We start from the raw sequence: 54,367 nt of genomic DNA, 5'->3' as shown, positions 1-54,367 counted from the left end.
TAAATCTCTCATTTTTAATCTTAAACATATAACTAATTTTCTTAGGTAAATCAGACGTAATATCATGTAGTTCAGTTTATGTTTTAATATTTTAACACAGTAAATGAAAATATATATATATTTCTTTCAAAATTAATTGAAACCTTCATCTGACGGTGTTAAATACTGAGGGAGTTGACAAAGGTCAACTGAAGCAACAACTGATTGACAAGACAACAAATTAAGACAACAAACTAATTTTTGAACTAATATTTAATTTAATACAACAATCCTTCCAGTGCTTTGTTTTTCTCCTTACAATACAATATAGGCCTACATCTCATTCTGGGTCTTCAGTAGCTCACATATACAAGAAGCGTATGTTAGATTCAGTGTAATGGTAAGCATTATTATGTGCTGCTCTAGCAGCAACATACATGTTCCCACTGTGAATCCAAAGGATCTGTAGCTTGTCTTTAAACTGCATAAATTACGTACATATTATTTGTGCTGACCTGCATGACTTAAGCTGTGGGAAACTGGCATGTTTGTTCGCTCTCTATGAAGTCCATTATATCAGGGTTTGCTATTGCTGTGATCTTGTGAGTGACAGGTTGTAAAAAAGATGTGTACAAATTATTTATTTATAATAAGAACTGCAATATTCCATAAAAATAAGAATCATCAATTTTGAATTCATGGTGACAGTAGATGTAAAGATGCCATGTATATAAGGCATGTAAATCAGGCAAAATATATATGTAAATAAAATCATGAAACAACAATAGATTATTTTCCCATATGCAAAAATAAAATAAAAATAATATCCCTATATAAAGAGTTTTGTGAGCACTTGTCAACTCCATCAGCTTACAGGTCAGCTGCCTTAATAGACATCAAAAATGCCAAGATTTATCCCAGAAATTTGCAGAAACTATTACACCGGGATGACACATTTTTCTATTATATTTAATTATTATCAGGCTATTATTAAAAAGGGTGTTTACTGTGTTACAGCACTGATTCATTTCTTAAAATCCAATTAGACTCTAAATGTAATTTGCATTTACTATAAACAATATTAAAATTAATTTACATGTCTTTGCTGAAAATATATATTTTCTAAAAGGTATTTATTTGGTTACACTTTATTTTAAGGTGTCATTGTTACAGTGTAATTATATATTTAAGTACTGAGTAATATTAAGCAACTACTATTGGGTTAGGGTAGGATTAGGGTTTGGTTGAAGGTTAGTTGCATGTAATTATGCATAACTTACTGTTATGGTTAGTACATGTAACATATGTATCAAGGACACTGTAAAATAAAGTGTTACCCTCTGTTTCTTATGAATGTCAATAAAACTGTGATGCAATCAAGTTCATTAGATCATTCATTGGTTTTCTGCTCTGATTCAGTCTGATTCATTGTTCATACTGGTTGATTGAAAAGATTTGACTCACAAGAGCTGCACCCAGCTTCAGAAAAGCAACTGTCAGGTTATAAACAAAAAACTAAGGAAATGTACTTAACATAAACCATCTTAAGATGGCTTGCTGGTCCTAGCTGGTCTTTATTTGGATAGTTTTCGAGGGGTTTTGGGATTAGACCAACAGGCCTGAAAAATAATAGTTCTGCCAGGCTCATGGACCAGCTTTAAGGGATAGTTCATCCAAAAATGAAAATTCTGTCAACCAACGAGTTAATGGACCCCATTGGCATCCATAGTATTTCCGTACTGGAAGTCAATGGCTACCATCAACTGTTTGAAAACCAACATTCTTTAAAATATCTTATTTTGTGTTCAGCAGAACAAAGAAATTCATACAGGTTTGGAACGACATAAGGGTGAGAAAACGATGACAACATTTTCATTTTTGGTTAAACTATCGCTTTAACCATATAGCCATCTTTCCACCATTATGAATTTTCAGGAAAAACTCCAAGACCGTTGATCTGATTTTCTCGAAAATTGGCTCAGATCATCTTCAGACCATCCTGACAAAATGTTACGGAATTTAAGTTGATTAGTCAAAGCGTTCTTGAATAACACACAAAATAATTTGATGAAAGAGCAAAAAAATGTCTCATTTTTGCAGTTGGCCAAGATTTTTAGATATCAATACAGTTATTCTTCTACATGCAGTTTTTATAATGAGATTTTGAATGCCAGCTTTTTTTGTAGCACTCATTATAAAAATAACAAAAATCATATCAGCCTTCAGACTCGACAGTAAACATCATCATTATCTTGACCCAAAGGTTCAAAATCATCTCTTTGGAAGAAAATTAATAAGGTTACTTAACAACGAGCTAATTATACTTAGCAGGACCATTTTCAGCTAATTTCATTTCGGACGCGAGCCCACGGTGTAGAATTTCTGCCGACGAAGGGAATGAAGTGTTAATTTTCGCTTACAAGAACAAAATTCCCTGGCCTTGATCAAATTAACGTTGACTGTGTGTTGACCAGATGTGTTCCTTCAAGGAAAGCCAAGCCGGCGTGCCTGTAGAGTATCTCTCAGTCTTGACCATAATTCCCCGATGATAGAGGTGTCGGGAAACCCTAGATTGTCTAATAGCGGGCTACTTTATTCCTTTTCCTTCTGAGAACCTGAATCAATAGGAGTTGTTTTTCACAGCATAAGCAAAACAAATAGAAGTTCAATGATATCGCGTACCGCGCCACAGCAATTACACATCATACAGGCTCGAATTGAGTTTCTAATTCATTTAAGGCCTAAGCTTTGGTTATCTTCTGTTACTTGAGTGGAATGCACAAAGCCACAAACCTCCTGTTTTTTAAAAGGTGTCTCTGAAAGCTGTCTGCAGTCCCATCAGCATGACGTCGATGCGTCATCTCTTGGAATATTTAACAGAGAAAGAAGCACTTATGATCTGAAGAGACGGGCTCTTCAGTCAAGATGATTTCTCGAGAACATTTCTTAAGTATTCTTCTGATGGCATGGCCTTGAAGCATCTTTATTTGATGCGTCTTATAATAGAAGGAGACAGTATTCAAATTAACTATGACGTCTCAAATAGTCTAGGTCAAGTGAACAAGAATTAATATAAAGGCTGATGCTGAAACAGTAAATCTCAGCTCTTTACACTATGGTTTTATTCTATTGTTAACATTATGCACTAGCTAACATGAACTAACAATGAGCAAGATTTTTAACAGCATTTATTAATTAGGTAATGTTAGTTAATAAAAATACAATCTTTATGTTAGCGCATTACCTGATGTCAACAGATATTGATTTTAAAACTGTATTGTTGGTAAATGTTGAACATGACATTAAGATTCAGAAATGTTAGAAGTATTGTTCGTTGTTATGTTAACAAATGAAACCTTATTGGAAGGTGTTAGGCCCACATGAATTTAAGTACTTCAGTCGTAGTATAAAATGATATGTTGGTTTTTATTAACTTTTTTATGTCAAAAGGTTCCACATAACTGGGTTACGTTAAACAAACATAATTTGTTCAAGTAACTTCAACTTCAAGTAGTCTCAAAATGAATTTTTAAAGGCTTCTTGACATGATTCAGGTATTCATATTCATTCATCCTTTAAGATATAATTTATTTTAGGGACACACAATTGGATTGATTGACTATGGCTAACTATTTACTAGCAGTAGCACATATTAGCATCTTAAATGCTAAGATTTGCATGCTCCTTCAGCCAAAGTAACTGATTCAGTATCAAAGGACTGAATCAGTCCACAGCCTAACAAAATGCTCCACTCTTCTCCACAATGGTAACCACTGTAATTTTTAAATGGTTCTATAATTCCAATGTAATTGAACATTAAACAGTTACACACTATCAAGTCTTCCCCTTTTCTCGTTTTCTCAAAAAACAAAACAAAAACAAAAAACATAAAATAACACTTAATTTTAACATTTATTCTCTCCTATTTCAACCATTATGCAATGTATGCTGGAAACTACCGCCCAGTTTCAGTTAATGCAACACAAATCATTCATGTAATCCAACACAAACGGATTAAGTAAACTTAAATTGTACATATATTTAAGCAGACTGAACACAATCAAATTAAGTTAGGACAAAATGTATAGCAATTGTGTTGCTTAAGCTAATTTTAATTAAGCAATTTGCACAAGCAGTAAAAAAAAATATATATATATATAGATTTTTTTTTAAATTAATTAATTAATTTATTTATTTTTTCAGTGTAAATAGCTCAGGTATGATTAGGCTTATCTGTAAGAATAAACCCCAGTTTCACAGACAAGGCTTAAGCCTAGTCTAAAATGCATGTTTGAGCTGTTTTAATCTTAAAATATTTCAGTGCCATTGTTTTGTCTCAAGATGCACAACAGTAATGTTTTTTTTTCTAAAGCTACTTAAATGTCCAAATTTAACAAAGGCCTAATCCTGGCTTAATCTAAGCCCTGTCTGTGAAACCAGGCCTAAATGATCTAAATTCTAAATTAAGGATCTTGAGGACAAGAGTCCTGCCCTGACATCTCAAAATCTTTGCTGCCACCTACTGGAATAAAATAATGTGGCTTTGTGAAAATCTCAGCTCTTGTCCTTCTTCTTTTTCTTCTTCTTCTACTCTTTCTTTTTAAGTCTTTTAGTGGACGACACGCCTCTGCACAACATGCAAAGATATTCCTGTTTCCAAACAATTTTGTTCATATTATGTTATAATGAACTACTATTTTACCCTTGCGGTTACTATTTTATTTAAAAAATAAACCATTTATTTGTTTATTCAAAATAATACATTTTACATAAACATACAAAATAATAAATATTAAATAAAAATATTTTTACTTAATAAAAATAATTGTATGCTATAATTCAAATGAAACAGCTGTGGTAGCCACCCATGGTCATTTATAAAATCATATATAAAAGGGAATTGTTGCATATAAAGTTATGTATAAAAGTGAATTGATAAAAAAAAAAAAATAATAATCTGAATTGCTTATTGGTGTTTCTTTTGCATGCCATTTCACCTCTCATTTCTTATAATCAAAACTAAAGGGATAGTTCACCCAAAAATTAAAACTTTGTCATTACTTACTCACCCTCATGTTGTTCCAACCCTGTATGAGTTTCTTTCTTCTGTTGAGCACAAAAGAAGAAATCCTGAAAAATGTTGGTAACAGTTGACGGCAAAAAAAAAAATAAAAAAAAAAAATGCTATGGAAGTCAATTGGTGCCGTCAAACTGTCACCAACATTCTTTAAAATTTCTTCTTTTGTGTTCAACACAAGAAAGAAACTCAAAACCGGTTTGGGACAACATGAGGGTGAGAAATTGATGACAAAATGTTCATTTTGGGTGAACTATCCTCTTAAATGAGATGTCAAAGAACACAAGACTTCTAATAAAACTTTGTGCTTCTTATTTTGTTTGCAACGGTTTTTTTTTGTTGTTGTTGTTGATCACATGGTTTGGTCAGACAGCAACCTCTGAGAACGCAGGCATGCCACAGACAGGTGATATCTGTTTATCTTATATAATCAGTTGTCACACTGCTTTCATATTTGGTTTAAGAAGCAGATCAAGACAATGGAGCTTCTGTGGCTCTGATCTGAGATCATTTGGCTCTGTCTTGTGATTTTCCCTTGTGCCTGGAGTACCAGGGTATTAAAGGACAAAGCTCTTTCAAATAACTTTATCTTGATGTGTACTTTTATTATGTGCTTCTATGAAGGAGCAAACACTTTCTCACTTTATGTTAACTGTTTATATTGAGGCATGCCATTACAGATTATAAAACACGGTTAATGCAATAAGGTTAATGAAAAGACCATTTTAAATCACCCTTTGACCATCAACATTTCTACTTAACATTGGACCTTGATCTAACGCTATCAACAAGTTAGATGTTCAGTGCGTGAATAGTTATCCAGACACGCAAAACAACATGCAGTTAACAATGAATAACGATTTACCAAGCTGAGAGATTGGCGATTTTACAATGAATCCAACTGACTTTTTCACTTCGCTTTTGTATATCCACTTAGTAAATGCAAAAATGCTATATTCTGCAAATTTTCAGACCTCTGAATAATTTGAGTCACTGGAAAACAGTAATAAAAGTGACTGCCAGCAAAAGAAATGCTTTACAGCAGAATCAATGCAAGGACTGCATGTAGAAAAAAAAAAATCTGATTTTTCTTGGAAAAAAGTTATTATGTACACTGTAAGAAATTATATGATCAATAAGTTATGACAACATGTGTTTTTTACATTGCTTTAACTCATCAAAATAAGTTAAGCAATTTGCAACTTTTTTTTAAGTTATACTAGATTCAACTAATTTTTAAGTCAGTTTAATGTAATTTAAGTTGAAATTACTTAAACATCCAAGTTGATTACACTTAAAAATTTAAGGCAGCAACTTTTTTTTTTTTTTTTTTACCTTGCTATAGGCTACTAAAGTGAGGTCACCACCAAACTTGAATGTGAATGACAGCCCTGGTTAAAAAAAACAAAAACAAAAACATGCATGGTGCATGGTATTATGTCCAAAAACATGATATTTGTTTGTTAGTAGCCTATGCCTAATAGCATCACCTCCAAATGTGAAGTGATAATCCTTGTGTTTTTACATGCTAAAATGTAAAAATAGGCCTATAGCGTATATATTTTTATGCATAAAGAGCCAATTTACCATGAAAAAATATATTATTTAAATATTAAATATTATACAATTTGGAAAATAATATTTTATTTATATAATAATTATATAATAAAACATTATTAAATGTTTTACTCAATATTGTACTGTAATGTCATAACCGTTATTTATTATTTTATTTAATAATTTTATATTATTTAATTTAATGTTATTTATTTGTGTAATTTATTTATTTTTACATTTTTACCCTGCTTTCCACAGATGCTATAGCGCGGCCCCTGATCTTTAGCCTCTGATTGTTGAGAATTTTTTACATGTGGGGGCGGGATGTTCTCAGAAAAGGAGAACAACACCTTGGACTTGGGAGTTTTCCATAAGAGTTTCCCCCCAGTATACAGTGTTGAGGGGAGGAGTTGAGGAGTTTAAGCTAAAGCTTCGGGTTTGAGGGCTGTCAGGACTCATCATGGCTGCGGCTGTCGGGGCATGTCGCGCGCACAGAGGGTTTATTTCAGTGTCACGGCGCGGTAACCACAGCTGCACTGCCCTCAAACCTCAATATGACGCGATTGTTATCGGCGCAGGTAGGCTATGACATTCATGCACGGCCTAAAGAAACACAATAAAAATGTAGCATGGCAATGTGCACGAAATTGAGTGCTTGAGTGGGCGGGGCTTACTGCCCGTGCGTTTTCTCCGATTGGTCATATAACTTGGTTGTAAATAATAATTATTTTATGTGAACTCCTCATAGTGTATATATATATATATATATATATATTTTTTTTTTTTTTAATTTTCCAGTGTCGTTGGCTAAATTATTATAAATGTACTATTTATTGACTATAAATTATTATTCAGTCTGTTATGGAAGTATCGCATAGACAACCTAGTCACGTGGGACCTGTTACTTTTCTCATCGCTCCTCAGAATGGGCCAATCACAGTCGTGTTTGCGTCGTTGTGAGGATTGTTTTTGTTAAAATAATTTCATACAAACTTGAGGGAATTTAAATGTGTATTCCATATGCTAATATTTGGGATCGATATTTTTTAAACGATTAAGGGTTTCTATTTACAAACGTCCCCAGTGAGACCAAAAACGTCCAAAGATTTGAATGTGATTTAATGTGGAATTCGCCTTGCTGAGCCCCCATGCTCCCCCTGCAGGAATACAAGTTTGCGTAATGTAAATTAAAACATGCAGTGTTCTACTTTTTCTACTTTTTTTAAAAATCATTTCTAAAAATGTTGTCTCAAACTCCTGCATACTTTGAACCACACTCACACTCTTTCACAATCATCATGTTTCAGGAGAAAATAATGCTGCCTTCATGAGGAGTTGCACTATAGCTATACGGAATCTCTATTGTCTCAAATGCAAAACTTGCAAGCATTCAGTACATCAAAACCAGTTATTCAACAGATAGTTAAAAGATTGTAGAATTTAGACTCTTTTGAACAGCCTAAAACCCTTTTCTTTCTTTTCAGGTCACAATGGCCTTATCGCTGTAAGTATACACTAGATATGTTCTCCTGACTAATGATTGCACAACAGTTTCATCTCAAGAAACGTTCTATTGTAATTTGCCCAGTCAGCATATCTGCAGAAGGGAGGGTTGAAAACAGCAGTCCTGGAGCGCAGACATGTCCTTGGAGGAGCAGCCGTATCTGAAGAGATTGTTCCAGGTGTGAGTTTTGGTTTATCACCCAGACCAAGGTTGCCTGAATCCCTTACAGACGGGTGGCCAAGTTCTGGTTCTCAAAACACTTCTGTTTTCATCAGTAATTACAAACTCAGAACTCATACAGTATGTAGTCTAAGAATTGTAGGTTTAAGTTGATGATTGACCCTAAAGAAATATTAAAAAGAGTGTCTGCTTTGGATCACTGTAGTTTGCACGACTGTAATGGGCTGTTTATTTTTATGTTCAGGGTTCCACTTTTCCAGGGCCTCGTATCTGCTCAGTTTGCTGCGTCCACACATCTACCAGGACCTGGAGCTCAAGGTGTTACATGCCCCATTCTCTTCTTCCTTTTTTGACTATCTCTAGTGTAGCGCTTTAGACAGACCTGACAAACCTTGTGAAAAAGAAGTACACTTTAGCATACTTTTAAATGGAGTAGCCTACTTATTACGAAAATAATATAGCATACTTTAAAATATCAAACTTAAATGTGAACCGAATGTAATGTTTTAATTGTAAATATTGCAATTAGATGAACTTAAGTGTGCTTTTCTTTGACATACTTAAGTTGGACTTAAAGTCTCCATGAAATCCAAATGGACAATTCTTGTTTCTTTATGGAATATTGCAGTATTTACTATAAATGATTTATCTGTGAACATCATTATTATTTTATTTTTTTTAATTCATGTGCTCTGGTAATCTTTAATCAAAATAACTTCCGCTACCCTTGCAGTGACTTCTCTTCTCTTCTGTGATGATGTGTTTACTGGCGTAAGGGCGTGGCAACCTGTCACTCACATGACATCACAGCAATAGCAAACCACAACCATCCAATCAATTCCCAAAGGACAAAATCAAGTCCCGCCTTACATTTTTTTTCTTGTTCGAGAAGCAGCTTCACTCGGATATACGTCACAACAAGTTCGGTTTTATGCTGACTTTAAGTAAATCTTTATATGTAATTTCATAATTTCTCCTGGTTTCTTTGAAATATGAATTTATTGTACTGTTGAATAAACTGACAAGCATTTATGGTAAACTAAAATATGCTTTAATGTTATTTCTATTGAAACTTGTAATTAAATACATTCGAAGTTGCAATTTAGTACATTTAAAATATATTATCTTTAAATGTAACATCAAATAACACACTACTGTTCAAATTATACTCAAATTTAGTTTAGTATGTTTGCCAACACATCAAAATAAACGTACTTAAAGAATGATAAAATATTATTAAAACAATTATTTAAAATGTACTTTAAAAGTAAAACTTAAGTGAGTTAAGAAACAGTAAAAATATTGGGTAACACTTTATTTTACAGTGTCATTGTTAAACGCTACATGCAAATGTAAGCGCTACACGCTTTATATGAGGTGTCTTTAAATATGCACTAACATTTAAATTAATCATTTGATACATTGCACTTATTGTGTACATATTTTACATTGTACTTACTTTAAAAAAAAACACCTGCATGTCATTACAGCTGTAATCAATTTCTGTAATTACATCTATAATTACACTGTTGAGTCTTCCCTTAAACCTTCCCGTTCCACCAAACCTGTCCCTAACCTTACACGTATCCCACCTTAATAATAACACACTTATTTTTTGATTAATTGCTTTTTTCTTTTAATCTAAGATGACAGCAGTGTGTCTTTCTGTGCAGAAGCACGGCCTGAAGGTGTACATGAGGGACCCCTATTCATTTACCCCGATGCTGGAGGAGGGCGTAGGAGGGCGGCCACCACGGTCTTTACTGCTTGGAGCTGACATGGCAATGACCCAGAAAGAGATTGGCAAATTCTCAGAGAAAGATGCCAAGGTTTTTATGTCAATGTCGTAGAGGACTTAGATTTTAGCAAGAGCACTTTCATGAACTTGCATGTGACAGTAAAAAGCAATATGGATTTTATATGTTTTTTTTCTTTTTCTGTCCTATCACTAAAGGTCTATCCTGAGTTTTTAACCTATTTGGAAACACTGGCCTGTGCCATCCACCCTCTTTTAGATGCTCCACCCGTTGACATTCCAGGACTGACTCAAGGCTCTTTGAGAAAGAGAATATCTGCCCTGAGGAGCTTGAAACCTTTGGTGAAGTCTGGTAATGATGCTTCATGGTTATATAACAGACTATAAACCAGATTTTCCACAATTGTTCTGCTGCTGCTGAAATAAGCCAGCAAGTCTTGTAAAACTAGGGCTTATAAAACTGAAGCAATAAAGTAAAATCCATGTGCTTCTGTGTTTAAAGGGTTGAAGTTGGGAAAGAATATACCAGATTTCTATGAACTTGTTACAGCTCCAGTTATGAAGGTGGGTTATGTCTCCTCCTAACCTTGACAGAAAATTAATACATGACATTTTTGAATATATTTGACTGAATAAGTACCAGACCCTATGTCAGTCCAAAAACAATTATGTGGTTATTTTTCTCTTAGAAATTTGACACAAAGTAAGCCAAACAAGAAGTAAAACTAACAGTGGTCTGAGTGTCTCTGTGAAATTTAAGGACTGTGTCCCCTAGTGGTCAAGCAGTGTACATTTACATTTGCTCATATCAATATCTTGAAATCAGGTCTGCTGTCCTCAGATTGTTGGGATTGTGCTCAGGTTAAAATAAGTCTGTCACTGTATTGGATTAATGGCTTCTGATTACTGATAGATGCAGATTATTTCACAATATTACAATTAATATTATTTTTTACTATATTTATATATATATATATATATATATATAAATAAACACAATAAATAAACACACACACACACACACACACACACACACACACACACACACACACACACACACACACACAAACACACACACACACATATATGTGTGTGTGTGTGTTTATTTATTTATTTATTGGTGAGCATAATAAACTTTTTCAAAAGTACTAAAAATTATTATAATTATTCCAAACTTTTGACCAGTAGTGTCTATTCAAAAGTTTGATCTGAAAATACATAAAAAAATACAGATCAATATATGCATCATTTATTTTGAGCATTGCCTGATAAATAAGTTAAAATTCGAGGATGTTTCCTGAAATGCACACAGTATTGTTGAAATTAGAGTTTTTTTGTCTGTAGGTGCTCAATCGCTGGTTTGAATCAGAGCCGTTGATAGCCACATTAGCCACTGACTCTGTGATTGGCGCAAACACGAGCCCAAATAATCCTGGAAGTGGGTGAGGAGGATAGTTTGACATTTCTGTGTTTGAACTGAATATCCTGTAATTGACGTTGTGGATACTGTATGATAAACTGTGCTTAATCTTGTAGATATGTCCTGCTGCACCATGTGATGGGTGAGCTGGAGAAGGAGAAAGGTGCCTGGGGTTACGTGGAGGGAGGAATGGGTGGGGTGTCTCAATCAATCGCCCGCTCCGCCCGATCTCTCGGAGCAGATATTTTTACAAACAGAGTAAGTATTCAGGAAGAAGGTGTGACCGTTTTCTTGAGCCATTGTTTCCGTGCAAGCCATATTGATTCAAAGCAACCGGTTGTCCCACGGATATTAATCTGTCGCCTTTCTTGGGGCCTGTAGGATGTTGAACGAGTCCTTATCGGTCAGGGTGGTTCTGCCAAGGGTGTTGTGCTGACAGATGGAACTGAAGTCCGCAGTAAAGTGGTTCTGTCCAACGCCACTCCCTACGTCACCTTCAAACAGCTCACTCCACAGGTACAGCCCTGATGCTATGTCCCGAGATCATGCCAGTGCTGCTCATTTTTAAATGTTTAAAAGTAATGAAGAGCATTTGTTTTTACATCAGTGCATTTAGATATGGTCATGACCTCATGATTATAGAAATTTCTAGGTCATTCCTTCCACAGTTACTGTCATCCCATTCTGTCAACTTCTGTTGTTGCCTTGAGCAAGAGTCACTTTATCTGTTTACCCAAGGAGTGACCTTATTCTTTAACTGACAACACTCAGTTCAACCAGCTTACACCTTTGTTGCCATTGGCTTGGCTTGCTTAGTTGGGGACATTAAATTTAACATTTAATTTAATATTCAATAATAATATTGATCTGTATATATATATATATATATATATATATATATATATACTGTATATATATATATATATATATATATATATATATATATATATATATATATATAGGCAAAAATTAAGAATCCCATTTATCCCTACTTTTTATTAATCCAATGTAAAAATAATATTAATAATAATGTGGAAAAATTAACAACCGTTTTACTTAAATCTTAATGACAATTCTGAATAATTGATGTCTGTGGTTGTCCTGGTAAAGGGTGTCCTGCCAGAGGCATTCATCAGAGCCGTAGATCAGATCGACTACACCTCTCCTGTTACCAAGATAAACGGTATGATTACAGATAAATTAACGACTCATTTCATTGAACTAAATGTGCATTTTCTCATTAAAAAACGTGTTTGCAAGGCAGCAAAAGAAGAGTGTTGGTTCTTTGTAAACACTCCAGGAAGCTTTGTCGTTATCTTGATACTCAGCAAGCAAACAAGACAAGACCAAAGATAATTCATTATGCAATAGAAGCATGAAAGAATACCAGCTGGAATTCATTGTCGTTTAATTTAAATGGTGAATATTCAGTCACTAATTTAATTGAAATAATTATTAATTAGATAATTCTTAAATAATTCCAATTATTAATTTAAATAAATATTAATTCATAATTAAAGAATAATTTAATCATTTATACTAATTATAATTATAGTATTATAATAAAAAGTATAGGCCTGGTTTCACAGACAGGGCTTAGATTAAGCTTAGTTGAGTTCAAAAACATGCCTTAGAAAAAAACATTACTTGAGACAAAACAATGGCACTGACATATTTCAAGATATGTCAGTGCAAATTGCTTTCAGTTAAAACAGCTCAATAATGCATTTTAGTCTGGGACTAGGTTTAAAGGCCCCCTGAAATCAAAATTTAAGTTTTTTAGCTTTTAGTATGAATATGTTAGCCTTAAGGTTATGAATAAGCTGGTGTGTTCCAAACAATGACAAAATTTGCATTTAGGAGATATAAGCATTCAACATTTACAAATGGATCACATATTTTTATGACATCACGCAGACTTCAGCTTTCTAGAATCTAGCATCCCGTCCCCTATGCTATAATACTGCTGACACGTCACAGAGCAATATGAGTTGGAGATGTGTCTTCGGTTGCTTAAACGAGTTTTATTCCATTTTCCAACTGTACGTTGGTTAAAAATGAAATGGCTAGAATTTATTCACACCTCTACTATTGAATCCAACGTATCATCAGCGCTCGGATTTGCTTCCATGGTGCTGTCAAGTACGACTTTCAGTCTGTGAGGAAAACTAAACGCTATTGGCTATTTGAAAAGGGGGAGGAGACATTAAATACGTCCCGTCTTAGCTTCCTGTTTCAGTGGAAATTACGTCAATGCATCATACAAAGCTGCGCATTATAAAGCACTTTAGTGGGCTTTTAAGCCTTGTCTGTGAAACCTGGGGACAAAGTTTATAAAAAACTAAACGCCTCAGGCAGAAATGACACACTTGTATGTTAAGCATTTGGGTCTAATTAAGTTGCTGTTTGATATGTAGAACACATTTCTAAGCAGAATATTTTAGTAATATAAACAGTGCTGTCTTGCAAAAGCTGTTGATTCCTTACAAGAAATTGTTGATTGGGATTATCTGATCTCTGTTTTGCAAATGCACAGTGGCTTTGGACAAGCTGCCTAATTTCTTGGCTGCTCCGAACAGTGCGGATGGAAAACCAGGTCCACATCATCAGTGTTCAGTCCACCTGAACTGTGAGAGTGTGGAGGTTCTGGAGGAGGCCTACATGGAGGGCCAGCAGGGACGCCCATCCTCCAGGTCAGCAAAACCTGCAGTGCTGCATATAATGGAAAAACTAATATTTGCACATTACACACACATGAAGGCGTCAGGATATGTGCATTTGCAAGTCATGACCAGGGTTTCACAGACAGCAAATCTGTTGCTCTGGGTTTGGGGTTTATGGTGATGGTTTTCCATTCATTGCACCAAACCACAGCAATTTACTTTATATCCTGATTCATCTTCTGGTGTTTTTGTTTAGGCCCATGATAGAAATGACCATTCCCTCAGTGCTAGATCCGACTCTAGCGCCCCCCGGCTGTCATGTGGCGTCTCTCTTCATCCAGTTTACGCCATATTTGATGGAGGGTCGCCGCTCTTGGACCGACGAGGACAGGGAGAGATTTGCTGACACAAGTACCTAGTACCTTATTTGCATTCTTGTGTACCGTTTGCTGGCACAGGCATAATAAGGATTATGTATGTAAAAGGTCTTGGATGTCTTACAAACAGTGTTGGAGAAAGTTACTTTTAAAGTAATGTGGTACAGTATTGCGCTACTCCTTAAAAAAGTAACTAATTACGTTATTTATTCCACGTTCACACAGTTACAGAATACAGTTGTCAATCCTGTATTTGAGTCCTTAATGTGGTTATGTTCACACTTCAGTTATATACGAGAGTGATAACTGCATAATATAACCGAATTCACACCTGTACATTTTAAACTAGTTGTCTGTCATACAGAGTTGCGTTTTCCATACAGCGACTTAACTTGCTGCTTAATTTCCAAAGTGCGATGCATCGTTATTCGTTAAAGAAATCGACTAACTTGTCATGACTGTTTTCCGAAACCGTATTGTCGCAAACCTGTGATGATGTCACCTAAATCTAATGATGTCACGCAGTCTGCCCAGACAGCAACATAGGGTCGGCCCAGATCCGGCCCACATCTGGTACGTGTGGATTTCACGTGTAGTTTTGTGTTCTAAGTGCGACTCATATGCTTTGCTTTCCACCCAGATATAAAAGCTGCTATTGGTTAATGGTTATTTAATGGATGAACTCGCGGCTTGATTGGACTCTTGTCGTATCAAGAGTGATAAGACTTTTCAGTCTTATCGACGTCGCCATCTTTGATATTTGGTCAATGTCGCTATGGTTCATAGAATACAGGCTTGACTCACGTTGCACATTCATGACAGTATTCAAGACATTATAAGTTGCGGTTTGAACAGGACATTTCAAGACTCACACCTGTAAGTAAAAGCAGTTTTCAATCCCAAAAACGGACAGTGTGAATGTTACATTTTATTTAAATTACTTGTGTGTTACTTTTTCTCTCCTCTGAGACTCGCTCTCTTAAAGGCCTTGCAGATGTTTGTTTTTCTTTACTGAGAAGTTCTTTTTTTGCAAGTGTTTAATGCAGTAATGCCTAAACATAGCCTAAATAACATACACCTTCATTTTCTTTTAAAACACATTTAGAATATTATTATATTCTGACCACTTAGAATATTTCCTGACCCCTAGAACTATGTATGACAAACAAAAGACCTCTTAAAGTCCCCCTGTGGTGAAAATCAAGCTTTTAATGTTGTTTATATGTCTATGTGGTGTTTTTAATTATACTTTAAGACAAACCATGTGCAAATTCAAGACAAACCATGTGCAAATTCATGTGCAAGTCAACACCATTGCTGAGTATTTTCTCTTTAAAACTGCAGTGAACCAAAGACAGTCTCAAAAATGCGGTTTGAAATCGCGGTGTTTCTGACGTCAAACTACCTTGTAACCAATCACGCCAACGTGTGATCGTCAACGAGTGGATCTCTGTGCTGGTGCGAGTGAGTGGAGGCGGGGCTAATATGCATATTCATAGGACCACATATACTAAATTAGGCAAGGGTGTAGAGTTACATTCAAGCTATTTTAAGGCATGAAGAATTTTTTTCAAGGAAAAAACTTTTAAATATGTCCTTTTGGTGATCAAAGATAAGTTTTAAGAGATCAAATTATTGACTACAGGGAGACTTTAACATTACGGGTTATATTACATACTGTACAACTCTTTTTACTGAAAGTTGAAAGTCATGTGTTTTGTTACTTTTGTACTTTTTGTCTGTTGCCAAGTGCGCATGTATAAGTGACTACATTATGGAGAAAAGAGAGAATTTTAAATCAGCAGCATACATTTTTTTTAAGCATTTTAATTAAACTGAAAAGTAAAGTGCATTACTTTACTTGTTACATCAAAAAAAAGTAATCTGATTACATAAAATGAAGTTACTTGTAATGCGTTAACCCCAACACTGTAATATATACACTACCGGTCAAAAGATTATAATAAATTATTATTTTTACTGTTTTTGAAGGAAGTCTCATGCTCACCAAGCATGCATTTATACAATCAAAAGCAGAGTAAAAATACAGTAAAATCACATGATCTTTCAGAAATGTATAATATAAAATGTATAATACAAGAACAGGGTTTCTTGCCTAGATTCTTATGTGATATTTTCTGCATTTTAAAGACCGCCCCAACATTCCCACTCTGATAGGCGGGCAGGAACTACCTACTTTTTAAACCCAGTGACACAGTTTGTGCTACCACAGTGATATCACATGCCTTGAAGTAATACGATCTTTGTTGTAATAGGTTCTTTGTTTCCCATTTCACAGCATTCGACTGGGTTGAACGTTACGCACCTGGATTTAAAAAGTCAATAGTGGGAAAAGACATCCTGACCCCTCCTGATCTTGAGAGGGTCTTTGGTCTCACTGGAGGGGTATGAACATATCATTTAATTCATTTTATAGACATTGACATGGACTTTTTATAAATGTATTGTTTTTTTTATTATTATTACAGAATCTAATATATAATATTGTCTCAAAATCTCAGTTAATTGTTGTAAATGTGCTTGTCATATCATTCAAAACATTAATTACATGTATTTTTTATGCAACAGAATATATTTCATGGCTCAATGTCTTTGGATCAGCTTTACCTGGCGAGACCTTTGCCCTCTGTCGCAGACTACCGCTCACCCGTCAAAGGATTGTACTTATGTGGCAGTGGCAGCCATCCAGGTCTGTGCCTGAATAAATAAAAGCTTAAACAGTACGTACTGGGTTTAGAAATGTTATCAGTGTGATATCACGTATCATAAAACCAGGTCAGGTAAATGTTAAGCTTGAAATGCATGACCTCCCCTGTGTTCTCCAGCATTTATCTGAGCTTGTCTCATTCAGGTGGAGGTGTTATGGGCGCAGCCGGCTGGAATTCAGCTCTCAATGTTCTGGCAGATTTCAAGCGACTGTGATCTCGGCCTTCGACAGGGAATGTACCTTTCCAATGGGATATTTCAATGAAAAGAGAGATGAAGACAAATAGAAAAGGGTTATCCAAAAAATGTAAAGTCTGTCATCATGTACTCACCCTCATGTTGTTCCAAACCTGTATGAATTTCTTTCTTCTGTTGAACACACAATAAGATATTTTAGAGAATGTTGGTAACCAGACAGTTGACGACACCCATTGACTTCCATAGTATTTTTTTTTTTCCTATATGGAAATCAATGGGTGCCTTCAACTGTCTGGTTACCAAAATTCTTCAAAATCTCTTCTTTTTAGTGCAGCAGGAGGAGGAAACTCATACAGGTTTGGAATAACTTAAGGGGAAGTAAATGATGACAGAATTTTCATTTTTGGGTTAACTATCCCTTTAAGTGTTGTTGACATTGTGTAATGTTTATTTCTTGCACAGTTTTTGAAACACTCCCAAAATGTTACCCTGTTCCATCTATTTTTATTTTTTTTGTGTGAAATTTGAGATCATGTAGTCAATTATAATAAATATAAGTGACAAAAAGCTATGACATTACTTTTTATAATAACTTAAAATGATATAATTTTGATAATAGATAATAAACTAATTTGGTGCTATGAAAGTAAAAGGTCTTTGAAGCTTTATTGTTTTCCTCTAAATGCTTAATTTTTGCAATTCTGCATAAATTACATAAAATAATATAAAATGATTTCTTTAATGCATGTCATTTCTCAATGTACATCACAGCACGCAGGCAAGACTCTAGAAAAGCAAATATTAATTTAAGGCTATGTTCGTTATAACTTTCTAACCTGAGTACAACTCTTCCTATTTCTACAGTATAAACAGTATTATGTAAACTACACACGCATGCAAATGTCCTGAATGCTTGAAAATCCAGAAAATCCATCCAGTAAACATGCCAAATGTGCAGTAAACAACAGACCACATAGCACAAAAGTAATTTCAAGTGTGATTTAAAGTTCAGCCATGGTTTTTAACATCTCTTAATCTTGTTTGATTGATTTGCCAAAATCTACAACATAGTGAATTTAAAAAAAAATTATTTGTATGGCAACTGGATTAAAGTCAGCATGAAATGCAAGATGCAATGGTGTCTTCTTTCCTATTGTGATGTAGGCTATATCCGAGTGAAACTGCTTCTTGAAGATGAACCAGGAAAAAAAGAAGGCCTGGACTAGATTTTGTCCTTAACCTATGATGGAAATATCCAAATAGACAGGATTCTGAAATTAAGGAGCAGTTTTATGCCAAAGTGCTTTTTTACTATACACCTTCTGTATTTATTCATTTAACTCTGCAACACTTTAGACACTTTTTACTGCCGCTTCAGATACTGAGACTTCTACCTCAGTATTCGTACTCGGGACTTGTTTACTATTCTTAATACTTTTTTTACTTTATCGTATTTGTTACTGCCACTTATTTATTGTTCTGCCTACGAAATAGCATGTCACTTTAATATCCCAGTGCCCACCACTTTGAGTTTATATTTGTGGTTATGCTTATGGTCCTGTTAATCTTATGAAACGGGTAGTTCCGGTCCTTGATTCTGATTGGTTGAACCGCGTTCGAAGCCGTTGTAAATTACTCAACAAATAACGTTACATGTGACCGCATTATATTACTGCGCATTGCGCAACTGCCATTTGTGATTTATTTATTTTTTTTGTTTGCTACATGTGCTCTTTGGAACTACATTGCTTGGCGGAGGAGTTTTAACGTTATTTTTTTGTTGAATGAATGAATCTTTTTTATGGAGTAACTGTTTTATAAAAGCAATAAGCCCCTTGAAGCCGTGTTTTACAGTGGATTTAGAACAGCTAAGGGGCGTTGTTGCTTAAGTAAGTCTGAGCAGCGTCACAAGCATTTCAGTGCCTAGTTTCCCCAGTGTAATTGTGCAAATGACAAATAAAATGCTCTTGACTTGACTAGGGAGAAATGTGGCTCCAGCACATATGGCCCCTGCGGCCCTTTAAGACGCTTGTTCTGGGACTGGGAGGCGCTTGAGTGCAGTTCAACACCCCCGCCTGACGCTCCGCTCGACGCCCAGGAAGAGAAACAGCTCGCTACAAGTTTAAAGATGTCGACTCATTTGTTGTTTTAACATGTATTCTGTCGTGTATATGTTCCTGTGGTGTTATTGAGGGTAATAATGCTGGATGGTTGGACTAATGAAGTTCGGTTTGGATTTCGGCCGGTTACTGGGGCTCAGCGGTGAGTTTCACGACTGCTTGTAAACTTTGTTTCTGTCTGTCCGAGTTATAAAGTTAGTTTTCCATGAATCAGAGCGTAAAACAAAGGGCACGATATGCTTATCTCGCCGAAACGCATTTTAGTGACAGTGATATCTGTGAGTCAGTTTTATATAGATATAAAAGCGTTGAAGAAATCATGATGCCACTTGCGAATGTTTTTTAGGCTCAATGTAACTGCTGCGGTTGTCACCCGGTTAGCTTTTATTTGTCGATGGGAATTTTATCTAAGCCTTAATATGTGTCAAATCCATATTTAATGTTTAATATTAATATTACAAAGACTAGCCAACGAACTCGAGTTAAACTTTGTTAGCCTAATCTCTCACATATTCTATATTAATTTATTTACAGTTGATTAATTAAAGAAATTAAATGTATACGTTTTCCACAGGCTTTTATTTGAATTTAATTCAAATAAATCCCATGCAACAGGCCTGTGAATCACAGACACTAAATGTGATTTTAACTGCTGATGATTTCCTGTTTGAGTGTGCTTTTATTAAGAATAAACTTTTTCAGACAAACCATTTCAGATGCATCATAATTTGTAATGGTTTTAGCATTCTTGCAAATTTAAGCGCACAGGAGTTAAAGGCTGCCTCAAGTCTAATGGCTAAAATTGCCTTTTCATACAATAATAAACATAAAGGTTCTTCAGTGTTTCTTTAGGATAATCAACAATCCTTATCAAAGATCATTTGGGGTTCTTGAGTTACCCATATGATTAATGGGGATTTTCTTGATTATTTTCTTGACAAGTTCTTGATCTATGTTGGAAAATCCAAGTCGGAACATGATCACTGGTTCCTAGTTTTTGGAATGTGGTAGCTGGTAGACCCATAGTGTCTATATATATATATATATATACATATATATATATATATATATATATATATATATATACACACACACACACACACACTAACATAATATGCATGTGTGTATATATGTATATATGAGGCACATAGATGCAGCTGTTGGCCGCTATACGTAAGCCGTTCTCCATGTTGGAACGGTCAAAGCTGGTTTGTGAACATTTGAGAGCAAGTTGACTGCAACCATAGTTAGACGCATGTATGAATATCTAAATCTGTAATAGACTTCAGCAGATGACTTTGCAAAACTTAGACACAACAAGACAAAGGCTTTGGCTAACATTACATTAAAAAGTTACCATAGTTTAAAACCCAGTAATATTGAGTTAATACTTCTGTTAATAAACAGAATCCAACACATTCCCATCTGTGAAAGGTTATCCAATTTCAAATCTCAGTGGTTTTTACAACCAGAAGTTGAAAAATTTTGTGGCAACTGTGAGTGATGACAGCATCTGAAAAGATGGCGGAGATGACAATGACGTGTCTGGGCTGGTGGCATCTACATGGGAAGGCCAGACAATGATCAGATAGAAACCTCTTTATGTTCCAAAACAGCTATCAGTTTAAATAGTTCACCTAAAAATGAAAAACTAATCCATATGAATTGAGCAGTTTAGTCCATATTTTCTGAAGAGACTCAATCTCTTTATGTGATAAACAGATTTAATTTAGGCTTTTATTCACATATCAACTCACACATCAGTTGTGGTAAACGGAAGCTCAAGCATGTTCGCTTGACGGGCGAGAACCAGTGAGGTTCATTCTCGTGTTATGCATCACGTTTGAGCTTCTGCAAGAGTTTGAGCTTCTGGTCCATCAATCGGGTTCAGTTGAGCTACTGTTAATGTTCGCTGATCAATGTTTATATGTGAATAAAAACCTAAATTCAATCTGTTCATCATATAAAACGATCAAGCCTCTTCAGAAAATTCATATGGATTAGTTTTACGATCTTTTTATGAAGCATCAAGTGTCAGTTGCGTAGCTGTCAGTGGATGGACAGAAAGCTCTCAGTTCTTTAAAAAGATCTTCATTTGTGTTCCGAAGACGAGCGAAATTCTTGCGGGTTTGGGATGACATGAGCGTGAGTCATAATGACAGAATTTTCATTTTTGGGTGAACTAACCCTTTAAACTGGATTCTTCAGACCAGAGTTTTGGTGTCTGGGCTCTTTAAAGAACGAATACATGGATGGTTTTATAAAAAGCTAGAGAATGAAAATTCTTTAGGGAACTTGAAAAGGTTCCCCAATGACATCAGGCTGTAAAGCCCCTTTAGCTTTTAATTGGAACCTTTTTTCAGGTTTTTGTGTGTGTTTGTGTGTGTGTGTGTGTGTGGGTGGGTGGGTGTGCATTGTCATTACATGAAGTACTGTTAGTTTGTGTTGCCTAATATTGGTCTACTCAAAGTTGGTGGTAGAAATGTAAATATGCTTAAGAGCATGATCCGTCATTAAATGCTGAAGTGTACGTAGTTTTTTTCCCACCAGGGCTGTTGCTGTAAGTTGCATTCACAGTAAAATGATCGGAGATGTGGAAGGTTGGCAGGGTATCTACCAAGTAGCTTAAATAAACATCTTTGTTAACATTGTGACACATCCTTACAGTCCTTTTCTGCATGCAAGTATTTAGGCCACCTATTTGTACAAATTTTGTAGTGTGAATCAAGATTTTCCACTGCTGTTTTAATCAAATGGATTCAGCATTCTGACTGGTGGCAGTGAAAACTGTATCAGTGGTGATCTTTTGCATGGGACAGTTTGCATGATCCAAGGAAGACGTGACTAGCCAGGGGCCGCCTGCGGTTTCTGTATCTTACCTAGGTAAATCAGTTTTTTGACCGCCATTGTCACGAGGCCATCGAAGTGTGAGATGTGTCACTAAAGGGAAGTTTGCTGGTCGATGCATCACTTCTCTGCAACCGCAGGACTCGTCTCAGGTCACGGCCTGCTTCATTTGCATTTGCCTGAGATTTGTGGTGCTACTTTGGCTGTGATTTATAACTGAAGGCAAACTGTGTGCATCTCTTTGCTGTATGAGAACACTTATGTGGGATATTAAGAGTGTTGTAATGGCTAATAGGAGTGGTTGAAGACACGGAAAACGTGTTTTTTGAGCACATAATGTATCATTAATTTCTCTGTACGAAAGGAATCGGTTAACAAGCTTGCAACATTCTGTCTCTTTCTGAAACAGGAATGTTATTGTTTGGCTAAGAAATGCAAAAAAAAAAAAAAAAAAAAATTGGACTTGGTCATTTTGTGTTGTTTATGTAGGTTTTCGGACATTGTGGGCAATTCCGCGCAAAAATGTCACATCCATAACGCCAACTAAATACAATGGCATTGTGTTGGCGTTATGGATGTGACAGTTTTGCGTGGAATTGCCCTTGTGCAGATGGTTGCGTGTTATGATCATCAAAACCCTGGGCTGAATCAAGGATAAAACTATCACTGAGCTATCATGAATCCCAAAAAGGAAAACAAAACCTAAAAACTGGTCTGAAAACCATTTGCTTAGATTAGCTAATGGCAAAATCCAAATATCTGTCATTGGACAATCTTCAGAGAAAGTATTGTTTTACTGGGCCGTTGTTTAAATGGCTTTCTTGTGGAATGTTTTGAGCTGTGTAGTTTATGTGAGGCCGTGTAGCTTAGAGAAATGTCTGCAAGGTCTAATTTTACCGTTGCAGCAAGGAAACTTTTAAGATAGCTGACAAATGAATTGCAATCCTGCAGGGCCCATGTTTGTTGAGGGAGTGTGTTTTTCTTTTTGCTGATAACTCTTTTCCCACTGGTTTAGTTGGCTTTTCTGTGGCAGACATGATGTGAAATTAAAATCTTTGCACAGCTTGACCCTGCAAATGCTAATTAAACAAAACCATCTGCAGTCAAGGTTAAAAATATAGCCTATATACATAGGCCTTAGTGGCTAATGCAATTAGAGAAGTAAAAACCAAGACTTTATTTGTGAGGAAAGTTTTCATGGGTTTGTTTCATGGGATTTCATAGTCACAAATGAATGGTATTTTCTTATTGTGAGTGTGTCGTGAGCATTTGGAGTGAATAAAGAACTAGGAAATGGTAGGCCTAAATGTTGGGATTTGACAACCTGATACAAAACAAGTGGCTTGTGTTGATTCTCTTTTCTGCATTATTGAACGTTTTAATTCTCAAAAAGTGTGATGTTGGCTAAGGCTATAGTGATTCTCTTTGCTTGATTTGGGACTTTGGACTTATGGATTGTTTTCTCTGGATCTTTCCACAGGCTCCAGTGATGAAAGGCCAGAGGAGATGGACACAGGTGCTCAGAATGACCACATGCTCTCACAGGTACAAGGATACTGGGCTTTTTTCCTGAATTGTTACATTAATGAGAATGAGAGGTCAAAAGACCTGCATGTTTCCCTGTTGTTTTTGAATGAACTGCTTTCATATGTTTTCTGACCATTAGTTTTAAGTCTGAAATTTAATTAACTTAATTCAGGTCTTTTACTATCTAGCTATCTTTTTAACTATAGCCTACCTGATCGATTCCTGCATAGCGACATGTATAGTGGCCTTAAAAGTGTAGGCCAGGGAACGACAACTGGCGGCCCACGGGCCAAAACTGGCCCGCCAGCAATATTTTCTGGCCCGCCGTATTATTTTGGAAGTCCTAAATGCTGCACAAAACTCTTCCAATACTTGAGAAAAGCCGTAGTCGCGCGGCGATTTCACCGCCGCATACTGTGTGAAACGCACATAGGGAATCATGCGGCGCGGGATTACATTTTAAAGTATAACTGTGTGTTCACACCGGACGCGAATAGCGCGTCAAATTCGCGCCTGCCGCGTCTTGTTATACGCTCGACCACTTTGTGTGCATTCGCGCGTCAAAAGACGGTAGCGGTCAGAACTCTGGTGTACTTTGGACTGAGCGGGCGGTCTGACTGACAATAGCCCACTCCCGACATCTTTTGACAGCGTATCCGCACTTAATTCTGACCACCTGTACACCTCTGAGGAGCTGTTTGGTACTAAAACCATTGTCAGTCAACAACATTCTTTTTTTGCAAGGATGTTTGAAATAGTTCGGCAGAAAATAGCCTACTTCATTTGTCAGTAGGGCAATATGATTTTCGTTTATGTTGCTTTGAAATTTGAGTGATAGGCTTTGTCCTATTCAATTTATGTTATTTATATTATTTATATTTCATAAATTTTTCCTGTGGCATTTTTTTCTCTCTTTTTGAGTGATAGGCTTATTTATTCTGACAGTACAATGTTAAAATAGCCTAATATTTATATTGACATGAACCCAATTTTTGTATAGCATTTATAATTATTATAGGCTACTTAATCTCCTTCTTTCCGTTAGAGACATTTGAATGTGAGATTATGGAAACGAGATCTAAATTTTGCGGACCCCTCAGGTCGGGAAATAAAGCGGGTGAACACAGAGTGTATTTTAAGCGGTTGCTGAATAGAACCTTGTGGGAGCGGGACGGAAAAAAACAGTCCCGCGCAGACCTTCTTAAACCTTTAGGTGTGTATGTGTGTGTCCCGAATAAATAATAATAATAAAAAAAGGAATAAAGTTCAAAAGTCGGACTGTAAGCGAATGAGGCATGATTGCTATTCACACCTTTATTAAAATGGCTGTAATCTGTTACCACAATAGTACTTGATCTGTTTAAAATTATTTCCTTGATATATCATGCCTAAGGTGTTAAATTCAAAATCAAAATTTGTCTAATCCAGTAATAAATTTTTTCTATTTTTGATCTGAGCACAATCAGAAAATCAGAAAACCCGTCGTTATTCGTTTTTTTTTCATTTTAGTTCAGGAAATAAATAATGGAAAAACAAGTCGTTTTTCATCTTTTTATAGACCCTTTTACTGTTTGTACACAATGATGACGTATGCGCGCGCATATTGGCAACGGAAGTATGAGCGGATTAAACAACAGATGCGAGCATTTTTTATTATGTCCTCGCTCGAATCAACACGTTTAATCGCCTGCAGCCACTATTCTGAAACGGCCGTGATCCTGTCGGAATCCTATAAAACGTAAGCCCCTTGGTGGAATATCGATTAGTGCAACCGTAAACGCAACAACCAGACATTTTGATGCTGGGAAACCGTTTTGATAAACTTTCGGAGGTGCCAACACGTTAGAGCCAGTGGGGAAAAACACCACTTCCGTTGCCAAAATGCGCGCGCAACTATTTGATCACGTGGGCTGTAAAAGGGTCTATTTTTGGTTTTAATTAGAAAAAAAACGATTGAACGAATGATCCACCGACGGTGACGGACCCATCATATTCCGCGATTATAGGCCTACAGTATATAAGAGTATTTGTATCCATAGGCCTACTCTGTGTAGCTGGCCCGCCATCTACTGGCTAAAAAAAATATTGGCCCGCGGCCAAAGTTACTTGCCGACCCCTGGTGTAGGCTATATGAAAATTTTAAGTATGTGTGTGTTTTTTATATATATAGATATAATATATACACAGTATATTCAAACATTACATTTGAATGAATTATTTTTAAAAAAATCAGTTTGAATGAATGATTCGATGACATTTCACTTGCTTCATTACTGGATGAACAGCATTAAAAAAAAAAAAAAAACTCATGAGTGAATGATTCAATGACACGTATACATTTTTTTAGTAGTCACCTGTCACCACCTAGTGATGTAACAATAAAATGTTTGCTTTCATAAGGTGATTTTTTTTCTCTATTTTGACCAGTACCGTAGAGATGAGTGTTTATATCCGAACTATAACATTTTAATATTCCAGTACTTATGTGATAATTTTAATTTATGTAACAGAAACAACGATACTGTGTTGTTCCCAATGTGTTTTGGAGAAAAACATTTATTTCATAATGTGAATTTTTTATTTTTTTATTTCCACTTTCCACTTTCAATTCTGTTACTTCAATAAAAGGTTAGATTTTTACATTTAGTTTAAATAAAATATCAAAAGGATAAACAATGCAAATTTATTTTTTTTACAGCCATCTTTGATCATATTTACCAAGGGGGCAAATAATTCTGACCAGCGATAGATAGATAGATAGATAGATAGATAGATAGATAGATAGATAGATAGATAGATAGACAGATAGATAGATAGATAGATATATCAGCATTGATAATAATAAAGATGCTTCTTGAGCAGCAAATCAGCATATTAGAATGATTTCTGAAGGATCATGTGACACTGAAGACTGGTGTAATGATGCTGAGAATTCAGCTTTGACATCACAGGAACAAATTAAATTGTAAAATATATGAAACTAGAAAAGTTATTTTAGATTGTAATAATATTTAAAAACAATATTACTGTTTTGATTGTATTTTTGATCAAATATAGCCTTTATGTGCATAAGAGACTTCTTTCAAAAAAAATAAAAAATAAGTGAATGAACTTTATCTTTTAGTCATGTCTCAACAAATCATTTTTGGTCAAGGTCGGGTCGGTGTGCTCCAAACAGAGTTACTCCCAGCATATTCTTTGCAGTTGTTTTGAGGCTCTTTTGTTCCAAGAAACAGTGTTATTTTAGTGAATGCTTCACATTCATTGCTGAAACTTTCAAATGGTCCATGATAGTGTGCATTCTTCTACAGGCTGTATAATATCAGACATTGTAAGACTTGTCTGCTCACACAAAACTGTTACACTGCGGTCATCTTTAAGAATTAAAGCTTTGAATTACATTTTATTTGGTTAACCACTCATAGTGAGTGCACCACTGGCTTCAAACATTTGTGCTTTGTCAATCAGCATATGGATTTATAGAGGCCAAAGTCCTCCACAGTGGTTTTGCAACATTTTCAACCTTGTTTTAGCGCCTACAACTAAAGAAGTCTTTCTGAAATAGGGTAAAATTCCTTTTTTTAAGGGCATGCAGTACTCTGAAACGGACCTCTGTTTGCTGCTATTTTGCTCAGTTTTTCTTTTCTGAAGCAAATAAAGTACCTGCGTGTTTGTTTGTTCCTGATACTCTGTCTCATTTGGGTTTGTGTATGTTCTACAGGATGTCTTAAATGGCGAGGAGGGTCTTAGTGAGGAAGAGAAGGCCAGACGGAAAGCAGAGAGGCGCAAAGCCAAGAGGAAGGTGAGAGGAGATAAACTTTGCCACACTAAGCATAAGAATGAATCACCTTTAACACAGAGTTTACTGTCAGGGCAGATTTATTATGCATTGTTTTTTAAATTTTGTTCTTATTGTGAACAGAGTCATTAATAAGATGGATTTTATTGCATGCATTGTGTTGCTGGCCCAAAAAAAAAACAGATTTCTTTTCTTTTCTTTTTTTTAGCGTCAACGGCAGCGGAAGAAGCTAGAACGGGTTAAAAAGGATGAAAGTGCTGAACAGGTGAATTGAAACTAGTTTAATGGTTAGGATGGTGTGAGAAGGCTTTGACACAGGATGTGTTCCTTCTGCACCGTTTTTTAATACATTTCTGCAGATCAGTGCATCTCATCTTTTCCTCTCTTTCAACCACGTTTGAGTATTTAAAAAAAGTATGTTGAAAGTTACAACACTCACAGTTCAAAACAAAGGGAGATATTTTCTTTTAAAGAAGTAGTTTTATAAGACCTACAACAAACTGCTGGTAGGGACTACACGACATTCCTCCCGGGTTAGTGACATCACAAACCCTAAAATTTACATAAACCCCACCCCTGGAACACGATTTATAGATTATCAAGACAGAATATGCTAATCAATGACTTGAAGACAACTACACATAAGCTACATAAATTCATCAACTTACCATTCAGAAATGTTGTCTACATGTTGTCACTTCTTCTTTAGTCTCTCCATCTTTGTCTGACTCCAGTTTGAACATAAAAGGCTAAAAGTTTTTGAAATTTTCAGTGCATGTCTGTGTGAGGTAATTGAAGCTGCAAAGGACACAAGCTGTTGAAGCTCCGCCCTCTGTGCCGGGAGCAGCAGCTCATTTGCATTTAAAGCGACACAAAAACAGAGCGTTTTTGGTCACCCTCAAAAAGTGACAACTTTAACATGCTATATAAAGATATCTGTGGGGTATTTTGAGCTAAAACTTCACATACACACTCTGGGGACATCAGAGACTTATTTTACATCTTGTGAAAAGGGCATTATACCACCCCTTTAAAACAATGGACCAATCAGAATTAAGTGGGGGTGAGACAGCAATTTCCTTATAAACAGACGTTTTTTTTTTTTTTTTAATGTCTGATTCTCACCAAGTCTGCATCAAAAATACAGTAAAATAGTATTACCATTTAAAATGGCTCTTTTCTATTTTAAGATTTTACAATGTAATTTATTCCTGTGATGATAAAGCTGAATTTTCAGTGTCACATGGTCCTTCAGAAATCTTTCTAATATGCTGATTTGGTCCTCAAGATGAATTTCTTATCATCAATGTTGTGCTGCTTAACATTTAAGTGGAAACTGATACTTTTTTTTCCCCAAGATTCTTAAATTTTATTGACCCCAAACTATTTAAAATGCATGCAAATTGTATTGAACTTTAGCCGTTGGCTGAAACAGTATATTTTAGAAGGCCAGACATTGCGTGACACTGATGCCTTTAAATGCAGCTTACTAGTTCTATAACAGAGGCACTTTGTCTATTCTGTCATTTTTGTAACTTTAATATACTGTACATTTTATGTACTGTATACTCTCTATCAACACACACTTTTAAAAATGTGATGTGATATTTATTTTCTTTCAGGAGGAGGATGAGAATGCTGGAGCCGATTCTGAGCTCGACGAGTCTGAGGAGTCTGAGCCAGAGGAGGTGGAAGATATTGGCCTTTCAAAGGTGGAAGAGAAGCCAGTCGCTCCTCCAAGTAAAAGTCTTTCTGGACCTCCACTGGCTTCAGGGAACAAAAGCAACCGGCAGCCGACGGCCCGTTCTAGTGAGGAGGTATGAACATGGAGACAACCATACTGCCATAGCTGATGGATTTCCAGAGTTTGCTGTTTGAATGTTATATTGTTTAAATTGCTGACTTTGACACTGTTTCCTCATGTTCAGGACCCAGGATGGGATGTGAACAGTGCTTTTGTTGCCAATGCTGTCAATCACATTCGACCCAAAGCTAAAAGTAAAGGAGCTCACAAGTCGAAAGAGAACAAGGAAAATGAGAGCAGGACTGGAGAAGTGAGTTTAAGTGTTTATTCAGTGTCCTGTGGTTTGTAGCCATCTGTGGGGCTGAACATACTCTTGTGTTGTAAAGGTGGAGCCCGCTGAACCTGGGCGTTGGAATTATTGGGTATTAAAGTAGTTTAAAAATCTGTAAGGTGCTGTCACTGTTCGACTTATATGACAGCTTTTGTTCTTTCAGCTGGTGGAGCTGCCACTGTTGTGACAGATTGCATGTTTCACCATACTATGCATCTACCCAGCAAGCCCAGTTCATATTATGCTGGATGTACACTGCTCGATTTTCACAAGCTACAATACAGTCTACTGTCTGTTTAGTTTCTGCTGTGTGCACATTACAACACGGATCGGCGACGGGGTCACATAATAAACAGCATTTCAATAGGAAGAATCGCAGACAACTCTGTCTGGTCTACAAACTACGTTTCATAACCACACACAAACGAGAATTGATACAGGAAATAGCATTAAATCACGTGTGGGATGGGTTCTTGTGCGAGACTGGATTTCTTCTCGTTGAAATGATGAAAAAAAAGAAGAATACAAATGAGAGAATGGTTGCTTGCAGAATCCATGCTTGTAATGTTCTGTTGCAGGTCTATGACTCCTCCCTGTGAACTTTCTTTTGCCCTGTATCTTGCTCTGTCATTGGCTGTAGGTCATCACAGATTTAATTTCCAATCAAAACACATTTCACGCTTCATGACTGAGTCGCAGAGACGGGTCCAGATATTTAGCACGCTAAATATTTCAGATATTTCAAATATTTTCTTTGATCATACACTACGCAATTGTCACTCACATGAACAAGCCCCGGTTGCCTCCCGATTTTGGTCATTTGTTTTTTTCCACAAAACTGTTGCTAAAATGGAGGCTAAAATCGTGCAGTGTCTCTACCCGGCATCAGTTTGATTTATTGCAGTGTCTCATTTCTTTCAGCTGCGTTGTGCTCTTATAACATATCAACATTAAAATAGACTTAAAACAGTAATAAAAAAATAAAAAAAGTGTAGCACATGCCTAGTTCCTTTACATTAGGTACAGGTAGGTACAGTACTGTCTTTTTTGTGGTTGTTGTGAAATATTTTGTTAAATAATACAAAATATTATTTACATGTTTCTGTAAATGTTGTTTCTTTACATTTGATTTGTTTGTTTTTTTCTTAGTTAAGTTTAGTGCACACTCGTTCAAACATTTGGGAACAGGAACATTTTGGAGAAATGAAAAATACTTTTATTCATCAAGTTTGCATTAAATTGATCAAAAGAGAGACACTTATGTTACTAAAGATTTCTATCTCAAATAAATGCTGTTAAACTTTATTCTCATAAAAGAATCAAAAAAAAAAAAAAAAAAAAGTATCATGGTTTCCACATAAACATTAATCAACACAACTGTTTTCAACACTGATGATAATAATACGAAATGTTTCTTGAGCAGCAAATCATCATATTAGAATGATTTCTGAAGCATCAATTGACATTGAAGACTGGAGTAATGATGCTGAAAATTCAGCATTGGCATCAATGGAATAAATTTTAAAATAACATTAAAATATGATATTTTAAAGGGGTCATGAATTGAGAAATCAAGTATTCCTTGATCTTTTGACATAAAAGAGGTCATTGTACTATACAAATATCCTGTAGATTTCAGAACTCAAAACTTCCTTGTTAGTCCAAAAACAGCTTAAAACCAAGCTTCCAAAAGTAATTGTTTTGGATTTTGTCACATTACTATGGAAGCTTATAGGTAGCAAATTTCAATTTGAAATTTAATATGCAAAATGACAATGCAATATGTAAAATGGCAATGCATTTCTGTATTTAAATTTAAATTTTCCAATACATTTGTGCAACGTTTGGTGCAAAATGAAAATTCAATTATAAAATTTACATTTGCCATTTCATACACTAGTTTTAATATGTAAATTGAATACATATTTTAATGCTTTATAAGTTGCAAAATTAAAATGTATTACAGAAATGATTAGATATGTTTAACATGTTCAAGCAAACACTGTAGCAAAATTGTAATTTAAATGTTATTTTTTCTTAATTGCATTTACACTCAGTTAAGACACTTGCGATTGCATTTCCATTAAGTGTCCCGCAATGAATGTAGCAAAATTCAATGTGCAATTTGAAAATGTATTCTGAGCCGATCACGTGCCCGTCCCGCCCTGTCAGTCACTGCGTGAAGTTGGCCCCACCCCCAACCCAATGCAAAACGTCGGCAAAATAGTTGCTCAATCGTCTTTACTTCGTTTGTGCTGTAATTTTTGTTTGTGTGTGCTGCTTCTGTTTTTTAGATAGTAAAATAATATTTATAGGTCATTCTGTCACCCAGCCCGCCACATGCTCCAAATAAAATAGTCTCGTTCGGTTTGTTTATGCTGCTTCAGTTTTTGAAATATTAGACCGAATTATAGACGATGACGTCACCAGCCCCCCGACCTGCTCCACATTCACCCAAAATAGTCTCATATGTTTGTGCTAATTTGCGCCGATAAACGTTTATTTTGTGCTGCTTCGGTTTCTTAAATATTTAAATAATATGTATTGGTCATTCTGAGGTCACTCAGCCCCCCTACCTGCTCCACATTCACCCAAAATAGTCTCGTTTGTTTGTGCGATCGTTTGTGCCGTGTGCTGCTTCGTTGTTTAAACTATTAGACACTGAATTATAGACGATGACGTCACCAGCCATCGACCTGCTCCACATTCACCCAAAAAAGGCCAAAAAATTTGACCCGTCAGATTCCGTGACCATGTACATATGTATTAATACCTTATCAATGTGCTTTATAAAATGGAAAGGGACTCGCATGTCTGCCTCATATTTTATGATTATACAGCTGCATAAACAGAGATGGTCACACATCACATTCGTCACTTTATTGAACATTAGTCAGTTATAAATAAATAAAGAGCGGTCACATTTTTCGGTAGCTATCCAGCATCAGACAAACAGCAGCGCAGCAGAATGTTGACATGGGTGTCGACGCTTGATAAGGCAGAACATTCTCCCAGACCTGACAGGGCGGGACGGGCACGTGATCTGCTCAGAATGCATTTTCAAATTGCACATTGAATTTTGCTACATTCATTGCGGGACACTTAATGGAAATGCAATCGCAAGTGTCTTAAATGTGAGTGTAAATGCAATTAAGAAAAAATTACATTTAAATTACAATTTTGCTACAGTTTTTGCTTGAACATGTTAAACATATCTAATCATTTCTGTAATACATTTTAATTTTAATTTTGCAACTTATAAAGCATTAAAATATGTATTCAATTTACATATTAAAACTAGTGTATAAAATGGCAAATGTAAATTATATAATAACATTTTCATTTTGCACCAAACGTTGCACAAATGTATGGGAAAATTAAAATTTAAATACAGAAATGCATTGCCATTTTACATATTGCATTGTATTTTGCATATTACATTTCAAATTGAATATTGCTACCCATAAGCTTCCATACATTACATCATAGTGCGACGAAAGACCTGCTCTGCAGAAGCTCAATGCCTACTTCTACGTCATTGCCTCTTTAGCCCCGCCCACCGATTTGCACGTCATGTAGTAGTAAATACAAAACAGACGCAAACACAGGATTGCTGCATCAATAAAACTAAAGTGATTCCTCTGAGGATTACAAGACATTTTGAAGTGCCAAGTTGTGGAAAAAACAGTCTTTGCATTGCCTTCCTTGTGATCCTTAACATTTAAGGAAATGTGTATGAACTTTATTTTTAACAAAGTTCCAGTCAAATCCAGTAAGACACGGTTCGTGTTCACTTCATTTTACTGTGGATTCGTTTATAAACAAGACATAGTTCGACACAGGCTTTTTAGAGACTGAAAATAAAAGATGATGCAGTGATGACTATTGTCCCAGACAGGAATGTCCCAAGAATAGCCAATAAGAAAGACAGTGTGACAAACAATGGTACATTCATTCATAATTCTGTTTACACGAAACACTTAGTCTTCCTTTTGTCAACTTTAACTATGATACTTAAACTTTATTTGCCACAAACATGACTTATGAACCATTTGTAATATGCATACATTTTGAACATTGTTGGCAAGTGTTATAACTAAGTTTCGAGAGATTTTTTTTTAACAAAGTTTTCAAATATTTCACATTACTGCACAATGTTACTGTATTTTGGATCAAATAAATGCAGCCTTGAAGAACATAAGAAATGTATTTCAAAAACATTGTACTACGGTAGTAAATTATGATTTGGCATGTGGTAATTATAATCCGTTATAATTATTTATTACATGGCTTGGTTGAATTCTAATGTAGAATGCGGTCTGTTATTTCTTGATAACAGACCGCTGCTAAGTATAACACACCGTTGCCATGAAAAACAGAGCGTTGCTATGGACGCAGGATTCTAACCGTAGAGACGGAACGGATTATTGTCTTTAGTGGAAGCAATACAATCGTTTTTAAATCAATAAACTCCTTTTTAAATCAATATTTTGTGTCAAATTATTGATTTATTTGGTAGGTAGCCATGTAATAACCGGGATAATGTAGAGCAAGGCAGTTGTTATAGCGAATACAACCCCTTCAGGCTGATTCAAGATCCTGATCAGCCTGTCGGGGTTGTATTCGCTATAACAACCGCCTCGCTCTACATTATCCCTTACACAGTAGACTATTAGAATTGAGATGCAGCCAATGCTTTTGGGTTATGTCACATTCTTCCTGATTTTGTCACACAGCACTGTTTGTTCATACTTTTGGTATTTACATATTTGAATGTCTTTCATGCAGATTTAAATGTGTTTCCTTTTTGCTTTAACAAAATAAATAAGTCAGTTATTTCAGTGGTAATCGGTAGCATGCCTATGTGATGCACGGACATTGTTGAAAATAACCCGTAATTAATGTATTATCCTTGTATATTATTGTAATATATCATTAACCAACAATTAATATATTGAACTTTTTTTTAACAGGTCATTGGCTTATCAGATGCTAAAACTAAAAGAAGTGCCTTACTAGTAGGTGTGTAATTTTCTTTCCCACACACAAAAAAACACATTACTTGTCAGATCAGAGAAAGGAGGTATGTCCAGTATGTGTTTTTTTTTGTTGTTTTTTTTGTAGTTCAGCCCAAAATTAAAATTGTCATTATTTGCTTACTGTTATGTTGTTTCAAACTTCTATGGTTTCTTTCTTCCATGGAGCATAGAAAGTGAAACTTTGAAAAAGTCCTGGACACTCTTTGGAAAACGAATTAAATTTCATCAACTGGCTTCAGAAGACCTTTGCGTTCTCGCGAGAAACTTTGGGTTTCCTTGCAAAACCTTGGCGTTCTCCCGAGAAACTTTGGGTTTCCTCGCAAACCCTTTGCGTTCTCCCGAGGAACTTTGGGTTTCCTCGCAAAACCTTTGCGTTCTCCCGAGGAACTTTGGGTTTCCTCGCAAACCCTTTGCGTTCTCCCGAGGAACTTTGGGTTTCCTCGCAAAACCTTTGCGTTCTCCCGAGAAACTTTGGGTTTCCTCGCAAAACCTTTGCGTTCTCCCGAGGAACTTTGGGTTTCCTCGCAAACCCTTTGCGTTCTCCTGAGGAACTTTGGGTTTCCTCGCAAACCCTTTGCGTTCTCCCGAGGAACTTTGGGTTTCCTCGCAAAACCTTTGCGTTCTCCCGAGAAACTTTGGGTTTCCTCGCAAACCCTTTGCGTTCTCCCGAGGAACTTTGGGTTTCCTCGCAAAACCTTGGCGTTCTCCTGAGGAACTTTGGGTTTCCTCGCAAAACCTTTGCCTTCTCCCGAGGAACTTTGGGTTTCCTCGCAAAACCTTTGCGTTCTCCCGAGAAACTTTGTGTTTCCACGCAAAACCTTTGTGTTCTCCTGAGAAACTTTGGGTTTCCTCGCAAACCCTTTGCGTTCTCCTGAGGAACTTTGGGTTTCCTCGCAAAACCTTTGCGTTCTCCCGAGAAACTTTGTGTTTCCACGCAAAACCTTGGCGTTCTCCCGAGAAACTTTGGGTTTCCTCGCAAACCCTTTGCGTTCTCCTGAGGAACTTTGGGTTTCCTCGCAAAACCTTTGCCTTCTCCCGAGGAACTTTGGGTTTCCTCGCAAAACCTTTGCGTTCTCCCGAGAAACTTTGTGTTTCCACGCAAAACCTTTGTGTTCTCCTGAGAAACTTTGGGTGTTCTTGCAAAACCTTCGCGTTCTCCCGAGAAACTTTGTGTTTCCACGCAAAACCTTTGCGTTCGCCTGAGAAACTTTGGGTTTCCTCGCAAAAATTCAATGTTTCTCTGGGAAACGTAAAACATTTGCGCGACAGCACAAAAGCATTGAAATATGTTTTCCATCTCATTTCCCCCCCCCTTCACCATGTCCCATTAGGGGCTCCTTACTTTGGACCTTGACAGCCCTAGTCCACATTCACACTGTGTTCCATGGAAGAAAGTCAGTTACAGTCAGTACAGGTTTGGACTGACATGAGGTTGAGTTAATGACCTAATTTTAGTTTTTAGGTGAACTGTGTATTCACTCTCGAGTTTCACAATAATCATTTTTAAACATTTGTGCTTTTATTCTTTACTAATGCAGTCTCCTCCATATAAGTCGGTCTTTCTTTTCTCTCCAGAAAAAGGGATTCGATTTGTTCAGGAGGGCCAGTACACACAAGCTGTTAGTCTGTTTACAGAGGCCATCAAATGTGACCCGAAAGACTACAGGTGAGTCTTTGATTTGATTGAAACCATATCGCATGTATTTCCATTTTTGTTGTTTTCATGAATTCACTCTGATATTTTGATAACAGGTTTTTTGGGAATCGCTCCTACTGCTACTGTTGTCTGGAGCAGTACCCTCTGGCCCTCGCAGATGCCGAGAAGTCCATTCACATGGCTCCTGATTGGCCCAAAGGCTATTACCGTAGGGGAAGTGCACTTATGGGGCTTAAGGTGCGACCCATTGGCATATTTATTTTTTCTCCATTTGGAGTGAATCTGCATTTAGATGAGTCAATAACTTTGCATGTGGGTTTGTTTGTAATAGAGGTACAGTGAAGCTGAGAAAGCCATGGAACAGGTGCTAAAACTAGATCGAGATTGTGAAGAAGCCGTCAATGACCTCTTGTACTCTAAAGTGCAACAACTTACGGTAAGGACTGGATCTCTTATTGTATCTCAATTGGTATACCATTGAGCTATTAGTAAGGTTTTTGGATCGATTCCCATGAAACACACTACCAAACTTATTGAAAAAATGTGTATTTTGAATGCACACAGTTGTAGATCATTGTCGTGAGAAAGCACATAAAAGCGCAAGATAATTAGTCCTAAATCATTTACTTACTTTCGTTTTTTCTTATTTTATGTGGAACACCAATGGAAAAATTTAGCATTTCAGTATGACTCATCCAAATGTTACTTTAGAGCTGCATAACTTTGGTTGGAATAAAAACAACTTTTGTTCCATGGAAGAAAATTAGTCAAACAGGTTTTGAATAACAACAGGATGAGTAAATCATTCTAATTTTTGAGGGAATTATTCCTTTGATCTTCCGTTTAGAACAGGGTTAGCTTTAAAAATACTTCTTTGGAAGCTAAAATAATGCAATCCAGGAATAATGCAAAAGAAACGAATATCATTTCAGGCTTTTTCTTTCCTTTCTTCTTATTAGGATCTTGGATATGATGAGGAGCAGAGTATTCAATTGCTGGAAAAATACAATACAGTGCAGGCTGTTGTTGCAGCGAAGGGTAAGAGCTCCTCGTCTTCCTGTCTGATTTTTCATTGAAATGAACCACTTGAGGGTGCTGTTGCTACAAGCCAATTTAGTTTAAAAATAATGGGCCATGAATGACCAGAATTCACAGTACAAGTCGTTTTATCACACACAGTACTGTAGAAACGCTTCTATTATATTACAATTTAAAATAATGTTTTCTGTTTTAATATATTTTAAAAGGTAATTTATTTATGTTGGCAAAGTTGAATTTTCAGCATCATTACTTCAGCTACTTAATCATTACATTTACTACATCATTACATCATTTCTTATTATTAATGTTAACAGTTGTGCTGCTTTTTTTTTTTTTTGTGGAAACCATGATGTATTTTTTTCAGGGTTCTTTGATGAAAAGAAATTTGAATTGTTCAAAAGAAAAACATTCATTTGAAATGGAAATATTTTTTAATATTATAAAAGTCTTTACTTTTGATCAATTTAATGTGTCCTTGCTAAATAAAAGTATTAATTTCATTAAAACATAAAAACAATATACAATAAAAAAGTGTATATTATGTTTTATATAGTACTGTGTATAGTAAATGATAATAAAAAAATCTTAACAAATAAAAACTACTTTATCTAATTTATTTTCTCTTTTTATTTCAAACCTGATGGATATAAACCAAAAGTTAATTATTCATGACAAATGATTAATTAGTCTGGCTTCAGTGCAAAAGAAGCTTAACTTTGTGCAACTTGAGTACAACTAAAATGTTAAATTCAATTATTTTATAAATCAGTTAAAGCTAATTTGTCATGTTGTAATAAACAAATCTATATATTTTACAGCTTCAAATCAGGACTGTGCTCTCCTCCAGCCGAGGTAAGCTGATTGCAGCGTTTATTTTCATATATTTTTTTATGTTGTTCTTTCCCTCTAATCCTATCTCCATATTTCTCTTTTTTGCTTTCTCTCACTCGCCTCCACAAGTCCTTGTAATTCCCTGTGGGTAGGCAACGTGACCACAGAACTGACAGAGAAACATCTGCGGGACCTGTTCAAATCGTGAGATCTGATGCTTTTGCAATATTTTAGTTCTAAAATGATTTCCCATGAATTTGGTTTTAATTTTTGATGATGATGTTTGCCAGTTACGGAGAAATTGACAGCATTCGAGTTCTGCATGAACGTTTCTGTGCATTTGTTAACTTTAAGAATGCCAACATGGCCTCCCGTGCAATGGAGAACCTCAATGTGAGTGAAACACTTATAATAATTCATTATTATTTATTGTTGTTAGTATTATATTGTTTGTAGTTGTAGTAAAGCCATTTTTGATCCTGAATTTGTTTAAAATACTATAACAAATAATAATAATTGTAGTAAATAAAATTGTAAACAAGCCTTTTTTTGAGCTGTATATTTTATAAAAATGTAGTAGTAGTAGTAGTAGTAGTAGTAGTAGTAGTAGTAGTAGTAGTAGTAGTAGTAGTAGTAGTAGTAGTAGTAGTAGTAGTAGTAGTAGTAGTAGTAGTAGTAGTAGTAGTAGTAGTAGTAGTAGTAGTAGTAGTAGTAGTAGTAGTAGTAGTAGTAGTAGTAGTAGTAGTAGTAGTAGTAGTAGTAGTAGTATTTTAATCAAGCCATTTTTGAGCCCTATGTATTGTTTATATACTTGAATGCGAAACCTTTTGTAAAACAGGGACATTTTATTGAGAATACCCGGCTAGTGGTTCGATATCCAGATCGACGGATTCAGAAAGTCCTCCCGACACCTGCCATTCAACAACCTGCAGGGGCTGCTGGGTAATTCAGTCTCTATGCTATTTAAAGGGATAGTTCACCCAAAAATGAAAATTCCCTCCTCATTTACTCACCCTCATGTTGTTGCAAACCTGTACAAGTTTATTTCTTCTGCTGAACACAAAAGAAGATATTTTGAAAAATATGTGTATCCAAACAGTTGATTGTCCCTATTGACTTCCATAGCATTTTATTTTCTTTCCATACTATGGAAGTCAATGGGGCCCAATAACCGTTTGGTTACACAAATTCGTCAAAATATATTGTTTGTGTGTGTGTGTGTGTACAGCAGAAGAAAGAAATTCATACAGGTTTGGAACAACTTGAGGGTGAGTAAATGATGACTGAATTTTAATTTTTTGGTGAACTTTCCATTCAATGAGATGAAGTTTCAAAAGTTGTAATATATTTTGATGCAGTTATTTTCTTCTTCAAGAAGATTTGAAAGAAATGTCCACACCACTCTGTACTACTTCCAGGCCAAGACGCAGAGGTCCTGTCAACGGAGATGAGTGTTACTTCTGGAGGACCACCGGCTGTCATTTTGGAGATAGGTGTCGCTACAAGCACATTCCCTATCATCGAGGCAAAGACTGGCAACCTTGAGTCCACACTAGCCTCTCTTCCTCTCCCTAAGAACTCTGGGAGTTGACTGCATGACTGTAGGGACTCTAATCTTCACTTTGATAATCTGTAGGTCAGGACCAGTATTGTGGATCAGCATCTTACGAAAGCTCTCTTGAGGCCAGAGTGCTTTGAACCTCACGGGGTTTCAAAGCAGACGGGACTATGGGAAAAATGTCTCTTTTGAGGTGAGGTTTGGGTGGTGCAGAGTGCCAGAGATTCGCTGCGCCGCATCACCGTCTGCTGAGGTTTACACGGCCTCTCATATCGTACGCTCTCTTCTCTCTTCCTGTGCCAACACCACCAACCCCAAAGAAGAGCCGTAGATCTGGTCTGACATTTGAGTCACGCTGCATTTGAGGTCACAAACCCTCAAAATGAGGATGGGAGAATCGTACCAAAGAATAATACTATGCCATATGTGGATTTTTACATAGAGAGAGAGAGAGAGAGAGAGAGAGAGAGAGAGAGAGAGAGAGAAGGGCATTCAGGGAAAATTAGCTTCTTAATTTTGCGTGTGTGTTTTGATTTGATTCCACCACCTCAAACACACTCCCAACTGTTCATTCATCATGTTTGTAGTCATTTCTAATCGGACTAATGATGTTTTCCCTGGCTACTTCTCTCAAACGGCCCTAATTTCAAGACCTGAGGGCATATCAGTATTGCAAAGGGTTAGAGCAATTGTTTGAATCTTTCACAAACTCATGATAAATTATTTTCAGTTCTCCTTTTTGATTTTCTTGCAGTCTTGCACTTTACTATGGTGGATGTTGTCCCCCCTCCCCAAGAGTAGATGTTTGATGAGTAGAGTCGTGTTGCTAAAAGTATTGATGATTCATGGTATTTTCTAATGGCCTGTCATTGTTATATAGATATTATTTACATTTATCTATAAATATGAACATGGTTTTACATTCATGTGATCACAAACGCAGGTTTCAGTTGTAGATTGTGTCATGCTGCTCCACATAAAGCAGAACATCATGTGGTTTTTTGTGTATATTCTGCAAGAGCTCTGAGACACAAGAAACTCTTGCCTTGGCTTTGGCACTTTTTTTATGCCGTCAGCTCAAAGTTGATCGGCTCATCACTTCCTCTTTTATTTAACGTTCTCGCTCTTGGTTCAGTGGAAGAGAAGGAAGTTGGCTGTTTGAGACGGTTCGTCATATCTTCCACCTCATGACATTTTATTGTAGGACAGCATGCACATTTTTGTTTATTTTATTATAAGTATGATAATGAATTGATCAAGCAATATTCTCATTGCAATGCATTTGAAAACTCGTACGACCTCGTTGTGCTGTTCTGACACACTTAACCAAAGAAACACTAATGTTTACCCAGTGTACCCCAGACAAACACATCTGCTACTTTTGTGCATTACACTATTTAGGACTTTTTCCTCAGTTTTTAGTTAAGACTGCATAGGCTTTTATGCAGACTATAGTCACACTAGTGCTGTATTGGGCTTTAAACGTCATTACTTTTGGTACCTTGACAGTCCAGAGTGCCTTAAAAGCATTTGCTTTCTTATCAGACGGGTTATTTTAGCATTAATATTTAAGCTGAGGTCCCCCATGAACAAAAAGGAGGTGTTTTTTTTTATATTTTAGGCTGTGAAATAGAGGAAAAACTGAATAATGGCGAAGTTACGTGTGTCTGTCACATGTTGATTTGGGATTGAAGATTATAGCTGTAGTTCTCATTCTTGTTTTTAGTTTTTTTTTTTTTTTTTTTTTTTTTTTTAATACCTTGTGTTCAAATAAATTAGTCTGACAGTGACAATTTCTCATTGTTATGCTGCTCAAAGAGCAGTTAATAACTCAGTCATGCGTTAAAGGACATTTATCACTCAAATTTTGTCATTTTGCTTGAAATCTTTAAGAGTTTTGCTGATCTCCACATAATTAAGTTGAAGATCACATTCTCCATTTTCTCTCTCTTCGTTCCAACTTTTAAGTCACATTCTTGCTCCATATTCTAAGCATGTTTTCTTTTTACCCCTATTTAGCACGGCAATGGAAAAAGTCATTGTAATAAATGTATTGAAACTTGATTTTCTTCTCTTTTTTGGGGGGTGCAATTCAATAAGAGAGTTTGTAGCTTGCTGCATGTGAAAAGAAATGCCATGTTCATGTTTAATTCAGAACATTGGTTTGGTTGGTTTGGCTCAGTGTGACTGGGCAGATAAATTGGTTCACGGCACCTGTGAAAACATTGAAAACCAAACATTCATCTTAGCATAAGTGCAATATTTTATGCTGTTGTTTTGACTAATTGGAAACACTGATATTAAAGGGTTAGGTCACCCAAATTATCCCATCATTTACTCACCCTCAAGCAATCCTAGGTGTGTATGACTTTCTTCTTTCAGTCAAACACAATCGGTTATAGGCTATTAAAAAAATAACCTGGTATATAAAACAATATCCTCTCTCACCTTTGAATAATAACTCCAAAATCAAGTGTATCAGTCGACACTAGGGGGAGTTCTTGCGCAGGATTCACAATACATTTTAAGTAGGCTACACTCAAAAAAATAAGCTCCAATTTCCAACATAAATCTTGATATGATGTGACTGAATATTACCCTCTTAATTTCTGTAAATATCTAGTATCTCTAGAGCGTCAGACTAAAAATATCCAAAATAACTGTAGCATCACAAAATGCTTTTCTTTCATCAGAAGCACTTGAAAGTGACCTGTGGTTTGTGTGATCACAGGTGTTCCGTATGAGCACATTGCAAATGAGAATCATTAGAATCAGGGAAAATTCTACTGTGTCTAAAAGCAAGTTTCAACTCAGAAAAAAAAAAAAAAAGACTTATGTGATCTACAGCATATTTAACCAACCACCAGCCTGCTGTTGTGGCCTGGAGAGCCAGTGGTTTGTGGTCCGTATGTATGAATTGTTTATGAAAGTCTTCTGATAATACAGTTGTTGGTTAGACGCCTCCGTGACCCAAGTCAGACCTTTCCAGGAAATGTGTGTTTCTTATACTGAATTGACATTTATTGAGCATTACATGTAAAGCATTTAATCTGTTAACTTGAATGTCAGTTGCATGGAGCAACAACCTCAGTTAGGGGTGGAACGGTACACAGAAGTCACGGTTCGGTTCATACCTCGGTTCAGACATCACGGTTCGGTACGAGTTCGGTACAATGGAGGGAAAAGCAAAACAAAAATGCAGAAGGCTTGTGCATGTCTCAGGCTGTACCACCAAAAGAAAATAAATTACTTAAAGGGTTAGTTCACCCAATAATGAAAATTCTGTCAGTAATTACTCACCCTCATGTTGTTCCAACCCCGTAAGACCTTCGTTCATCTTCGGAACACAAATTAAGATATTTTTGATTAAATCTGAGAGCTGGATCACTCCTCCATAGGCTTCTAAGGCATTATAACTTGCTGGCCCAGAAAATGTATTAAAGACATCGTTAATATAGTCCAAGTGACTACAGTGGCTCAATCTTAAGTTTATAAAGCGACGAGAATACTTTTTGTGCGCCTCAAGATTTTTCACATAGTATAACTGCGCAGCGCTTCTGTGTTGTACGCTTCTGTATAATGTCTTTAGAAGCCTATGGAGGAGTGAGCCAGCTCTCAGATTTAATAAAAAATATCTTAATTTGTGTTCCGAAGATGAACGAAGGTCTTACGGGGTTGGAACAACATGAGGGTAATTGAGTAATTACTGACAGAATTTTCATTTTTGGGTGAACTAACCCTTTAAAGAAGGAACTCTTACCAGGCAAAATATCATTAAGAACTTTTTTTCTGACAAGATTTATTTTCTTGATGCTGTTATTATTTTTGCATTTTCCCTTGAATGTATTTTAAGTTGTTTACAGACCGTATTGTATTGTAGGCCTACCTCTAGGATTAAAATTACAGAGACAATTACTTGACTCATTTTTGCTTTCACTCAATATGACCTGAATAAAATAAAATGGCTTTATTTTAAAATGTTCTGTATACACGCATTAAATCCATCACATTTAGGTTTAAAATCATGTTATTTAAAATGTTGTAAAATTAACTATTTTGCATGTAGGTAGAGAGAAACTAGGAAAGCATCACATTTATGTAAATAATTACTTATTCATCAATAATTACTTGTTACTATTTATCAGTAGGCTACTACTACTACACAGGTTAGGACATCATCTCAATACAATATTGAGCACGTCACTTAAGACCAGCGCATGCGAATTATGTTCATGATTCATGTTCATGTCACGTGACAAATGAACGAAAGACTTGGAAGCTAAAGTAATTATTTATGTTCCCTGTAAATTATTTTTGACTGCATTATAATCATTTCTTAATTCAGAATATGATCAAGATTGCGTAGGTGGATGTGTTCGGGGAATTTGCCAGTTAAAAGTATAACATTTAAAGCCCCTTAAATGAACGAAATGACTCGCAAAAAGATTTGTTCATTTTGATGAACGAGATCGAACAAGAGAGTCGGCAAAATGATCCGAACTTCCCCATCCAGTACGTATTGGATCATCCAGCTACGTCATCGTGCTACAGGCTGCAGCGAGGGGTGTCTCAAAAGTGAAGCCAAAACGTCTCGATCGCCCCCCCGGTGACGGTCCTAGTAAAGGTCATAAGCCCCACCTCCCTGTGTTATTCAACTGGACGTGAGACCAACTAAACAATTAAATTACACTTCAAATATCTTTTTTCCAAAGGTGGTTTCTGTCATTTACTGCAGTTTTTATCACGCTGATGTAAGTTCAAGTGTCTGTTTTTAAAATAAGTTTGTTTTTAGTTAGTTACGCGATGCTATAAAAATGGTGGTGTAACGTCATGCTTGACAGCTGTGATTGACAGGTTCTCTGAGCGAAGTAGTCTCTAGCTATGTTTCCATCCACACGTTTTTATCCGAATTAAGTGATATCAAATGAAAAATGCCATATGGAAACAGTAAAATTTGATTGAATTTCATGAATATCGACTCAAATGAAATGCGTTCGGTCTCATTGGATTTTATCTTGATCGATATACGGCTTATGCGATAAACGCGGATGGAAACGTTATTTGCCGAATATCGTTGGGCATTTACGTGCATCTGCATCATCATAGCAATGTGTTGATAGCGTCGTTGTTTTCTTATTATAGCTTGATATGTCGCTATCAGCTGGCACATAAGCACTATTACAATATAATACTATTGTGCAATATTGATCAGTTGTTGGTAGATGGCGCAATCCATTTTGTCTAGCAAAACTTTGTTCACAAATGTTTGCTTGAATGTTGTGCGATTCAGTGCGAAAATGAATGGAAACACCTTAAAATGTCTCAAATCAATTCGATATACCAATTTGATCGCAAAACAGCATGTGACGTCATTACGCACAGGTTTTTATTCGCTTTAAAGCCGTTGGATGGAAACACACTTTCACCAGCTTTATTCGCATGAGTTTTTTTACCGAACTTCAGATAATTCGATTGACAAGTGGATGGAAACTTAGCTACTGAAGCACCAACGGACCTTTTTTTCGTGATCTTCGGAGGACTGAGGAAATTGTATTTATTTCATTTTAACAAGCCTCTTGTCGTACTGCAATCAACAGACATCAAAATTGGAGCAGAATGGAGGAACGGAGCAGACATAGGCCACTTTAAAAAGTGCAGGGAGAGTGCATTCTGCGAGAGTGAGGGTGGGGCGTTGATTTCGTGGCTTTACTTCCTGCTCACTACTGCGCAGGTCTGGTCCTGAGATCGCTACTGCACAGACTCAAGTCCCAAGATGTCAGCCCATATCGGGACACTGGCGGCTTCAGTTCCAAGGGGGTATCCATCAGCCGGAAACTGAAGTTTCCCCGGGGGCCGCCATTGATTAGCAGACCATCACCTTCTGTTAGCATGCCATTGACTCCCATTCATTTTGGCGTCACTTTGACAGCGAATAACTTCACATCTGAGGCATTTAAAGACTCAATTTGTCCAATATTTATTTCTAAAGAAACACGAAAATATATAAAAGGCTCCATTACCTTGTATCTTACGTTATGGCCCCGTAGAAGAAGTTTTTGTAAAAATAGGCTGACGATTGCGTCATAACCACGCGACTCTCTGTCGCACAGTAGAGAAATTACCGTATAGACAGGAGGAGAAGCTCGCGGGCAATCGGGGGGACGTGGAGGCAAAATGACAAAATAATTAATCAGAATCATTAGCAAAAGTTGCTCCTAGCTCATGGACACCTCCTACTCACACTCTCTGTCTCTGCAAGTTTCAGAAGGGAATGATTCAGATTTCTCTTGGCACAGCTACTAGAAGACAGACGGGTTGCTCACGTCACATCTACGTCGTCAAGCTCAGTTTGAGTCTGCGCAGTACGGTCAGCCATCAGGAAGTGAGTGCTTCTAATTGACTTAACTTTTCTCCATTGAATCCAATGGGGTCGCTGTGTCCATTTCTTTTACTGTCTATGTTCAGTTCTCACCAATGGAAGAGACGTCGTCCATCTTTTTTTAGTCTGTGTTAAATATGTGTCAATTTGGTAGCTATAAAAATCTTACACAAGAGGGCAGCAGAGTTCATCGCATGTAAGGTAATTTGTCACATTTTATTAAAACATATTTAAAGGGGAACTATGCAGTTTTGTTTTTTTTAGCTTAATTTACCTTAACTTCGCAGTCATTGGAATGGTTATATGACTTTTTTCAGGTTGAATGGTGGCCGTCTCGCTTCCCCTGCCTAGCGCCTTTGAGCGGAAAAACCACCCTCGCAACTTTGGGCCGACGGGCCGCGTCAGGAATTGCTTTACGGCACTGCACACATTCATTTATATATTAGCCTTCTGTGTATCATACATGCCTCAGTGGACATGGCTCTGTGCGTTCGCCGGCTTCTTTGAAAACAAATGCACATGACCAAAGGGAGAAGATGGGAGGGGGGAGAGTCGCCAATGAGTTTTTACGACAGTGTTGTCAAATATCTATTCTGAAGCTGTAGGGGGAGCTCTATAGAGAAACCTGCGAGCAAAAAGCGAGAAATTGCCAAAACTGCCGCTTTAAGTGTTTTAAATGTTTTACAAGTTTTAATTAAAAGATTTGTTGGTCCTAAAAAAAAAAAAAATATATATATATATATAATGTGTTACTTTTTACATCCTTGTTTTATTCAATTGTTTTCTAAGTGTTTTACGGCTTAATGTTCACTTAAGGTAGGCTAGCCTATGTCTAAAGAAATTGACTTAAAAAATAAACCTACGCTAAAAAAAAGTTACTGGAGTGATGATTGTCACAACTATTTTACATTATCGCTCTCTATGTTTTATTGAATTTATTTTTACAGGTCTACCATTATTATTCTTTCTAATATTATACCATTATTAGTTTTAAATGACTACATTGAGAAAACGACTAAACAAAAAAAGGTTTATGTTCCAGTATGTTATTTTTCTCAATACTACACGAGGTAATAAAACATTAAGTTGGTGAATGGATCGGATTCTGTGTAAAAATAATGAACGTGAGAGCGCAAACATGTGAACGGCCCAAAGCAGCTCAGATGAAGTCGGTTATCGTGGCGATATGCAATATCATAGCAGAACCAAAGTAGAGTTAACATTAGGCAATTATTTCACAACCTTCATTATATGCACTTCGAAAAATTACCGAGGTCCTGACCTCGAGGACCTCAATGGTGGGTGCGGCCCTGCCTACATCCGCTCTATAAAAGCTAAAAAGCTAGTCCTCAATGAATACCCATTTATTTTCATTTTATTTATTATTTCGTTTTATGGGTTGCTCTTCTCAAAAAAATAAAATAAAAAATAAATATATTGGCATTGTTTTAAAGGCATCATAAAAACAAAATTTACCTTATTTACCCAATTATATTTTTTTCATATTTGCTCTTAATGTTCCTGTGTAATCATACATGGTTTGCCAGCCTGAATCATGCACAATTAAAAAATAGTTTGTCTTTATAATCTTAAATCAAAATATGATAACAGTCCTGCGGCTGCCTCACAGTTTTTCTTGTTAAATGTGTTTCTCTCTGAAATACAATAGATTATTGGATTATGAAAGTAAAATGGCTTGTGGATGTGTCATCTCAGATTGGTTTTGAATGAATTTAATAAGAAATATTTGGGTTCTTATTGAGATTTCAGAATTTTGATTGCAGGCTTGAGTTAAGTCAAACTTGAGAGAAGACATTGTTGAGATCTTTTTAGCCGAGTGTCGGCTAAAAAGTCGGCATTATGTAATCACGTTGGAAAGGTCACGCTGGACGTAGGCGGAAGTACCGCCCCATTGTTTACAAAGCGAACATGCGAAGACTAATACAAAAGCCCTCTAACAAATAAGGTAAAACAATGATGTCGGACGATTTTGAAGTTGGAGGAGTTTTTCGCTCTACCCTACCTTTTTGAACCGGAGTACACAGATGAAGACCTTAGATGGAGGAGACCGCTACGTCCAGCGTGAACTTTCCAACGTGATTACGTAGTGCCTGACGCGTCACAGACCAGCACAAGACGAACAATTGTGGTTAAAAAGTATATACATTTTCATTTTATTTAGAAAATGACCGATCGTTTCGCTAGATAAGACCCTGTTCCTCAGCTGGGATCGTGCAGAGCCCTTTGAAGCACTTCAAAGCCCTTTGAAACTGCATTGATTTGGACTTCAACAATTTGGTTACCGTTGAAGTCCATTGTGTGGAGGAACATCCTGAAATGTTTTCCTCAAAAAACTTATTTTCCACTGAAGAAAGAAAGACATGAACATCTTGGATGGCACTGGGGTTAATTATCAGGAAATGTTCATTTTGAGGTGAACTAATCCTTTAACGAATTTAACTCTGTGGCAGCTGAGAAACCACGCCGTGAAATGGGCTGATGAAGCAATTCCTCATAGTTAAATGGTGGTGACGCACACAAGGAAATAGGTTATTGTAGGGGAGAGTGGGGTAAAGTGAGACATTTTTTACATTTGTTCCCCACTAAGCGAGCTAAAATGATATATCAGTCAAATTTACACATTTCCCATTAATTCAGGATGTTTCCTAGCAATGGAAATTATTAGAATGTATTCAGGATGAAGGGCAGTGAAAATTTGATTGTTTTTTAAAAAGTGGTCTTGTGTCTCACTTTACCCCAGCTTAGGGGTAAACTGAGACAGACCAGAGAAATCAAGGGGGTAAAGTGAACCAGCTGGGGGTAAACTGATCCACTTACTTTTTCCACTCTGAAACTTCCATAACAACACATGTTGTAACAGTTAGAATCCTGACAGCTAGCTTGACAACCACACATTCCAGAACTAATGTCGGACTAGTAACAGAATCATGGGGATTGGTCAATTAAGCACATTTTTTTGATGACCCACCGGTGCGCATCCAAGTGAAGGTGCAACGCCCTTGGCGTGCTAAGGGTGAATGGCACACTGGAGGAAATTCCTCCTAAAAAAAAAAAAAGAACTGTGTACAAAATATTGTGATACATTTGGAAGCTCAATGCAGTCAGACCTCCCCTGGCCAGCCCAGAGAGGGTGGTCCGTCCTGGGCCAGATTCGGATTTGTCTGCCACTGCTGGAACTCCGTCTGGAGCAAAGTCGGTCCTAAAACGGACCTTTGGGTCTTTAGGAGGAGGGACAATGCTCCGCTCGGACAAGGAACACGGACCAGAGAACCGTGGTGGTCAGACTGGGTGGGGAAACAGCCTGACCTAACCCATTTGGTTGGGGCCCCCCTGGCACGTCTTAAGAGCCGAACTTCGCCCTGCGCCTCCCCCCGCTTTGAAAGCACCCTTCCCGGTTACGGCTTCAATCCAGATGCCTCCTGCCCCTGCCCCCGGTGGATGGTTCCTCACGCGCCCTATGAGTGGCCGTGTCGTCTCGAGCCCAGGCCCGAGTGGAGCGAGACCCGTGTGTAGGGAGCTTGCGCATCGCGGTTCACTGTCCGGGACTTCTCGGTTGATCCCGAGGTAAATGTATGCTTGTCGAATGGTCGGTCTGGGTAAACGGCGAAGCGACTCCAGGGGCTTGAGACACCCCTGGAGAAAAAGTGGTGGAGGAAGGTCCTTCTCCGTAAACAAAAACGGACAGTGTCCGTGAGGTTGCAGATGGACGAGATTCCCATGCTGACTTTACTCCCTAGCAGGCTCCCAGGGAGAGTGCGGAGCTCCTGTCGGAGTGACCTCTGTCCTAAAACGGACCTCGGGGGTTTTGTCGAGGAGGGGACAAACGCTCAATTCGGACAAGATGAGAGGGAGAAGGTGCTCCACCTCTTTGCCTCAGCTACTGCACCCCAGGCTACTGATTTTACTTCCCCCATTCTTTATGAATCTTAGGAGGCTTGACTTGTCAATATTTCTCTCCCTTGCAGCTGCTCTTATAGACTTCTTTCCTTCCTTGACCTCAGCGGCTGCACTCTCCATCTCCTCGAGGGGTGTTTTGCCCCAGGTTGTCTTCCTGGTGTATTGCCTTGGCATGATAGCTTTTCTACAATGTTTATGACATTAAAAATAAAACATATGTCATGTAATATTACATTAAAATATGTTTAAGACTAAACTTAACTTGTGCCTCATGTCTCACTTTACCCCACAGCATTTGTCTCACTTTACCCCATCGCCACATTTTAGAAAAAAACGATCTCTTTTATTAATTCAGGCATATCTTCAGCTAGCATCATCACATGGTTTTATATGTTGGTAGTTCATCAACATGTATAAGTTTTTCTACCTGAATCAATTTGCTTTGGCACAACAGTTGATTAAGTTGACAGCAAGAAAATGTACTTTTACATGCAAAAAATTTTTTTTGTGAAAAAAAAACATGCTTACTACAGCACCATGAGGTCCTCTCCTTCATGGCCAAGGTGAAATGGGAGGGGCTTGAAAACATAATGGTCATATGACCACAATTGTGTTCCGTTGCCTAGATACAGGGAGTGTCTCACATTACCCAATGTCTCACATTACCCCGTTCTCCCCTAGTAGGCTACTGGAAATTGTAACCCATGTTACCATAGTATTATTTTTTTTCCTACTATGGTAGTCAATGGGACCTGAGATCTGTTTGGTTACAAACATTGTTCCAAATATCTTCCCTTGTGTTCAGCAGAACACATACATTTATACAGGTTTATAACAATTTGAGAGTGGGTAAATGATGACAGAATTTTTATTTTTAAGTGAACTATCCCTTTAAAGGCCCACTGAAGTGCCTTGAAGTACGCAGCATTATTCAATGTGTTGACATCATTTCCACTCAAACAGGAAGTCTGGGCGGGACACATCGAACAGCTTCTCCCCTTTTTAAAATGGCCAATAGTGTTTAGTTTATATCACAGCTCGGCCAGAGCCGTTGAGCCCGGTAAAGCTGCAGTTTCCTCCTAATCTTCTCCATATCGCTTTACAATATAGAATTCTGTGCAAAATTCGAATGGGTCCGATACGTTTTCTGTACTATGTGCCATTCACCATGTAGAAAATATTAAATGTGTGAACAAGTGACCGATTTTAGCCTCAGCTTCAGCATCTATTTACAATGGTGGGGGCGGGACACTTTAGATTCTAGAGAACATTTGACTGGACAGAAAATCTGATGAGAAGCTGAAGTGCAGAGTGATGTCATCAATATATTGATCCATATTGGTGGAGGTGAGAGACTGTAAGTTTTGAATTCTTGTATCTTCTAAATGTGAATTTCGTCATTGTTTTGGAGCACACCAGCTTATAGATAACAGTAAGGCTAACATATTCATACTAAAAGCCAAACAACTTTAATTTTGATTTCATGGGGACTTTAAATTCGCAACTTCGGATGGAAACAGAAACAATAGAAGATGTTTTAAAGTAGTGACATGATCTTAACTTTTTTTTTAAACAACTAAAATTGTGTACTTGTGCAATACTGTAATTTACCACTTTGCTTTGAAGTCTGGCAGTACATTTACAAAACAAACTCCAGTGCTTTATGCAGCGTTTCGTGAACACCATGGCAGTATTTTCTCAGACAGTGGTGCCCTTCATGGACGTGCGAGGCCTGCGTTATGAAACTTGCGACTCATGAGAAGAGAGAGAAAACAGTGGGGGTAAACCGGAGGAGGTGCTATAATTTGAAAAGGCAGTTGTTTATTGTTGAAGAGCATGTATTTATTTCATGGCACCGCAAATTGTGGCTAAGGGCAGAGCCGGGTCTCGGTGGGTAATTACAGAGCTTGAGGCAGCGCCCCACCACAGCAGCGTCTCTTAAGAGCCTCTGCTTTCCCTTCTCTCACACACACACACACACAGTCAACGAGGACTTGCCATCCATGTCCATTAGACATATGTACAGGTCCATTCATCATGCTGAAGATGCCACCTGTGTTCTCAGCTAATGATGCTTCTAATAGCATTGTATTATATTAAAGGTAAAGTATGCTAACAGTCAAAGTTTGGATGCATTTGTCTGAATTTGTTTCTCATGGTCTTATAAACATTACTGATCAAAAAGGTTTATGCTTTAAATGCTTGAAAGTACATAGCAGACAAACATTTGGGGTCAGTAAGATTTTTAATAATAAAATAAATGTCATCTCTTATGCGCACCAAGGCTGCATTTAGTTGATCAGACATACAGTAAAACAGTAATATTGTAAAATATTAATACAATTTAAACTGTTTCTATCTTCATATATTTTATAATGTAATTTATTACTGTGATTGCAAAGCTGAATTTTCAGCATCATTACTCCAGTCTTCAATGTCACATGATTTTCTGCTCAATAAATATTTCTTATTATTATCAGTATTGAAAACAGTTGTGCTGCTTAATGTTTTTGTGGAAATTTTCCAGGATGTTTTATTTGAAATATATATTTTTTATTTTACTGAGCACTTGCTTATTAGTTCAAATAAAATAAATTTCTTTAGAAAACACTTTTTTTTATTATTATTATTTTTGAATAGTTTATCCAGATGACTTTTAGAGTTAAAAAAAAAATTGCTACTTAATCTCACAATTGTCATTTTATATTCTGTGTAATTGTGACTTTATAATTACCAGACTGTTTTTATATATCTGTTTTATATATAATAGCGAATCTATATCTCAATGCTACTAAAATCACAGTTGGGACTATGTAACCCACAATGTAACTTTTAATTTTGTAAATTCTCGTGAAGTTGATTGAGTGAGTACTGCTATAATCTACTTTATGAATATATATATACATATATATACACACACACACACATATTATAAACTATAAATCATCACGTTATTCAGTTTGTGCTATTTTATAGTTTTTATGACTTTACCATTATTATAAAATGTGGAAAAACAGTAATGATAAGGAATGAGTGGGTGTGTCCAAACTTTTGGCTGCCAGTGTATGTCACGTATGCCACCCATGATGAGTCACATATAATGTATATGTATATAGGTAGAAATAGCAATCTTGTTGATTTGAGGTGCTGACGTATATTTTTGGCTCTGTTTCTCTCTCTTCCAGTCAGTTGGCAAGATTTCTCTTTGATTCGCTGTTCTAACAGTACCCCCCCTTCCTGTCTTGGTTTACCCAGTGGGAAGGACCTGCATTCAAGCACATAGTCACACCAACTTTGGCACAAAAACAACTAAATTGCTAGTTTTCAATTGACAGCGAATATGTGAACAGAGGTTAGGTAATTAAGGAAATTGTTAAATATTTTCTCTTGATGGTAGGGCATTTTTCCATGTGGGTGTTTTAAAAATTTCTCTTGTTTGCTTCTAAATCTGTGCATGGAAGTTACGGTAATTGTTTCTGAGGTGCAGCCCACCTTGCGCACAGTTATGGATGTGATTTGCTAGAAATATGCCGGTGAATCTAAAACAGTCCTTCTGAGGTAAAACTGAAATACACTATCAACAGAACATGCTAATTTTGTCACAAACTTTTCTCTCATAAAGCTCACAGACATGTAAACATTTAAAGTATGTACAAATAAAAACAAGTAGCTGTCCGGTTTATCTATAGAGTGACCGAACGATGTGTGGATGAGGTGAAAATGAGTCTTGAGATATTTAAGAGAATCCTTACTGTGGTTTAAAGAGAAGGATGTCTTGCTTTTTTGGGAGTGAGGTTTGTGGTCAGCTCACTGAAGAAACATCTATGTGGTTATGCAGCTTCTTTTAGTTACTTGGAATTGTGACATATGGAGTTATTCAGGACTTGAGATCTTCCTGTGGCTTTGTGTAACAAAGTTGGCCATAAAAAGTTGTGAAACGATACAAAATGTCAAATGATAATAGCAACTTCTTATTTGATGCGTTACATAAAACCCTTTGTTAAATGTATTTTTTTTTTTTTTTTTAATTATGAAAGTATAATAGAATGAAGTTCAGATGAGTCTCCTTGACATAAAAAGCAACATGCATATGCTCTATAACAAGCATAATTTATAGTTAAATAATTACAAATGCCTG

The 54,367-nt window shown here is 36.6% G+C and overlaps 2 protein-coding genes across 4 annotated transcripts; both read left to right on the top strand.

Moving 5' to 3' along the window:
* Positions 1 to 6,939: 6,939 nt before the first annotated feature.
* pyroxd2 (pyridine nucleotide-disulphide oxidoreductase domain 2) lies at positions 6,940 to 18,565 on the top strand. Its single transcript, XM_084093577.1, has 16 exons — positions 6,940 to 7,191; positions 8,098 to 8,117; positions 8,202 to 8,295; positions 8,542 to 8,615; positions 9,971 to 10,126; positions 10,252 to 10,405; positions 10,556 to 10,617; positions 11,398 to 11,495; positions 11,590 to 11,731; positions 11,855 to 11,989; positions 12,584 to 12,656; positions 14,010 to 14,166; positions 14,393 to 14,547; positions 16,813 to 16,919; positions 17,103 to 17,223; positions 17,386 to 18,565. The coding sequence occupies exons 1-16, from the start codon at positions 7,074 to 7,076 to the stop codon at positions 17,454 to 17,456; spliced, it is 1,737 nt and encodes a 578-aa protein (XP_083949703.1). The 5' UTR covers positions 6,940 to 7,073; the 3' UTR covers positions 17,457 to 18,565.
* A 922-nt stretch (positions 18,566 to 19,487) lies between these two features.
* On the top strand, positions 19,488 to 41,996 carry LOC311069719 (uncharacterized protein). Of its 3 annotated transcripts, none has more exons than XM_084093099.1 (16): positions 19,488 to 19,700; positions 23,886 to 23,950; positions 27,654 to 27,734; positions 27,940 to 27,996; positions 29,354 to 29,548; positions 29,660 to 29,785; positions 34,780 to 34,828; positions 36,421 to 36,511; positions 36,598 to 36,739; positions 36,834 to 36,938; positions 37,462 to 37,540; positions 38,362 to 38,395; positions 38,504 to 38,578; positions 38,665 to 38,767; positions 39,213 to 39,316; positions 39,793 to 41,996. In XM_084093099.1, exons 1-16 carry the CDS (start codon positions 19,646 to 19,648, stop codon positions 39,917 to 39,919), a joined length of 1,488 nt encoding a protein of 495 aa, XP_083949225.1. In that variant the 5' UTR covers positions 19,488 to 19,645; the 3' UTR covers positions 39,920 to 41,996. The 3 variants fall into 3 exon arrangements, with proteins under 3 accessions (XP_083949225.1, XP_083949226.1, XP_083949227.1); XM_084093100.1 differs by having other exon boundaries at positions 39,750 to 41,996; XM_084093101.1 differs by having other exon boundaries at positions 39,753 to 39,970.
* Positions 41,997 to 54,367: the final 12,371 nt, after the last annotated feature.

This window comes from Abramis brama (genome assembly GCF_963993115.1).
Source record: "Abramis brama genome assembly, chromosome: 19".
NCBI lineage: Eukaryota > Metazoa > Chordata > Actinopteri > Cypriniformes > Leuciscidae > Abramis > Abramis brama.
This window is presented reverse-complemented; position numbering and strand designations above follow the sequence as displayed.

Excerpts from the sequence above, each read along its gene's own strand:
- pyroxd2 (XM_084093577.1), top strand. The coding sequence starts at position 7,074 with ATGGCTGCGGCTGTCGGGGCATGTCGCGCGCACAGAGGGTTTATTTCA. Across the intron at positions 10,618-11,397 it reads TTACAGCTCCAGTTATGAAG|GTGCTCAATCGCTGGTTTGA; the intron begins GTGGGTTATGTC and ends TTTTGTCTGTAG. Across the intron at positions 11,990-12,583 it reads TCAAACAGCTCACTCCACAG|GGTGTCCTGCCAGAGGCATT; the intron begins GTACAGCCCTGA and ends GTCCTGGTAAAG.
- LOC311069719 (XM_084093099.1), top strand. The coding sequence starts at position 19,646 with ATGGTTGGACTAATGAAGTTCGGTTTGGATTTCGGCCGGTTACTGGGG. Across the intron at positions 29,786-34,779 it reads ATGAGAGCAGGACTGGAGAA|GTCATTGGCTTATCAGATGC; the intron begins GTGAGTTTAAGT and ends TTTTTTTAACAG. Across the intron at positions 38,396-38,503 it reads TGTGCTCTCCTCCAGCCGAG|TCCTTGTAATTCCCTGTGGG; the intron begins GTAAGCTGATTG and ends CGCCTCCACAAG.